The sequence below is a fragment of the Cryptomeria japonica genome, chromosome 8 (assembly GCF_030272615.1).
Source record: "Cryptomeria japonica chromosome 8, Sugi_1.0, whole genome shotgun sequence".
Lineage (NCBI taxonomy): Eukaryota > Viridiplantae > Streptophyta > Pinopsida > Cupressales > Cupressaceae > Cryptomeria > Cryptomeria japonica.
In genome coordinates, this window is record NC_081412.1 from 596,334,508 (window position 1) to 596,406,596 (window position 72,089).

The 72,089-nt window shown below is 36.1% G+C and overlaps 1 protein-coding gene and 1 long non-coding RNA gene across 2 annotated transcripts; both read left to right on the top strand.

The window, feature by feature from the left end:
- Positions 1-17,952: 17,952 nt before the first annotated feature.
- On the top strand, positions 17,953-18,378 carry LOC131857959 (uncharacterized). Its single transcript, XR_009358787.1, has 3 exons — positions 17,953-18,032; positions 18,139-18,216; positions 18,308-18,378. It is a non-coding gene; the product is annotated as an uncharacterized LOC131857959 (long non-coding RNA).
- Positions 18,379-41,610: 23,232 nt separating this feature from the next.
- LOC131857821 (receptor-like protein EIX2) lies at positions 41,611-44,543 on the top strand. The gene is made up of 2 exons (XM_059210556.1): positions 41,611-41,787; positions 41,886-44,543. The coding sequence occupies exons 1-2, from the start codon at positions 41,611-41,613 to the stop codon at positions 44,541-44,543; spliced, it is 2,835 nt and encodes a 944-aa protein (XP_059066539.1).
- The last annotated feature ends 27,546 nt before the right edge of the window (positions 44,544-72,089 follow it).

Sequence of the window (72,089 nt, forward strand, 5' to 3'; positions counted from 1 at the left end):
TGGAGAAACCTAGCTAGCAGATGCTCTTGTGAAATCCCGCAGAAACAAATGGTGGAGATGTTCACACAAAATGTTAATAAGGCTATTGGCTATGATCTCAGAAAAGCTTGTTTGTCTACATTCAAGGATGTCATTGAAAAGGGCCTAGCAACAGAAAAGGTCTTAATTGAACAAGGAGTTATCAAACTATTCAAAGAAAACAAAGAGGACTTCAAAGGAAAGGACAAACCAAAATTTTGGAACAAGAACAAGAATACAGTTAATGATGGCGTTGTTGATGCCAATACAGTGAGACCAAAGTTTGTCTTTTCTGGATCAAGTTCTACCAACAATCAGGTGAACAACCAAACAACTTCTAAACCTCGAAGGAAGTACACTCCATTGGGAGAACCACTTGAATCAGTCTTCAAAAAGCTTGTAGCAAACAAAGTAATTACAGTTCCAGATTTTCCTCCTTATGAACCAAAGGTAAAACCAAATTGGTGGAATGATGATGAGTATTGTGAGTTTCATAAGAGCAAGGGTCACAAGACAGGTAATTGCCATCGATTGAAAAACATTGTGCAAGATCTCATTGATAGAGGAGATATAGAGATTGAGGGACATTCATCTAATCAAGAGCATGAGGTGTTTAAGGAACCATTCCCAAAACATGACAAAGGAAAAGGCAAAGTCACAGATGATCAAGCCAATTACACTAGAGCACCTTACAATTATGATTCTACTATTAATCACATCTCAATGGACAATCATATTTCTACCATTACTATCAAAAACAAAAATCCTGAGAATCCTTCTCAGAGACCCAAGATTGTCCTAAAAGGTGTGGGATCTTCTTCTGAGCATACCTCTGAATGTCATGTTACAACTCGTCGAGGTAAAATTACATTGCCAGGTGCCTCCACTAAGAATACCAATCTTTCATCAACCAAGCCTGAGTACGACCTTGTAGAACAACTAGGGAAGACACCTGCACTCATCTCTATTCTTGAGCTCTTACGTATATCTCCTGCACATAAAGCTATCCTTGACAAAATCTTGAGAGATACTGCCATCCCTACTGATCTGAACGTGGACCAGTTTCAAGCCATGGTGGGATACCTATCCGTTCCACACTCCCTCACATTCACAGAAGCCGATGACGCCTCCATAAGTCAGCCACATAATGCACCTCTACATGTTGAAGCCTTCATACATAAACATTGAATAAAGCGAGTCCTGATAGATGGAGGAGCAGGTCTTAATATTTGTACATTGAGCACCATCAGACAATTGGGATATTCTGACAAAGCTGTGAATTCTACAAACCAAATCACCATTAAGGCTTATGATGATGAAGAGCGCTCGTCCAAGGGCACGGTCACCTTACCATTAAGAATAGGGCCAGTCACAAAGGATGTGGTTTGTCAAGTCCTAGATCTAGATCTCACGTATAACATATTGCTAGGACGTCCGTGGATTCATGAAATGAGGGCAGTCCCATCAACATACCATCAATGCATAAATTTCCCTCACAATGGAGTCGAGGTAACGGTCAATGGTGATCCAAATCCATTCATATATTGTAATAACTTGAGATCACATACTGAGACTATCATCCCCAGCAATTGTGAGGCTACTCCTTCTTCAGCATATATTTATCCTGAGTCATTAAAGCCCTCGACATCCAAACAAGGTGAACTTAGAGCCAAGTTTCAAGACAAAGGCATGGGAGAATACACTCTGAATCAGACAATGTTTTTACGACAAGTCATGAGCTCTCCCAAGGAATATGGGAGGCCACATCCTAACAAGCAAATCTCCATCATGATGCTCAAATGGGATCCTACCATCTTTCAAAAATGGGGTGAACTAGAAGAAGAAAATTTATATAAAATGCTCTATAAGGATGTTGAAGAGGACACACATGATCAGATTATTATACCCTGTGAGAACTATGGCAAAGGCTTCAAAATTCTGCAAAGATTCGGGTATGATGGAAAAAGCCCTCTCGGACTACGCAAAGAAGGTGTCATGGAGCCCTTACAACCTAAGCTAACTACAAGAAGGGAACGCTCCAAGGGGCTTGGTTTTCTGAATCCCAGACTACATAATAAAAGAACAAAAGAGGTATGGCGAATTAAAGTTGCCGAAGTTCAACAAGAGGATTACTATTCCACAGACTCTAATGAGTGGGAATGGGGTTCAGACAAATCCTCCAGTGACTATGAGCTCACTGAAACATTCAGAGAGCTAGATGAACCCACAGAGGAGGAGGAATTTTACAAAAAGTTCAGAGTTGGTCAAGAACCAACCCATAAGGATCCCGCACAAGCTTCGTTTCAAGGTCCTAGGTCAAAATCACATAGGATGAGGACACCTGTCCCAGAAGGCTCTACTAGTGATGACAATTTGGATTCGCTCACGATCGAAACTGATGAGGAGAGTGCCATCGATGACCTCGACGATTACCTTGACATACCTGAATATAACCACATCTTCACTATTAGTCCTGCAAACCCTGAAAGCACTAAAGACCTTCCCCTTGTTCATCCTCAACTCATTGACTGGGATCATGAAGGACCAGCACAATTTGATACATTTCAAAATGACAAAGCTATTATCGACGACCTTGGCATTCGAGATGATCTTCCCCCTGGAGACCACAAAGCAGGATACGCCATAGAGCTCAACAACATAGCATACTTTGGTGAGGGTGTCGGGCCTTCTAGTCGCAAAAATGTGAAAATAAAAACAAAACAAGGGTCTTATGGCGAAAACCACACTGTGGCACTATCTGACTCCAAAAAAGTAAAAAGAAAGGACGTATCTGAGGGTGAAAACCTCTCTGAGGCGCCTGAAGATGGAAGGCTCAACATTCTCCCAGCATCATACGAGGAAAAATCATCCATGTTGGTAGAGGAGACTATAAAGACAAACATTGGTACAGCAGAGGTTCCACACAACATATTTTTGGCTCAATCATTGACAGAGGCTGAGAGAGCAAAATTCATAAGCTTCTTTAAGGGACGACAAATCAACTTCGCATGGTCTTACGCGGATATGCCTAGGCTAGACCCGGATTTAGTAATGCATCATTTGACAGTCAAACCGGGGGCAAACCCAGTAAAGCAGAAATTAAGGAAAATGCATCCACAAGTGGCATTGCTAGTCAAGGCAGAGCTGGAGAAATTATTGGATGTCGGATTCATACGCCCAATTGATTATCCTGAATGGATTTCCAATTTAGTACCTGTCAGCAAACCAGATCGCAGTATCCGAATATGTACAGACTTCAGAGATATCAACAAGGCTTGCCCAAAGGACGATTTCCCATTACCAAACATTGACTTGATCGTTGATCTCACAGCAGGCCATGAAATGTTATCTTTAATGGATGGATTTTCTGGATATAATCAAATTAGGATTGCACCTGAAGATCAACATAAAACATCATTTACTTGTCCATGGGGAACCTACTGTTGGAATGTCATGCCCTTTGGGCTGAAAAATGCAGGCGCCACGTATCAACGAGTGATAACGACTATCTTTCATGATCTCATGCACATAACCGTGGAAGATTATGTTGACGATCTTTTGGGAAAATCAATAGACAGAGACACACACTTGGACATACTTTCAGTTGTCTTTGATCGGCTAGAAAAATACAAGGTAAGATTAAACCCAAAGAAATGTGTCTTTGGAGTAACCTCCGGGAAGCTCCTAGGATTCATTGTGTCTAAAAGAGGAATAGAAGCTGATCCAACAAAAGTCAAGGCTATCTTGGACATGCCGCCACCCAAGAATATCAGTCAACTTCAATCTTTACAAGGGAGACTCCAGTCCATACGAAGATTCATAGCACAACTTGCAGATAAGTGTAACCCTTTCCAGCACCTACTACACAAAAACATCAAGTTCAAATGGGATGAGAACTGTCAACAGGCTTTTCAGGCGCTCAAAGATTATCTTTTGAGCCCGCCAGTTTTGATGCCACCAATTCCAGATCAACCATTGCTACTTTACATATCAGCTACTCCGACAGCACTGGGGGTACTCCTAGCACAGCAAATACCTGACGGCAAGGAAAAAGCAGTCTACTATATCAGTCACACATTGGTGGGATATGAGCTAAACTACACACCAATCGAGCGTGCATGTCTCGCTGTGGTCTTTGCTTCACAAAAATTACGACATTATATGCTCACTCACAAGACTAAGTTGATTGCCAGAATTGATCCACTAAAATATCTTCTCAACAAAGCTACACTTACTGGGCGGCTGGCCAAGTGGGTAATGATTTTGAGTGAATTCGACATTGAATACATGGACAGAAAAGCTATAAAAGGACAAGCAATTGCAGATCAACTAGCAGATGCTCCCATGATAGATGATGCTCCTCTACAGTCAGAATTTCCAGATGAGTCCATTCTAACAATATCACCTGCAAAGCCATGGCAATTATATTTTGACGGCTCATACACACAGCACGGGGTAGGAGCGGGTATACTCTTTATAACTCCCCAAGGCGATTCTATACCAAAGTCATACCGCTTATCATTTCCTTGCACTAACAATATAGCGGAATAGGAGGCATTAACAACTGGGTTAAGAATTGCAGTTCAATGGAAGATCCAAGAACTTCGTGTTTTTGGGGATTCTCAACTTGTCATCCGTCAAGCAACTGATGATTATCAAACAAAAGATGAAAAGCTAATGCCTTACAAACAACTGGTAGATGATCTGAAACAACACTTTGCAAAGATAGAGTTTGAGCAGATACCAAGAGAACAGAATCGCGCTGCTGATGCCATGGCTACAATTGCTTCGTTCATTGATCTACCGCAAAATGAGACCTGCTATGAGTTCCTGGTAGACAACCTGCTGATTCCGTCATATGAGATCACTCCTACGGAAATGATATGTGTTGTTGGTCCTGAATCCCAGTTATATGGTCCCATATTCACATACCTTCGCGACAATATCTTACCTCCCAATCTATCGAACAATCAACGCCGCACTTTCATTCGCCAATCCTCTTGATACGTCATTTTAGCAGATATCCTATACCGATGAGGTCTAGATGGCACCCTTCTTAGATGTTTAGAGAGTGACGAAGCTCAGATTGCGTTACGAGAAGTGCATGAAGGGATATGTGGTCCGCATACTAGTGGTCCTACCTTGGCCAAGAAACTCATCAGGACTGGATACTACTGGCCTACTATGGAAAAAGATGCATATCAGTTTGTCAAGAAGTGTAAGCAGTGTCAAATTCATGGAGACCTCATACATGCACCAGCACAGGAACTACAACCACTTGCATCTCCTTGGCCCTTTTGTCAGTGGGGACTCGATCTCATAGGTAAGATTCATCCTCCTTCTTCCAATGGACATAAATTCATTATCACAGCCACGGAGTATTTTACAAAGTGGATTGAAGCCGTGCCTCTCACACAAGTTACTGGCAAACAAATCGCTACCTTCATCTTGAACTACATCATTTGCCGATACGGGATTCCTACTTCCATTATTACTGATAACGGGCGTCCCTTCAAAACTCAGGATGTTCGTGAACTCTGTGAGCGCTTCCATATCTCCCATCGTTTCTCCACACCATATTACCCCCAAGGTAATGGCCAAGCTGAGGCGTCTAATAAAACAATTCTCAAAATCCTTAAAAAGACAGTCGACGACGCTGGCCATAACTGGCATATCCAACTCAATCCTGCACTCTGGGTCTATCGCACAAGTGTTCGCACACCTACAGGAGCTACACCCTACTCACTTGTCTACGGCTCTGAAGCCATCTTACCTATTGAGGTCGAGCTACCTTCTTTACGGGTCTCCTTGAGAAACATAATCAACGATGAAGACTACAGGGTCTCTCGCTTACAAGAACTAGAACTGCTGGAGGAACGAAGGCACACTGCTTTTAATCATCTCAAGGCTTACCAACAACGAATGAGTCGCAGTTACAATCACAAAGTTAAGCCTCGCACATTTGAGGTAGGTGACTTAGTCCTCAGAGAGAACCCCAAGAATCAGCAAGACAGAGATAAGAAGGGCAAGTTCGAACCAAACTGGCTTGGTCCTTACATCATTACAGTGGTATATGGATCTGGGGCATATCAGCTCTCAACTACAGAAGGTGAACCCTTAGAGGATCCTATCAATAGCATGCACCTTCGCAAGTTCTACACATAAGCTCTTCGGAACATCCTAATTCAAAAATACAAAAAAATCAAAAAACTCAAAAATACAAAAAAATTATAAAACAAAAAAATCGTTACATGGTGAAAACCTGGCAAACAGGCGCCTTGTGACAACAAAAACATTGAAAAATCAAAAAAAGTAAAGAGAAATAATTTCGTCCAATGGTGAAAACCACTTCGGTGGTGCCCTGGGCAAGTACCATGGTGAAAACTGGATCACCAGCGCCATGCGTAGAGACTTTGCTCCTCCCTCTTTCAGGATTCTCTTTCATCTTTCACTTTGCACACGCTCACAACCTATTCGTTCATAATAAACTTACCCAGTCCCATCATGGCTTGTTATTGATCTACCCAAGATTGGTTAGCCATTCATAATAAACCTCCCTTTTCGCATCCCTTTCCATCCATAATAAATCAAATCCTATCTGTGGCCAAGGCAATTCCTATGTCTAGTGATGGGTGTAGAACTGAGAACATCACATATTTCGAGGAGTACAGTTTCTTCCAGCTTCCTTCAAGTTTATCCGCGCACAATCCGCAATAAAGCAGCATTTGCATCACAGATCCGCAATAAAGTTCCATCTTCTCCACAATAAAGTATCAGTTTTATGGATTCAGTCAGTTTCAAATGAGACACAGCAGCAACAATGAGCTTCAACAAAATCAAATCTTTCAACAGACTCAGACAACATATGGTTCAGTGCTATCTATCCTTTTTGTGAAAGTGAACATTGTGACCACAATCGAATAAGACTTAAACAAGTGACAAGAGACACTAAACTTGAGGATTACAGTGGATGTTGGTGTCGAGTCTTGGTTTTCTTTTGATTTTATCTTTTTGGTGACATGTATTTTAGCTTTTCCAGGATGTCTTTGACTAGAGATTCTATCTCCAGGATGTCTTTGACTAGAAAGGCGAGGATGGGGTATCGTCACCTATTTGCATTTGCTGTCTGTGGATTGTCTTTTAGTAATGCTATGACTTGTCCAAGGATATGAGGACACTGCGAGTCTAGTATGAACTGGGGCATTCCTTGTTTGTGACTGTCTTATCTCCATGCAAACAAGTACAATGACTTTCTGGGCCGAACAAATGCCTCGATTGTCATAACCTATTCTACCATAATAAGCTCAATGATGATAACGCACAAGAAGCTCTTTCACGTTCATATCTTCTGTCTTCCATCCCCCTTTCTTGATTGACTTCCATTGTCCTTCTCGAGTCCGCATAGCCTGCTATCACATGACTGAGTATGATGACACACCAAAAACATTTGCATTTCATATAGTTACACCTGCATCACCACATATAAGCATTTCATACATACATATAGATATCACAATTGCATCACATCCTGCATACAACACATGTTAGCACATCTCACATTTTCATTATGTAAATAATCATTTGCATTACATACATTCACATTTGCATCATGCATCACATATACAACATAAAAGAACAAAAATATATTGCATTGCATCATATAAGCATCCATATCATAAAACATGCATCACATAAGAACATCTCATCACATAAGGTACACATGCATATAGCTGCCGCAAAAATGGATCATCTCTCATATATAATCAAAAGTGTCATGATACAATGATGTCAAAAGAATCATATGGCTACAAAATCACCCGCAGGTGTCTACAATACAAAAATGGTACATTTACTGATACAAAGGGGAGCCCTCTACGGCTATGATGAACTCCCTCCCTCGGAGTCGCCTGGCCTCGACGGAGGCTGAGCTCTAGATGGCCCCGCTCCAGGATCCCCCTGCCTGTCTGGTGGTGGTGGAGGACCCATGACCCCACCGTTGGATGCCTGCCTCCTACGACTCCCTCCCGTAGCCGTCGCTGTGCGCGACGATCTATGGAAGCTCCTCGCCCACTGATCCGCTGGCACGACACCATAGTACAGATCCCTCCAGTAGGCGATCTCCTCCCCGGCTCGCAGCACATATGCGTAGCCTGCCCCTGCATCCTCTGTTGCCCGCCTCCCTACCCTTAGAGCTGTCTCGGCCTCAGTATATCGCTGGATGGCCTGGTCTCTCTCCCGCTCTGTGTCCCTGAGCCTGATCCTGAGGCGATCTCTCTCCCGCACCAAATCTAAAATCTCGTCTGCCTAGCCCTGGCAGATCTCTCTCAGCTCTAGCAGCTCATCCTCCTCAGGATCTCCACCCTCAGCCTCTGCCTGTGGCTCCTCCTCTGCAGGTGCTTGTACCTGTGCCTCTCCCTGTACCTGTCTAGGTGCCTGAATAGGTACCTGTCTCTGCACCTGCTCCTGTCCCTGCACCTGTCTAGGTCCCTGTGCTCTAGGACCCTGTGCTGCTGGTACCTGTAGGGGCAATCCACCCCGACCTCTCACCACCTGGGCTGCTCTCTCCTATCCTCCCTCCCTCCGAGGTGCCACCCGCCTCTCCCCCACTACTCCCCTCCACCTCCGCCAGCCCCTACCTCCATCTCCTCCACCATCATCATCATCATCCCCTCCCACCTCTCCCTCCAACAGCTCTCCCGGATCTGTCAACCTCGGAAATGGATGCTCTGCCCAATATGCAGAATACTCTGCGTCCATCCCTGCATCCTCTACCTCTGGCCACATGTCCCACGGTAATGGCATCATCTCGGCCATCTGTGTCACGGCCTGATCATATGATAGAAGTGGCCCGAACTGTACCTGATCTCTGACTATACGGGCATACATGCCCGAGCCTCGCGGCATCCTCTGGATCCGGCCGAACTGTCTGCATACCCTGTCAACAAGCTGCCTCTCCAGAATATAGGGTGTCCGCCCAATAAGATACCTACTCCTGAATGCATAGGGTAGCTCCACTGCGTCGTCATCCCACTCCTCGCACCCCAGGTACGGCCTCCAGATAACCATATCAATGTCATCTATGACGCGTCTCCAATGCTCCAATCGACCAATCCGAGGCTGTGATGTAATCATATCATATAAATGCACAAAACTCCGTCCATGCCCTCTGCCTCTGAAGTGGATAGGTCGTGTGATAGGAAGGTGCTCATATGCCCACACCTGTAGGAGAGTCACTCCGCAGCCCAGTCCCACTGATCCATGGTAAACAAACTGATGCAGCTCATAGTATAAATGTGCCAGGATACATGGCCCCCATGCATATCTGGTGTGCTCTGTCATCAGTGTCTCCAATGCTCCTCCCCAGCCAACTGCCAATCCCCGTGTAGCCTTGTCTGGACATAAGAAACCACTGATGGCTCCTCCAATAACAGCCGGCAATGCTAGCCCTGTCGCGGTCATGGTATCCCATGCCACGTGACCTACTCTCATCTCCAACCCGGGTTCTTGAAATACCCGTCTCAATGCCTCTCTGTCTCCGTCTCGATCGTATGGAATCAACTCTCCATCGATCGGAATATGCAAAATCTTGTAGACATCCTCCAGCGTCACTATCATCTCCCCCATAGGCAAATGGAACGTGCAAGTCTCGGAGTGCCATCTCTCCGCCAGTGCAGTCAGCAAACCCATGTTTGCTCGAAACTCGGGCACATATAGCACATGTGTGAGACCCATCTCCTCAATAGAAATCATGTCCTGAATCGACAACTCTGGTCGCAACCTCTGAGTCGATGGGAATCTCTCCCGTGACTCCAACATAGGCAAATACTCCTGCAGTCAAAACAATCAATCATGTCAGTTATCGTGGCATTCACTGTTTATCACAAAATGCTACTTACTACCTAAATGCATATGGCTATCTATCCTAGTGACACTCACTATTCATCACAAAGTGTTGCTATCTACCCTAGTAGTGCTCCCTGTTCATCACAAAGTACTACGTGTGTGACATTCCCTGTTCATCACAAAGTGTTACTCACATTCGCACTCCCTGTTCATCACAAAGTGCTGCCTATCTTGGTGCTCCCTGTTCATCACAAAGTGCCTTGATCTATCCTAGTCATCTTAGAGGACCTGTTTGAGTGTATCCTCTCAGCAGCTTATCCAATCGACAGCGTATGTTCATCACAGAACTGCCGATTTGACCTAGACGACTCAAACTATGCATTTTTGACACACAAACGCGCTTTAAACTCACAAATGCGCTTATAGACTGCACAAACGCGCTTCTGCAACACAGACGCGCTTCCTGAACACATACGTGCCTATATCATGCACAAACGCGGCCAGGGAACACAGACGTCCCTACATGACATAAACGCCCCTACAATTTTCAAACGCGTCCGCATTCAGCACAAATGCGGTCCCAGGCATAGACGCGCCTGGACCCGACACAGACGCGCCTGTTGGACACAGACGCGCCTGGCACTGACACAGACGCGGTTGCGCGTTTTTGCATTTTTTAACTATCCTATTCCTAGCGCATTTATTGCTACCTAGCATGCATTAATGACAAAACTTGAAATGCGTGAAAGTACGAGGAGGTTTTGCGGTACTTACCGGCTCTCCTGCATCTGCTGGTCGCTGGAATCGGCGAACGCGGTCGAATCTATGAATGAAAGCCATCGCTGCTGACTGCTGCTGCTCTTTTCTCGCTCTGCACTGTGATCTTGTAAGGGTGTGGATGACAATGAGGATGTCTTTTGCCCATGGTCTATCCTATAGCCTACCCTAGCCCTCGCCCTCATTTCCCGAGTCAATCTTCTTTATCCCGTGACTTTGTCACTTTATCTGATTAGTCCATTCTATCCCGTCTTTCTTATCAAGAGATTGTCTGCAATCTTTTCAGACATTTTCATCCAATCTCTCGAGGGGGCATATTATTCCCATACTGGGGCAACTCTGTATCAGTTCATCTTATCTTCTTTGAAACAACGCGACAAGCCGCATTGTCTCAAAGAGGGGAAAAATGTAGACACTCAAAATTGTCATGTCTAATTAAATAAATATTTTTATTTATTTAATTATCTAAGCCTACTTCTTCTATTAATTAAATAAATTTTTATTTATTTAATTAATTCATTTATCCTCTTCTAGCCTTATTTCTCATTTAAATAAATACATTTATTTATTTAAATTATCCCTTTCCTAAATTAAATAAATATTTTATTTATTTAATTGTCCTACTTCTTCTATTAATTAAATAAATCTTTATTTATTTAATTAATTCATTATCTTTTTCTATCCATGACACATGTCATTCATCTCTTAATTCATACACTACCTACCTCTTTCATTATTTTACTATTTCTTTTACCTACCCTCTAATCCTAGCCGACCTCTCTTTTTACACCTTTCAATCTTAACCCTCCATTTCTCATTGTGTCTTCTATTTAAGGAGATGCTTTCTTCATTGTCAAACCCTAAGGCCTAATGACACATGCTAATGACTAATCTTGAAGACTTGGCTACACTACGATCCTACTTGCAACCACATTCCGTTCTTTGTTGAGCTCTTGTGCATACAAAAATCTGAGAGCAAATATATCAAGCAAGATCAATGGAGATAGGAAGAATGGAGATCAAAACCCTATTGGACATGTGATGGTATAATCTTTGTGATTTTGAGTTATTTTGCATTGTCTTAGGTTATCTTCATATGTTATGGTGGATCTTTGTTCATTGTTAGGCTAGGGTTTAGTGGTTGGATTCATTTTAGCCTTGCAATATTGTTATTATTGTTATCCATTTTCACCATACACAACGTGTATCACTAAAAAGTCTCATCGCAGATGAAGAACAACGAGTATCTAGATTGCAAGAGTTAGAATTGATCCATGAACGGAGACAAAATGCCTTTGATCTTTTAAAAGTATATCAACAAAGAATATGTCAGAGTTATAATCATAAGGTTAAACCAAGAGTCTTTCAAGATGGAGAACTAGTACTAAAGGAAAATCCACGCAACCAGGTAGATCGAGAAAAGAAAGGAAAGTTTGAACCAAACTGGTTAGGTCCATTTGTGGTCACAATAGTATTTGGGTCATGAGCATATCAACTATCAACATAGGATGGTGATAAACTTGAGGAACCTATCAATAGCATGCACCTAAAAAAAATTTATGTCTGAAAAAGCAAAAAAATCAGTAACAGTGAAAAATTAGAAAAAACCAAAACAGTGAAAAAAGCAAAAAAAATCAAGAACAATGAAAAAAAAAACAAAAAAAATCAAATATGAGAAAAAAGTGCAATAAAAATAGACGGTGAAAACCTGGTAAATAGGCTTTATTTGTCCACTAGCTCTTCCATATTAGTTCATGCATCTTTCCGCTTGCATCCATTCATTTTCCATCAGCGCTGACCATAATGAAGCCTTTGTACATACATAGACATCCTAGGTGGCTTCTTGCCATGTTTTGGATCATTGGATATATCATAACAACTTTGTTTCTAGGCTTGGGGCAAAATCCTACACCTAGCTAGGGGCAAACTCTTGATCATTCTGAGCTTAATCAAATAGGTAGAACAATAGTTAGACAACTCTTATCAAGCGAAAACTTAGACACATCCAATGTTGAACACAAGATCAAACTATCAACTATCAAGCTATCACGAAGTCAATCTAAACACATCACACACTTTTCAGTGGATAATATCTTTTGGATAATGATTTTAACATGATTGTTTAACTTTTCTATATTGATTTTCGCTATCATGATTTCTGAGTGACTCCAGGATGTCTTTGACTAGAGGAACAAAGAAGGAACATGATATTTTTCTTGTCTGCTATCTGAAAATTAATCACTAATATGTACACATTTGTCTCAGGACATGATCATCAGAGTATCATTGAAGACATTTCCAATTTGCATAATAAAATGATTAATACTACCCATTCTATGCAAGCAACACTCAGGTCATCTCGGTTCAATTATACCTCGATGCTTGTGCTAACTTGCTATATCAAAATCCAGAAAAATAGTGCTCAAGTCATCATGGTTTAATTATACCATCAATGTTTGCACTCACTTCCCACATTTCAAAAGCTCAATGATGACAAAAATGCAAAATAATCCAGCGACTAGTCTGGTCGTAGGTTTACATTTCATTCTTGCATGGGATCCTGCGTGCTCCTTTTTATCCAAGGTTAAATCTATACGTAATTAGGCAAATAACTCATATCTCTTCAGATATTGCCCACCCAACGAAAATTTTGTGCTATCTCTCTCAACAGAATCAACATCAACATATCCAAATCTTTCTGCAACTTTCTATCAACAAACTGTCAGTTATTTATCTAATCAACCTTATTAAATCAAATCAACCAATCAAACCTAATCAATTCTATCACATCTTATACATGATGTATCCTTCCTGAAACCAGACAATCTAATTCTGATCATGTCTTATACAAGATGTATTCTTCCTGAAACCAGATGTTCTGATCTATGTCTTATATAGGATGAATCCTTCCTGAAACCAGACTGACTCTTAATCTTATCTATCTAATCAATCAAGATTTTTCAATCTTATCAATCTAATCAATCAAGCTAATCGAATAACTCACATTTTCATCAAACAACATTTGGGTAAACGTACAAAGTTGGGTCCCAATCCTGTGGAAGTCCATGGGTTGGGAAATGAGCCCGCTAGAAACAAGTGCCTGATTTTTACAAATCAGGCACCCGTTTAGCTTTGGGTGCCCGAGCCATCAAAAAATGGGTGTCTATTTAGCAACGGGTGCCCAAAGCTAAACGGATGCCCATTTATTTCAAATCGGGTGCCCGATTTGAAAAAAATGGGCGCCCGTTTTTGAAATGTATTTATTTTTTATTTTTAACCATTTTCCATCATTTTTACTGTTTGGAAAACAGGCAGGCGTTTCTGAGGAGCATGGGTACCCATTTTTTCCACCTCAGCTGACCCCCTAGACCATTTTTACCTCCTTCCAGGTATTTAGTTTTATTTTTTATATTCTATTTTATTTATTTTTATTGTTTTTCATTAAAAAATGTTAATGTATTGTTATTTTTTAATTTTTATGTTTTAAAGTTTGAAAATCGTCTTTTATTTCATGTTTAAAATAGTTTTCAGTTTTCAAATATTGCAAAAAACATGAATAGCAAAAACCATAGGAAAAAAACAAAAAACAAAAACGTAAATGAACAATAAACATTAGACGCAAAAAATAGACAATAAACCCTGAACAGAAAAACGAACACTAAACCCTAAATAGAAAAAAAAATGAACAAGTCCGAGGAGAAATTTGACTAGCTTGGTTGATTAACCCTAAATCCTAAACCCTAAACCCTAAACCCTAAATTATAATCTTTAATTATAATCTTTAATTAGAACCATAAACATTGGATTAAGATTCAATAACTTGGCGATATACCATGATTCCTAGCTCAAGAAAACATTTAGAGTAACATGTATGTTATCAACCACCTTAAGCATTCGTAATGGCGGCTATATTTAGTGTCTGAAATTTTAACGTTTTCATGTCCTAAGCAATTGAGTTGGACACCATGGATTAATGTTCCTTAACTATTATTGAGGTTTGATAAGGATTCTATTAAGGAGAATTATAAGTTTTAAATAAATGGTTTTAATTTCATTAGATTAGTGTTTATTTTGTAGAATACTAATTTAATGGACTAGTAATAAAGGTGGTGCTATAACATTTGAAAGAGTGTTATTGGTGCTTATGGTATTAAATGGTGCTTAGTGATCAGTGTTTTTCCTAGAAGTGTTGTATCAAATGGAACATATATTTAGTTTTTGATTGGAGCTTTTAGAGTTAAATTTAGTTTTTTTGGGTTATAGGAGAGTGTATTTTTCCATTGGATTGGATGATAAGTATAATAAACATAGAGAAAGGAAAGGATCAAATACCCTGTAATAATTTATTTTACAAAAGGTTTAACCAAATCTTTATTTACAAATCAAAATAAACTCTAGGATTCATGAAAGTTGCACTAGAAGAGACAAGTATGAAGGTAGGTAACATCACAAATTTTTTTATCTAAGAGGGGTTTTTCTTCAACCTAATTATGTTCATTATTAATGTAGGCTTATGAAAATGGATCTTAAGACTCCTTTTAATTATGGACATGAAAATTGTTAAGGGAGAATCAAGGTAGGGTTGTCTAAGAAATGTTTGTTGATTTCTCGAAAGGATTGGACTTAGTGGCCTACTTGCCTCAAATGGAAAGCAAGAAAGTATAAATAGAAGGTGTACATCAAGAGTTTGAGGTATTGCAATCTTATTGTAGCAATATTAGTAAAGTGTTGGTTGGTTTGCAAAATGCACATGAAAATAGTAGAGTGTGTGTTGGAAGTGAATGTATTATATATTATGTGAAAGCATTAATTTAAATAGTAAAATAAGAACCATCAAGAAGGGAGAGTTGAGGGTGGTGTCTATATAGGGTAGACGAGTTATGTATTCTAATATATGACAAATTTTCTTGGATAGGTTTCATTATAAACCCTACTAAATTACTTAAAAATTTACATGTCTATATAAATTTATTTTTCCAAGTATATATTAAATTAAAAAACTGATTATATATTTATATGTGTATGTATCATTTTACATTTAGAATGAATTGATTCTAAATTTTTTATGATAATTGCTTGTATTTAATTACCAAATGTTTATTCTAATTGATATAATTGATGTACATAATTAAAATATATTTTGAAAATTATTTAATATGATATAATGAATTTCCTCTTAAGTATCACCATCGAAGGGTATGTGATCTTCATCTGCAAAGGGAATGAAGCAATCTACAATAGGATCCTCTAGGAATGGAGATATATGAGGGTCTCCATGGATCTCCTAAAGTCTATTCCAAAGTGTGAGGGGGAAATCAATATCCAATGCAATACACATAAAATCATGATCTTGATACTAGATCAAATCACTCCTACATGGTCAATGATGTTACACCAAGATTATATATTTTCTATTGTTTCTAGTTTAGGTATGACTCCATACATAAAAGGAAAATGATTACACCACCTAAAACTTATGAAGATACCATTTTACAAAAGAATCATAGTTATCCCTTTCTAATTTTACCACAAAAGGATGAATAGAGAAACCTATGATACCTCCTCAAATAAAACCTTTAAAAATCAGTAAAATCAATACATATAAAACATATCAAACAAATTCATCTCATGTAAGATGATCATTTTCAAGTGCCAAGATGTCCAAGTAAATGACTAGAATGTGAAATCACAAAAAATGGTCATTTATTCAAGCTTCAACTTAGCGTAGTACTACTAGTTGTGATCACTAAATCATCCAATGATTCTAGAAAAGAACACAACAAAGTAGTACATGTATTGACAAGTTCTTAGATATAACTTATGACTTTAACTTATGATTATTTTTATGATTTTGATGGAACTTATACTAATTCATCTTTAGATGTTAAAAAGTATTGTTTGAGTTGCATGCATATTATGATGTTTTATTTTGTAGAATTTTTCTTATACTTTGATTTAAGTGGATAATATTTCTTAAATGATGCTTATTATTACCCACCTATTAATAATATTATAGATCTATGTGAGTTTCCTTTTTTTATATTTAAGTTGCTAAATTGTATTTAATTATAATTTTTTTTGGAAGGTGAAATGTAAATTAAATAGTTTGTAATTGTAAATTTTCATGTTTGTAATTGTAATTGTAAATTTTCAAGTTTGTAAATTTTCATGTTTGTAATTGTAATTGTAAATTTTCATGTTTGTATATATATGCAGATTATTTTCACATGATGGATGAGTTTGAGATAGATGAGCTATTAGGTATAGTACCACCTCCACCTCCACCCCCTCCACCTCCATCTCCACCTCCACCTCCACCACCACCTCCACCTCCACCTCCACCTCCACCTCCACTAGATCAGTTGCGACAGACAATTAGGACAAATATTGATGCTTTGATTAGAGATATTCACACTATTAGGCATGAGCCTCATCCACCCCCTTAGTTGTTACGCCTTGCAGATAGTATGCAAGGCATTGTACAATCTGTGTAGGCATTGGATAGCAAGCTAGATAGCTATCGTAGCTGGTGTGAGGGATTGCGTGCATTTTATGCAGATGGCCTCACATACAAACAAGTTAATGACTTTAAAATAACAAAAATAGCTTTGAAAAAATATTTTGTGAACCCTAAGATGGGTGAAGAGATAGATCCGAAGAAGCCACGGATCTCTATTCGATGGTGTAGGCACCTGGGCATTGCTAGCTACGGATCTCTATTCGATGGTGTAGGTCTCGATGTATTTTTTGAAGAAATTATGGGTGGAATTTGAATTGGGCAAAAAGCCCAATTACTTTGATATTAGATCATTTCAGGGGGTTGGGAGAGGCATGCCCCAGGATAGGCTAGGAGAAAAAGTAAGCGACAAGGTTAGAAACCGTGTGCGCAATGATCCATTGGTTCATCTTCCATCACCAGTTGTTCCAACACCTGCCCATCATCGAGCAGTGGATTCTGCTCTAGGTTCATTGAGTACCCTATTGGGCAATTTGGTACAATAGTTGTGGGAGGTGAGGGTTGCCCCCTGCTTAGCACATGTTTGCACGAGTTGTGGGGATGTATGTAGGGGTCCACAGAGTGAGGTTGCCCCTGGAGGAGATGGTGATTTTGATGATGTTGATGCTGCCCATGGTGGTTATGATGATGTCGAGGAGGCTGCACATGCTGATGCCATCTCTTCATATGTTGATCTCCTGTGGGCAGATGATGATCAGCCTACAGAGGTACAAATTTATTTGTATAATTTACAGTGCAATATTAAATTCCTTATATATACACATATGAACCATAACATGAGTCAATTTTTTTTGAATAGAGGATGGATCATACCACATCATTGAGGAACCGACAACATGTTACCTCAATACCTAGAGATGTTGGTGCCCCATTTACGGTATGCACTTTCATCTAGATACATTGTATTGATATGTACATTTAAAATAAACAATAAATTTTTTAATGTAATGATTTACATAAGATATGTTTTTTCAATTTTGTAGGGTGCTTCATGTAGCACTGAGGTGGGTAGTTCTTCACGTGACCCATGGACCACTGAGGGTCAGCCTCATATACCACTAGTATGTTTTTGATCCATTTATTTGAAGTGTTTACATGCTTAATAATTTAAGTACAACTTTGATTCATGTTCATTATTTTTTGCAATTGTAGGCTTCTAGAATGTTTGATGGTGCATCACATGTACGCCTTCGACCATCAGTTACTTTGCCTGCATCACATGTATGCTTTTCTGTGATAATCTTGTAGTCTATATATATATATATATATATATATATATATATATATATATATATATATATATATATATATATATATATATATATACTTTATAATTTATGTATATATACAAGTTTGATTCATACTTTATATATGTTGTCTAGGTCAACACCACTACCAATATTGGTACGGCTATGGGGTTGAGCTGGATGCAACCATCGACATTATCATTTGAGGCACGATGATTACAAAAATAATTTCTAATTTGTTTATACTATGTACTTGGATTTTATAGGGATTATCAAAATTGATGTACAATGTTTTTTTTTGCAGGACTTGGCTACGACCACTTTTCTTGTTCATGATAATGGACCTCCACGTACCAGTGAGGGCATTGTAGAGCACGGTCGTATGGTAATTTATTATAAATTTTTTAGTATTTAATTACTTTATAAGTGAATTATGCAAGCAACTTCTTCTCATGTAAAATCTTTTAATAATGTACAGGAGGGTGCAGACACTGATACTGCACAGGAGGGTGGAGTCACTGATACTACACAGGAGGGTGGAGACACTGATATTGCACAGACACAGGATGGTGCATCTCAGGACCACGTGCAGTAGGATGATTCATCTCAGCTACCTTCACGTGGAGTGAAGAAGACTGCAGATGAGATGCATGCGAGCTCTTAGATTGTATATTTTAGATCATGTCATGTTATTGTATTGTGGACATTTTATGATGACACTTGTTATGTTATCCTAGGACTTGTTATTATGTGATTATGTATAGGACTTGTTGTTATGTGTTATGTGATTATATATAGGACTTTTTATTATGTCATTTCCTTTCTATTATGATATCAGGTCGTGCTATGTGATTTGACGCACTCTAGTGATTATATATGTGATACATTGTTTTGTTATTATGTTATTTGGACTTGTTTTAATGTCATTTCCTTATTAAATTATTATTTCAAGACTTGTTATTATGTCATCAGGAATTGTTATGTGATTGTATATAGGACTTTTTATTTATGACTTGTTATGTGATCTATTTATGACTTTATATATTAACATTGTGATTGATCATCTTATAGTGCAACAGTTTATAATTCAATGTGCACAAAATAATATTAAGAATAAGATAACTAATATAATATTGTTTATGAAACCAAAATTGTATCAAATGTAGACAAATACAATGTTAAAGGGACAAAGAAAAACAATTATCATGATTAAATATTTAAAAGAGTTCACACAAGTATTGACTTATTAATTAAAAATGAATCTCATAGAGGAATCATGATTGTCATGATTATATAAAAGGATTATTAATTATAAATGAATCTCATAGAGGAATCCAATAGATTGATGGAACTAAGGCTAACCAAATTATTAGGAAGCTACAAACATAGTATTGACTTTCCTCTTAAGTTGACCACACTACTTTACTAGTGTATTGATGGTTTATTAGTGCGGATAGTAGTGGTATGAAAAGCATGTACTTCATGGTACTAAAATAAAAAAGTACACTATAAATATAGATTTGTCATACAATGATAAATAAAGAGTCAGGTCATATTTAAGACATAATTCTATCTTTGAACTTACAATTAATCTATGAAGAGATTACAATAAAATAAATATATCATAAAAAATTAGAATTCAATTGTAACACAATTACAATGTGCACAAAATAACATTAAGAAGAAGATAACTAATACAATGTTGTTTATGAAACCAAAATTGTATCAAGTGTAGACAAATATAATGTTAAAGGGACAAAGAAAAATTATTATGATTAAATATAAAAGAGTTCACACAAGTAACACAAACTTACATGCATATAATTTTGATTCAACCTAATGTACCATCTGCATCCTCTCTCTTCTGCAATGCGTCTATGATTGCCTCATGCTCTTCTACTGAAAGTGTCCACAATACCTTATTAGCAGGTCTACCTTTGTATATTTTTAATTTGATGTTTGTTGCCACCACCAAATGAGAATAGTGTATAATCTTCTTTTCTGATTGGTAGTCTTCATAAGCTGGTAAGTCATTGCTTCTTGTTAAGTATTTGCATAGCCATGTACCAACCACCACAACAGACCCAACTGGATACTAAAAACCATCATCATCTACTTGATCACATATCAGCTTTTTCTTAGGTTCTACACATCTAGCTAGCCAATACTCAACCTGCTCATCATTATCCTCAGGTGCAACAACAACATACACATGTCCTATAAAAAAAATTTAAGTACAATGTGTAGAAATAAAACTTGTTAGAATTTATAATTCAAATATGTAATCATAAATTATATGACAATACATAAAAATATATAATTTAAAGTTATAAACAATAAATTAAATTAAATTACTAGGTTGTATGAGGTCTGAAACACGATCATAATCTTCTGATGCAAATGCATGATCGGGGTCTTCATTTCTTCTAACATCTTCATATTGTGTCTTAGTAGGTGTTAAGGATTTGTGTTGCCATTCTTCGACCCATTCTGTATTCTCGCATTCTTCCCATTCACCTACAACACAAAATTGACAAAAACATGCAAGCTCTCTAGTCCATATAGTCCAAGTGTTAGAATTAGAACTCTTAAATGAATGCCATCTAGCTAACCCATTTATTGTATCACAATCATATCTTGGAAGGATATTCTCCTCTTTAACTAGCCAAAAGAAATGTCTAATTGTAGAGTTCTGACTTGATCCTGTGGATAAATTTGCACTACACCAATCCACAATTGCACTTGCATTTTTAAATTTAGCCTTTTCCTCGAATTTGAGTTGCTCTCTGCAAAGGGCTCTCTTAACACATGCATCGGCACTGTCATGTTCTCCTTTCCCATTTCGAGCCTCAAAAAAACTCCAAATGTGTTCGATATTAGTTTTCTTATGAATCCTACTCAACCAATAAAACATTCTAGTATTCTTGAATTGCCCTGTACAATTATCAAACCATATTAGATGTGTGTCATCTGAATTTCTCTCTCCCTCAAATTCTGAAAAAAGGTTTTGAAGCAAAATTGGATAAACTCAAATGAGTGTAATTTATTATCACTCATATAGAAATGCTACTCTCTCAAAATTTTGCGATCCTCTTGTGTACTATCTGGTGCATGCCTATAGACAATATGGACAAAAATTGATACCTGCACTGAATTGTAGTATTGTGATTGTACCTCATCTTGTGGTGCAAGCGTTTAGTTCTCTACAAGGCCAACAACTGAAAGTATACTACCAACAAGAAATGTATCCTTACATATTTGAAACTGACCATCGAGCCATCTAGCATTTTGAGTGTGTTTAACATATTTAGTTATGATGTTACTCTTGAATTCATTCATAAATGCATGAACACTAACTTTTTTAGTGATTAGATCACATCGTTTTCCAACCTTTCCATCCTTTAGTGGATACTCAATAGTTTTAAATCTTTTAACATCAATTAATTGTTGTCCAAAATCATTTGAAAGATTTTCATGCAAACATTCATCCAACAATGCAAGATTGCCACATATATCACATACACCAGAAACACATGCATTGAAAAGGAAATTTTGTTCATTTAGTGGGTTGCAAAACAAACTTGAAATAAACCCCTTTATAGTTTCAGGTGGTATATTTATACCACATTCTTGGAACATTCCATTACTATGCATGGTAACACGTATATATCGAAATACATCATAATGGTAGCGAAATTGAACATGAGTTTTGCAACATGTGACTCTTTCCTTGTTAATTCGAACATACCAAGGTTTACACTTTTCAAAAGACCTTTGACAAATGCTAATAGTCAACACCTTATCATCCAAAATTTTTTTATACAATTCAGTTTGAGTCATGTCCAATAGGTGTTTTGGATGTGGATCACAAATTTTTTACCCAACCCTTAATTTAAGAACATCTCTAATATTAGGTGATACTCTCGTATTATCGTGCTAGAATTTTTTGATTAAATTTTTGACTTCACCAGTAAACTTCATATCAGACCTTGGTAGTCTACCACTAAAAGTCCACAATTTGTTTGCTGGATCACTTTCAAAATTAACTCTTCTTTTTACAGCTCTTGACAAAGTTTTGCGATGAATATTAAGATATCCACTTACGTTACTCATCATTCTTTTATTAGAAGTTGTTTGGCTTACTAAAGTTGTTGTTATTGCCCGTCATGCTACATTTTTATCTTTAGAACAAGTTTTCTTTCCAATTGTATCAAATGCACTAGCAACAGTCGATACAACTTGTTTTAAAGACTCCTCCTTCTTCTTGGGTTTGACATAAAAGCCTAACTTCTTCATCACTTTTCTCATTTTAGTCATTTTAATTAGTTGTACCATTAATTGACATTGAAATCCAAATTTCTTATTATTAAAAAAATGTCTAAACAATCTATTTGCATGTGTCCTAATCTGTCTCCATGCCAGGAAGGTTGTCTAGTACATCACTTTTAATTTCAAAATTTTCATTCATTTGATTATCATTCAAACATGTTTCATTTTCAATTGGTGTTTCCATGTCTACATGCACATTATTGGTTTTAGTTGCAGGGGGATTTTCAATTTCATTTGGAGTTTCAAATTTGGTTTCAATTTCAGTTTCAAGTTGAGATCTAGTTTCAGTTGGGGTTTCAATTTGGATTTCAATTTCACTTTCAACTTGACTTCTAATTTCATTTGGGGTTTGATTTTCAATTAGAATTTCATTTAATAAGTAACCTGCTTCTACTAAATCACCAATTTCTTATACATATATCCAATAATGGATTAGAAGATGCACCTGAATTAAATGGTTCTATTGTGTTTCCTTCGTCAGCATTTATGGTCTCATTGATGTTCTCCTCTTCTAAAATGATTGTGGAACTTGAAGCTCCTTGTCTCATTCTTGATCTTCTCTCTCGTTGACACATTGCCTCCTTCTCCCTATTTGCTACAATCTCCTCAGTTTTCAGAACCTTCCTTTGCCTCTTCCTACGTTGATTTGATCCCATGGTTACACCAAAATTTGAATTCGAATCAATCTCCTTACCAAATCGACAATAAGACAAACAAAGAGAATGATTAATCAAAACATTCTCTTTGCAGATCGTACCTGTCAGCGAATGATTGAAAAATCATTCAATCATTGGGATTTGTGCTTGTGGGCGAGATTTTGGCCCAACAAATCTTTTCAGAAATGGGTGTCCATTTTTAAAAACAAGCACCTGTTTCGCTTTCAACAGTACAAAGCGAAACGGGCGCTCGTTTTTTAAAATTAGGGGCGGGAAACATTCCTTAGCTTTTTTGTTACTTTGGGATAGGCTTGGTCTCACCAAGCCTATGCTTGGACCTCTAAAAAAATGACTAAGGTAAAATGACATCAGATTTCTACCTTGGCCTAATTTTTTGAGGGCCTTTTTGATTGAATTTTTTGATGAAACGAAAACCCATTAGAGTTTTCAGCGTCCTGATTTCATAAATATAAATTTTATAGTGATAAGATTACTTTTACTATTTTTGTATTATTTATTAATCAAAAGTGGAACCTAAACCTAAAATACCAAGGTTCACTAAAACTTTAATAACTTTTTGGTTTTTAGGATTTTAGAAAAATAAATTATATGGCATCAATCTACATACAATTCTTTTGAATATTAAAAATAAAAAATTGAAAAATATGAAATTTTCATCAAAAAATGGTGGTTGTACACCCGATGTTTTGAAAATATACTTTATTATCAGTTAAAAATTAATTAAAAAAATATATTCAATAAAAAATAAGCAAAAATATTCTCATCAATATTTGGTGTCTTAGGTATCATTTCCCAGAAGGATTTGCAAAAATTCATTTATTTGCATCAAAAAAGGGTGGTCGTACACATGCGTGGTATGGTCCTGAAACAGGCATTTTTAAAAATTGGTTTTTAAACATGCCTACTAAAAAGGGATTTCTACAATGTGGGTATTAAAATAAATTACATTTTTGAAAAGTAGACTCTGAGCACTACATTTTCTATTACTGAAGTTTTTTGAGATTCAATCTCTAAGTGCATCAAATTTTGACATCAATCGACATAAAATTTGAAAAACAGAGAAAACACTTCCACTTTTTGCCCAAAAGTGGGACTCAACTTCTTGCAGCCACCCAGTTGCAGAAATCAAATCAAATCTATCAGGATATCAATTTCACAAAACTCCAAAGCTCAATTATCTCAATTGATCTCTCGAAGGGGCATAATCATACCAAAATTTAGCAATCAAGAGCTGGGGCATCCTATCAAACCAATATCATCATCAAAATGAGATTATTCTTTGAATCAACGCGTCATCACACCTCGCTTCAAAGAGGGGCAAAATTTATACACCTAAAAATGGTTTGAAGATAATTAATTGAATAAGAAATTATTTAATTAATCTCCCTCCCCAATTTAATTGAATTCATCAACAATTTGATTAAAATCCCCCCTTTTCATCTACTTATTAATAAATCTAAGGATTTACTTAATAGGTTCATTTCAATAATCCTCTTTGATTAATTAATTCAAATTAATTAACTCTTCTCCATCAAAATCATTTCTTCCAATTCTCTAATTAATTAAAACAAATCAAATTTATGAGTTGTTGAAATTAATTAGCCTTTTCCTATTAATTGAATTTCTAAATTCAATTCTCCTAACTTTTAACCACCTAACCCAACCATTCCTAAGCCTAACTCATTCTACCTACCCACATGTTCCCTTTCATTCGACCTCTTCTAGAAGCCTCTTGACACTTGTCACCATAGAGATGACAGATGTTTCCTTTAATCCAACCTCTTTGCCAACCTCCTCCAATTTAACCATTGATATCTTCAGACTTAATGATTGCTGAATGATCATTGATAAAATTTTGTTGAGAGGATTGCTGAATGATCATTGATAATGATTCCCAAAGTCTTTTTTTCTCAAGAGTCTGAGTAGGACCATAAACATTTAGGATTATGAAGGAAAGATCAAAATACTACATTCATCATTTGCCATTTATTACTTTCACTGATAGACTCTACAAGTACATTCTTTGGATCCCATAAGACTAATAAGCCACCTAATGCCCATGCGGTTGCAACCTGGGATGCTTTCCAATTACACCATTTGGAAACTATTGATTGAAAAGTTTTTGATGATAATTTTGTTTTCTATAAGAATATAATATCTTCTCCTAATGAATCAAGTTGTTGCTTTGCTTGATTTTACTTGTCATGCCTCTGACATTCCAAGGGATTATCTTCATGGATGTCGAGGAGAGCGACATGCTCTCCACAACCTCTTTGTGACTGAAAATTGACCATCTAATGTAGTTTGAATTCCAACAACAACCTCTTCTTTTGTTTTGGTTGCGTTTGATTTCATGCCCCTAGTCTTTGGAGGGCTCTTTATACAATCCTGAGTACCTGGAGATTGAGAAATAGATAAAGAATAGGAAAAATGAAATTTTGAATCAAGATGTTTCAAAGAATCAAGGTTTACCGCGTTGATCATTGGGTCCTCCACCTACTCCTTGTCAAAAACCGGTCCTGTCATGATGATCTTTGAAGGCTCCACCTGCTCCTTGTCAAAAACCAGTCCAATTTTTGTCACTGTACTGATTTCTCCCCTAGTTCAAGGGTTCAATGTTTTTTCCTGCCCAGCTCCCCTTCATCCTGCTCTTGTCAATTGAATGTATGAAATTTTTGTTATTAAATTATAATTATTATTTTAGAGTTACCTTGAAAAAATTCAATTTTTTAACATTTTTATTTTTATTGATCCAAAAGAAATTAATGAAGTTTAAAAATTACAAATAAAAATATTTGGATATTTAAAATATGTATTTAAACACTATAATTTTGAAGTAATTTCAAAAAAATAAAGTATTTATGAGATCTTTCATTAAAATTGTACATCAAAGTTTTCTAATAAATGTAAAAAATTATAATAAGGGATTAGTACATTATTATGAATCTTTTAAAAAGATACTTTGAAAAAAATGAATCACATTTTAATTTTCAATAAAATTTAACTTTATTTTAATGAAAATTGCAATTTACCTAATCTAATACTTTTTATAAGGACATTATTAGATGGGTATTTACTAGTTTATTTTTTCATTGAAGTCAGAGCTTTGTCTTAATTTTGGTTCATGGAGACTCATTTGAAATGAAAATGTCCTCAAGAAATTGTGTAGACGACGAGTTTTTATGTTGGCATATCCATAGAGAGGTCTCAAAAAAAAATCACATAGGTGGCTAATCTAATATGACACTTGTTAAACCGTAAGATGACCATATCTATTCATGGGGCAATTCAACCATTATGTTATAGTTTGGTTTCAAGATCAAATCAAACAAGTAGCTAACCTAATATGACACTTGCCATGAGATGACCCTATCTATCCTTGGGGCAATTCTGTCATTATGTTAAAGGATATATTTTAAAATATTATTATAGAATAAAAGAGGAGAAAAATATAAAATAAATAAGTATATTTTTAATTAATGAATTAATTGTTATATTTATATTAAAATAATTTAATTTATTATCATTTTTTAAATAAAAAATAAATAAAAATATTTATTAAATAATAGTGTGAGTCGTGGTAATGCTCATTAAATTGAAAGTTAGCATTAATGTTAGAATTTAAGGAACAATTCACTTAGCGTTCAAATTTACTTTGCTAAATGAATGATTTTGTATACTATTTACCATAGCGATGGCAAAAGTTACAAATGTAGGTTAAGCATCTTTATGGTAAAAGTTGCAAATGTATATGTATATGTATATGTGCATGTGCATGTGTATTTGTATGTATATGAATTTGATTGTTTTCTGATAATAAGATGTGAAAATATTGAAATAAAATATTCTTGATATAAAATAAGTTATGAAAATAACGATAAATTAAATCAAATTAATTTAATATGAAAACAAGAATTTTAATTAATTTATATGTATCTTTTGTGTATATTGAAAAGTGCTCTCTCTATCATATTAATTTATATAATCTAACTACACCTCTTTCTAATGCAAATTCTAGTTTTCCCCTTGTAACTGGATGATACATTAATTTGTATGCATGTGGAATAAGATAAAGAGACTTTTCTAATCATGAAATGTGAATATAGAAGTTGTCGTGTTCTTACGGAATAGTCGTTTTCTTGCCTTAGAAAAGAGTGAAATTATGAAACCTTTTCCATGCTCCCTCACACATCCATAATGAATACAAAATGTCTCTGTCTTGTTTGAATTATTTTCACTACGTATGGGTAGGAAGTGTATTGACTCATTTTAGATGTCAAGCCTTAATATAATGGCAAGAGTCCATTCGTCCTATTAATTTTGAACCAACACTATAGGGAGATTGATTTTGGTTTGCCTCAATTTTGTAACCAAATTTCAATTCGTAGTATTTTTCTTGCAAATTTTGCCATTGGTTTTTCTTGGTTTTTTTTTATACGTGTGCAGAGCTCCGTATGTGCCATCAGATGCCACTGCCAAATTAAGTAGCTACACTATTATTAGGAAGCTCCCCAAAATTGAGTTGATAGCTGATATAGTGGGGAGAATATAAATGGAAGAGAAAGGTTAAAGGTATATTTATAAATTAATATGGTGAGGTTTTGCCATACTGAGTATTTTAAATTATATATAGCTAGTGCTAAACGTTTGGTTTGACCCCATCAATGATATTTTTTTTAATTGCCACTTTTAAAAGTGTTTAACAAATTTAGGTGATACTTTTTAACGTCTAAGTCATAAATTAAATTTATTAGATTTTGAGTCTATATTATTGATTGTAATATATTGTTGGGTTCAATTGTGCAAGAATTTTTTTTTATTGTAATATATTGTAATACATCAACAATTCACCACGCTCGTAGAACAACTATTTGAAACAAACCATTAGAATACCCTAAGAGATACTAGTAAAGAATTATATATTATACTTAAATTTTATATTTTAACAAAAAGATTTAAAGTACCAACTTACATATCCTTGTTTTTGATAAAGATAGAAACTTAAATATCCTTGTTATCATTTAATAGACAATATTAAAAAAAATATTATGACTTTCCATTTTTCTAGATTTAAAATAATTCTGAACAAATAGATTCTTTCAAAAGAAACTATGCAAACCACATAAATTTACAGTCTATATCTTCTTAACTTATATAATCTATCAATGTAATCCTTGTAAAAAAAATAAAAATGTCAAAATTCTAGGTCCCTTTCTCCTTCAGTGTGGCAAAGATAAAGATCTCCCCCAATTTCTAAAAATGAATCAAGTCTTGATCCTTCTATTGTTTTGATTAATGAGACACAAAGGTCAAGATCCCCCCAACTTTTGCAAAAGAATCAAGTTTTGTATCTTTCTATTTTTCTTGCTAACCACTTTGAAGATTTGCCACAAGAGGGGAACCCTTCAAACTCCTCTTAATCATGAAATATAAAATTCTCTCATGGAATATTATCCATAAGTGGAAATTTTATGTGATTTTACTTCAAGAAGTCAAGCTCAACTCCAGAAACTGGGCATGTGTGGAAGAGTTTGACAAGTGGTTGAATTTTTGTAATTCTATTGGGGTAGATGATCCAATTCATTACAAGTATACTAGTCATGCCCAAAACTGGTTCACATGGTCAAATTGTAGAATTAAAAATGAGAGTAAGTTTAGTAGGTTGGATAGGTTCTATGTATCACCCAACTTCCAGCCTATTCAAGAGCCTTTGGGCATTTTGGTTAGAGTTGACTATTCTACTGCTCTTTCAGATCATTTTCCCATCCTATGCTCTATTTTTGGGTCTATTTTTTGGCAGTAAGGAAGCCCATTTACCTGACAAGCTTAACATTTCCCATTTAAAAAATTATTCATGTCTTGCTACGCTTGATGGCATTTGGAACTCCTTACCTAAGCCCCAAGAAGGATAATTTTATAGAGATTGGTTGCATCATTCTATTTCTCAATGTCTTGAGTTCCTTCAAGCATTTGGAAGAAGGCTATCTTGGCAAAGAAAATATAAGAAGAAATCCCTTCATGGAAAATTGAAACACTCTAGAAAACCACTTCTTTCCAATCCAAATAATACTAGCTGTTAGATCTCTTTATCTTCTATTGAAGTTCAACTCCACAAAATTGACATGTATAACAATCAAGGAGCTAGAATAAGATACAAATTACACAAAATTAAAGAAAGTGTTGGGGTAAATTATGTCTCATAATTAAACTTTACTTAAGTTGACCTAGGATAATGCATCTCATTGTAGTTTGGATACGAGACACTTAGGGAAGTGTGCACATAGGGAAGTTACATGTAGGAGAAATTCCACCTTTCGTGGTCTTATTTTGTTGTTACATTCCACCTTTAGTGGGTGATCCACCACTTGTGGAATATTTTATTGTTTCTCCTATGTACCCTCACCTACCCTTGTTTCTCATTGGGTCACATGTCATGTTCGTGTGCTCACATATCCATATGGCCTTGCCTTATAAGCAGGCTCATCTTCTTTGCATTGGTTAATCCAATTGATCATATTTTGCATCTTGATGAGAATACAATTTATTCTTATCAATTTATTGTGTCTCTTTTGTGCTATTCATTGTAGTCTAGATCTTGGCTATATTTGACAAATTCTTATAGAAGGTAATCAAGGTTCCAAGTATTTCTTCCAATTTTTAAACTACAAACATCAAAAGGAGTACTTTGGAGCAATACATAATGAGTCTAGTCACATTTATACAAAACTAGATGAGATGAAGACTTTGTTAAAGAATTTCTATCAGAATTATTTTTTGTGAAGACCCAAATTAGCCTGATTATTAGCTTATCATGTAAGAATATATTCAAGATATCATCCCCAAAAAGGTGGATTCTAAGTACAGTTGATTTATTGATCATGATTTATTTATTGAAGATTTTGAATATGTTGTCTTCTCAATACCCCTTTACAAAAGTCCTGGTTTTGATGGGCTCTTTGTTGAATTCTATCAAATGATGTGGCTATACATTAAGGGGACTTTTATTTTTTATACATGGAGGCTTTGGAGCAAGGTTATTTAGGGCTTATTATTAATAAAGGTTTAATTAAGTTTCTCCTAGAAGGGAGAAATGAAGACTCTATCTCTGGTTGGTGTCTAATTAATTTGCTTAACACCTCTTATAAAATCATTGCTAAAGCATTAATGTTACACATAAAATCATTGGAGAAAGGTATAATTAGATCCAAACAAACAGGTTTCCTTCATGGTAGGTTCATCCTCAATAATATAATGTTGGCATGGAATACCACCTTGGAAAAGCATCTTAACATGTTTGAACAGCCTGGGACCAAAGCCCAACCATTGCAACATCTTTAAGATAAATCACATTTTGTCCTAAGATTTGTCAAATCTCAAAAGAAAACTTTGATGCATTTATGAACAAGCTCAAAACCAAACAAACTAGATGGTATTTTTCAAATTTTTATTCATGATTTTGAGTAAAATCAATTTAGAGGGAAATTTTAAGTTTTATTCATTCTTATCACTTTAATTTTACCTTTAGTTTATGATTTTCAAAAATTAAAATTAAATATATATTTTAAAATTTAAAATAATTTAATTATCTAATATTTATTTATGATGGTGAATATCCCCAAAATCTCTTTATTGTTGAAGTGCTTTTTCTATAGCACCAGGGGTGAGTTGCAAAAGAAGTAGAGAAAATGTCATCCCCCCAATAGGACTATTAGGAAAATAAGAAACTAGATGTGACATAAAGTTTATGTGGAAATAGCTCCAGTTTTTGTGTATTCTGGTAGTTGCACTTGCCAAGGACCCTTGTTTGTCTCAATAACAAGTAAATCCCTCGATGATTTAGTGTATAAATACCAGTCAATGTGTGACCTACCTAGGGATGTATAATTGATACTTTTACTATCATGTAGTTGACAATGCTTTTAATTGGTCTCGTCATTACTAGAATATAATCCAATACCACTAACGAGGTGCATGTCACCATTCTTCTAGAGTGGGGATAGATGTCATCCTTATATAAAAATACTTACTATAGTTGATGGAATCAAAAGGGCAGATGAATAAGGCTCCCCTCTTCCATTTCCTTAAAAAATGAGCTACCTTCATTAGATCTCATGTTTCATAGAACACCATCATCCAATAATAACTTTATAGTTGGATGATTATTAAGGGAAGAATAAGATAGACCACTGACCATTTTAGTTGAATGAGTGAAGTTATATATCCATTTGGTCTCCTCATTTTCTTTTATAAGAGTAAAATGAGGTCAAAATACTAGTGAAACATAATATATAAACATAAATTAAATCAACATAAGGATGAATGGAGGAGTGTAGAGAGTAGGAACCACATTGAAATGGAACATTAATGTGCTTAACAAGTGAAAAAATTGGAGAGTGAAGAGGAAAGATTGAAGGAATCTGATTTGGATTTTGACCAAAAAATCTCACAAACTTCCCCAAGAAACTCAAATGAATCACATGGAGGTTATAACATCAAAAGTAACTACAAATATTAGTCAAAAGCACATTTGCATATCATCTCTGTACACCATTAATTAAGTGCAACTTAGGGAGAAGGTACAAAAAAGAAAACACTACAAGATGGGTCCTAGCTACTAGACCATGTTAGGCACCTTGTACAAATATAATGCACTCTCTCATAGGTATAGAAAATGAGAAAACTTAGTGGGAAAAAACTCCTCCTTGAATGAGATAAAAATGTAAAATAATCTCAAAGAAGAATGATAAGAAAAAAACCACATGTAAGGAAAATTTATCTCCATAAGAGAGAAGAACTTGACCATGTAAGATCCCCTCAAAGTAGAAAATATGTCAATAACAAATTATCAAAACTAGATATAGAAGATGGTCCACAATCGTTGAATGTAATTCTTCCTCTTAGGAAAAAATAAAATAAAAGGTATATGAATGATGTCTTCCCATTCTCGAAAGGAAATGTAGGAAGAAATCTCAAAATGTATGGAGTCTAAAAGTTCTTTAGTTGCGCCCAGGTTGATGCTGAAAATTGCTTGCTCCAAATCATGCATTATAAGCCATATTGCTAAAAAATATGATCTAAAATTTCATGAAGATGAATGAAGAACAAGACCCAAATACAATTATCTCTTTTCAATACAAAGATGCTTTCTCCAAATTATTCCAAAGTATTCACGCTCATGTCCAATTGTAAAGAATTATTATATAGAGAATGAACAAGAGGGTTAGAGTGTTCCCTCCCAAAAAACTAAAGAAGAATCAAATCTATCAAAGATAATATATATGTCAATGTTGTCTCCCAAATCCGTTAGACAAAAGTCTACAAAAAAAATTGCAATGTTTATCAAGTAGTCATCTTGAGTCACTTTATTTAGAAGACAATATATGTCTTGTTGCATTTGATCACAAGAATACATAGATGTAGGAACAAAAGCATTATCAAATACAAGAATATATGGACGAAGTTGAATGCAAGGCTCAATAACAAGATCACAAGTGAGAATACCCAAGTTTTTAGGGCAATGTAGTTGGCAGTAGTTCATGCCAAGTGGGTCCATAATGTGGGAAGGCGGTTATGCGTAGTAAAAATAAGTTTTGACCACCCATTTTAAAATTTATAATATTTAAAATATGTTTTAAACATATGCCTAAATTAATATATTTAGGTATATATTAATTTATAAAAAGGTGAATATTATAATAGTTATTAGATATTTTACAACTTGAGTTGGCCTACTAGTGGAGATCTTGTGCTCTTGAAATAGAGGTTACAAGTTCAAATCCCACAAAGGGATAGAGTATGTACACCTTATCGGCTTTGGCCCATTACCTATCAAAAAAATAAAAAATAGTTATTAGATATTTTATAAATATGTATCGATCTTGGTTTGTTCGGTTATTGATGGAATAGAGGTTAAGTATCAGGTGACACTTTGAAATGACCACTTTTTGACCTTTTTACACATAACAACTCGTACAAATCAGATCATTACTACCCAGAAGCCAGATCAATAGCAATAAGAAGTTAAGTCACATACGAAGACAACTAAAGAAGTCATCAAAATATGAGATACCATTTAAGATCTATGAGTGTGCCATGTAAGCTATGACGACTACTGTTGTTCTTCCCCTAGAACATTACTAGCTTTATTTATAGTATCTAGGGTTATCTAGAGGGTGACGTGAGAATATAACTAAAAAAGTGTGTGTCTCAAGTTGTTGGGGGCAAGAAAAATCCTCAATGGTCTTTTTGGGGCGAGCATATTCCACCTTTTTTCTCTTGAGGGGAGACAATTGCATTAAAGTTTCCACCAAGGATAACATTTTGATTTACAAGTTGTTGAATGATTGTAGATAATGTATCCTAAAGTCTCTTTTTCTCATGTGTAGGTGTGGCCCCATAAACATTAACTATTCTAAATGAGAGATCAAAACACTAAATACTAAACATTTGCCAATTGCTACCTTCACTTACTAGTTATGCTATCACCTTCTTTGGATTCCATAATGTTATTATCCCTTTAGAGGCACCTTGAGCTGGGACATGCATAGATTTCCAATTTGGCCATTTTTGAATTGTTGTTTGGAAAGTGTCTTGAAATGTTTTTCTCATCTTCTACACTATTTTTTTTCTATTTTATTCTATTTTATGATGACTTATCTAATAGACATTATGACAAAGATCTTATCAAAGTGTGCATTCAAAACACTAATATATGTAGATTCATTGTCTTCGTACCTAACTCGTTCAATGAAACCTTAAGATAATAAAGAAAATATGGATGACATAAAGAAACAATCAATTCCTACTCACAACCACCAATGAATCATGATTCACATTTGAGATCAAGTGAAAATTATTGAGAAATAGGTAAAAATATGGTTTATAGTAAGGATGAACATCATTTAAACATGAAAATTACTTTCAGTAGTGATGTTGCTAGATCTAATATGAGGTGGCGTAAGAGATCTTGTAAAGTTTGCAGAAAAAAGAGGGAACATGATTGTACTAAAATGTGTCACGTGCTAACAGGCACAAGAGAAAACAATACCAGTCTTGATTGGGAACCTTACAGCTGTGTGTGAGTGACAGGTGACTAGGGGAAGAGCACCAGTAGTTGAGCATGTACCAATTGTTGTGAGGGTTATTGATACCTTTTGTTCCAAAAATTGAACAAATAAAACCTATTGTTTGAAACATGAAATATCAATTTTTATTAGGAAATATACCAATGGTCCTTAGGAAATGTACCAATAGTTGTTAGGAAATGTACTAATATTGTAAAAAGTAACCAATCAGGTGAAGCCACATCAGCTGCACAACTATTGGGGCCTCTATTGCATGCCTATTGTTCTCACTTTTTGGGGGGGCTGTTTTGGACACCTTGGCAAAAATCATGTTGATGTGGCACCATACTTGATGATGTGGCACTGAAAGCTTAGTTATAAGAAGGGGTCTTGCCAAGTAAGCTATTGTAAAAAATTGGGAGTGATTTTAAATTTCCACGTAGGATTTTGAGAAGCGTGAAGTTAGGGTGCTCAACTATTGGTGCTCTTCCCCTAGTGACAGACAGAGTTAGTCAATAATGGGTGGAAGAGATGAGGTGTGGAAACAACATGGAAGGCTTCTGTACAAAATCGCATGAGTACTGTAGACAAGACCAATGACTTTTCATTTCAAAGTTCACATAATTCTTTCTTTACACAGTGTTTTCTCCATGGAAACTTACAAGAGAGCTCTAAATATACGACAAACTCTAATCCATCAAAAATCTGCATACCATCAGAAATGTGAGTGAGAAGATTCCCTTCAAACATTTCCCACTTCCCTCCTTATTCCTCTTTCTTTCATATTTACAAGATAAAAAGAAAAGACAAAGTTATCACTACACTTGTAAAAGATGAAAAGATCGGGTGTGACATAGTGTCTACCATAGTTCAAAGCCTAGGATGTAGAGTTACAAATACTACAAGATTTAGGAAATGCATCTTATGGAAAAGATCATGATGTATAGGTAAATCATGAACTTGGAATCAATGTTACTCGCATGATTATGATGTATGCAAGCAGGAATCAATTTTAAATGATGCTATGAATGGAAATGTATCTTGCATTTTATATTATCATTTGTATCTTGTCATTTCAAGATAAGATAGAAATCAAAGATTCTTATGTTTGATGATTTAGGACATGTCCCCATGCTACTACTTAGCTTATTCTGGCTAGCAGCAGTTGCACTTTCCCCATGGAAAGTAAAGTTGCTACTTATTTTTATGCAATCCTCTTAAATTATTTTTGTAAATGAAATTATTAGTAATATTCTTGCAAATAAAATTTGTAGGCAAAAAAAAAGGAGAGGAAAAAAATATGGCAAAGCCAGATGTCAATTTTTTAAATAAGCAGTCACTGCTTATTTCTAGCTCCCCGTTTTTTTCAAAGCTTATTTTTAATTTTTAAGCAGTTGCCGCTCTACCGGGGAAGATTCCAATTTATCCTTTTTTGCTAATTAAAATTTTGCATGGGAACACTCTAGTTGCTTAAATTTAAGCAAAAAATGTTCATAAGCAGTTGCATGGGGACATGGGGTTAGTCATGATTCAATCAATCTCATAACACTTTGTATTAAGTATTGTGAAGAATAACATGGTCTATTGAGGGTAATATATGAAGTTCTTAAAAGGAACTATGTGTGTATGCTAGTAAAGAGAGATGATGGTTTACTTTCTTGACATCTAAAATTATAAATGTAATATATTTTATCTTCAAATTTCCTAAATGTGACATTATTTATTTTCTTCCTCTCATGAGCTCATAGTTTTACTATTGATGGTTCATGGATGATTTCAGCTTTGTTCTTTTATGTAATTATTGGTGTTTATGTGATGGCATTTGTCTTTGCGTTTCAATTAGTTGTTTGAGACATTTGAGTATCGAGGTCTCTTCGGCTAGTTGATTTGTGGTCTCATGTTTTGTTTTTGTCATATATCTTTTGTGCTTGGTTTTGTTTTTGTTTGTCTTGTTCCTTTTGTCTTGTGTACTCTTGCATATGTTTGAGTGAGTTAAGATCCTAAGATTGGGGTCTTTGTTCCTCAAGATCAGTCATGTTTTATACTCCTTGTGGTATTGCTCTGCATTTCTCATCTTCATCTTTCTTTTTCCTCTACTTTATCGATAGTATTGGTGTAAGTCATATTCTTGCTAAAGTGGGGGTAAATGTGGCATCGTAAAATTGCAACCCTTGCAATTTTGATCATATTTTAGGTCCTCACCTTAGCGATTGCATTTCCCTACTCAATTGAGACCCCTCTCTACATCATCATTCCAAATCTCCTTTTGTTTTATCCCTTGTATCACCTTGTGACCCTATCCAATACCCAAAATAGGGCAAGATAGGGATGTGGCACCCCTGTCCTCCCTCTTTGGGTGGCCATAATATGGGTCCATCTGACCCTTGACCCTAATTTGCTCTCCAAGATTTAAATTTCCCTTATGTCGGCCTTCAATGAGACTAAAATTAATTCTCCTAGGCATGTATAAAATGGGACTTAATTCCCTCATTTGGCAAGATAATATATACAAGAATAAGCGAAGATAAGAAAAAATTGGGTAAACTAATCGAAGGTCTCCATTATCATCATCAAGTGTTCAAGTGTCCAAGTCTTCAAGCATCCATCAAATCTTCTTCTTCATGTGTCTTCTTCATTCATCCATTGGAGTAACATTACAACATTCATTTCCAAGCATGTGTGTGTGTTACAGTTTTGTCATGTTACATGCCATTTCATGCAACTCTTGTGCTTACATTCAAGAAACAAAGCCACCATCATCAACAAATTGCATATCTGCAAGGTATACATTTCCATTATTTACATTTAAGCATTTGCAATTACTTTCTTTCAAGGTTGATTCCTCAACCGGGGTTTGACTAAGGCAAACTCCTATCTGCAACCCTTCGTCCCTTCTTTTTTGTGTGTAGGTTGCAGGTGCACAGTTGTAATTATAGATTTAAGCTTCATTTTTTAGAGACAGAAAAACCTTTTTCGACGCACAATTTTTTTGGAGGATCAGGTGCAAATTCAACCCAATCCTGTTGAATTTTTTCCAAATTTGTAGGGTAGATCTGTATCAGTCTAAATATCTCAGATCTGAAGTTACAACGTGATCCAGAAATGATAACTCCTTATTTCATCCATTTTATCTTCATTTTCTGCATAGTCGACAAGTCAACTCTTCTACTTACAAAAGAGGACAAATTACATTCCAAACCTTGCAATTCACTTAGTATTTAGATCCTTATTCACTCTAGGGTTTGGATCTAGTGAATTCAACCCCTCTTTTGAATGTAAAGTATCTCCCAAGTGAAAACCATCCTAGTGATTTCCTTTCTCTCTCCTAGGTCGGGAATCACTAGGGTTCAATTTTCCACTTTACACATACCAAAGTTGCTTCAAGAAGAAGCCACAAATATTAGAGTGCAAACAAATTGCATGTCTAATGATGTAACCCTTTTCATGCAAACTCCCCAAAAAATTGATCGAGTAGAGGTGATCCATTACTTCACTAATGCAACCAATTAGGAGTAGCAAGATGGTGTTGATTGTGAACAAGAAATTCGCATAAGTTAACAAAAAGATGACTTTGTGCCATGCACCAAAGAGGATGGGCAGCAAGTGCTAAGCAAAATCAATAGATTCTTGAGACTTGCAGTGCAGAGAATGAATCAATCTTTGTGGGAAGGTAGGAGAGGGGTGCTATGTCTTAGTAGGCAGTCACAGAACTTGACATCTGATAACTACATTAAAATTCTAAATGAGAAAGAGATTGAAAGGAAAGGAAATGAGGAATCACAAGAATGAATGAAAGAACAAATGAAGTAGAGGAAGGCAGAACGTGAAGTAGATGCGGTAGAAAGGGAGGCTATGACGGTGGGAAAAGCAACAAAAAGATTGCAGGAATCCTAAGAAAGGTTGATTCAAAAATAAGAGAAGTCAAAGAAAGATGAGAAAGAAAAGATTGAGAGGGAGAGGAAGGCAACTAAAAAGAAAGATATACAACCAAAGAAAAGAAAATATATGATCACAACTGTGGATCCTGTACCCCACCAACACCCAATTTTGATCGATATATGTTGAACCTCTTGTCTCCAACTTTTGCAACTATTAGTAATATCCAAGTTGAGATTGCACCTAGATTCTCAGACATCATGCAACTTAATTCAGGTGCAAACCAGGCATTTCTTGCTCATATAGCAAGTTGCTTACAAGCCCCTCCAAACCAAGAAAACACCTATGCTGGTCTAGAGTCTTCTAGGCATGAATATGTGACACCTCCTCCATTTAATACCCATATGGATAATTGATGAAGTCTGTGATCAATTATATTTTTTTAGCACTCTGAATGTTGCAGTTTTATTCTAATGTATTTTTCTGGATTCGATTGTGTGTATTTTTTCCCATCAATGTTTCAAATCACACTTCGTGATTCATCATCAAGATGAAAAGAATTCCAAAGACAGGATGATCTTTCATGTCTTTGGAATTCTTTTCATCCTGATGATGAATCACGGAGTGTGATTTGAAATGTTGATGGGAAAAAATACACACAATCGAATCCAGAAAAATACATTAGAATACAAAATGGACTGTGGAAATCTCATAGCTTTAATTGCGGTTTTAGTTTAGCTATAACCGTGATATGATTATAAAGTGACATAGTGCCATATTTTGTAATGTTTTCAAAACTCCATTGTTATTTTTCTACTATCTATTGATCCATATCCAATTGAGATATAAATCTCATATGATTGTGTTTCTAATGTCAGCTAATTGTGTTGCTTGCAGCCATATATATATATATATATATATATATATATATATATATATATATATATATATATATATATATATATATATATATATATATATATATATATATATATATATATATATATATATGACTATAAACCCTCAAATGGAGACAATAATAGTACACCTATTAAATTCAATGATACAAACAATGAAAATGAAACCCTCAACATTGTAGACCGCAATAATACTCTATTTTTCTGGCTTTCTGTATAATTATTGTGGCATTATAAACAACTCGAGAGATGATTGAAATGAAATCGTCAACACTGTTTAAAGAAATGATGGAATTACAAACAATGGAGAGAATAACAGTACACAAATAATCAATTTTTTTGCCATTCTCTATGAGGATTTCGGCAATATTATACTGTCAGAGAGCATTTTAATGAAACCCTAAACCACATACAAAGAAATCATCAATAGACAAAGCATAATGCAGGTACGAAGGAGCATAAACCGTCATTGGAAATCCAATATGCAAGGAGGAAGAGCACGTGGGTTACCTTGCAGAGGGAGAGCAGAAGGACTGGTGTTGTAGACGGTCAAGTGGAAAGAGAAATGGTGGAGAATAAGGTTTGCAGAGCAAACAATGAAAACGCCCCCAAAAATCTTCATTTTCCAAAGTTTTTAGGGCAACATAGTTGACGGTATTTCATGCCAAGTAGGCCCATAACAGGTACGCAGGAAGGCGGTTATGGGTGGTCAACAAATTTTTTGACCACCCATTTTAAACTTTATAATATATAAAATATGCTTTAAACATATGCCTAAATTAATATATTTAGGTACATATTAATTTGTAAAAGGGTGAATATTATAATTGTTATAAGATATTTTATAAATATTTATTGGTCTTGTTGTGTGCGGTTATTGGCGCAATACAGATCAAGTATCAGGCAACACTTTGAAATGACCACTTTTTGACCATTTTATGCATAACAACTTGTACAAATCGGATCGTTATCAGACGGGTAAAAAGAGGGAACACAATTGTATCAAAACATGTCACGTGATGATAGGCACAAGAGAAAACAAGGCCAGTCTTGACTGCGAACTTTACAGCTGTATGCAAACAAGAATCAAATTTAAATGATGCTATGAATGGAAATCTATCTTGCATGTTATATAATCATTTGTATCTTGTCCTTTGAAGATAAAATAGAAATCAAAGATTCTTATGTTTGATGATTTAAGGCATGTCCCCATGCTGCTGCTTAGCTTATTTCGGCTAGCAGCAACTGCACTTGCCCCATGGAAAGCAAAATTGCTAGTTATTTTTATGCAATTCTCTTAAATTATTTTTGTAAATAAAATTATTAGTAATATTCTTGCAAATAAAATTTCTAGGCAAAAAAAGGAGAGGGAATAAATATGGCAAAGCCAGATGTCAGTTTTTTTAATTTTTTAAATAAGCAGCTATTGGTTATTTCTAGCCCCCCTTTTTTTCAATTTTTAAGTAGCTGTTGCTCTACCAAAATAGGGGAAGATTCCAATTTATCTTTTTTTGCTAATTAAAATTTTGCACGGGAACACTCTAGTTGCTTAAATTTAAGCAGAAAATGTTCATAAGTAGTCGCATGGGGACATGGGGCTAGTCATGATTCAATCAATCTCATAACACTTTGTATTAAGTATTGTGAAGAATAACATGGTCTATTGAGGGTAATATGTGAAGTTCTTAAAAGGAACTATGTGTGTATGCTAGTAAAGAGAGATGATGGTTTACTTTCTTGACATCTAAAATTAAAAATGTAATTTAATTTATCTTCAGATTTCCTAAATGTGACACTATAATCAAAATTTTAAAACTTTAAACTCATAAAGATTCCAAAAAATAATTGTAAAATTCTGATAATCAATTTATTTGATTTAATAGTATCTAAATCACCTATATTTATGTTTAAATAAGATGTATCTAAATGTTTTCCATCAATCTTTACATATTTGATAAAAGATATCAGTATGTGTGATTCTAATTCTACATCCCCTAACCCATAAAAAATATAAACTATGTGTCACTCCAAATCGACCCTTTAAATTCTTATAGTTATACTTGCAACTACCACCTAGAGTAAACAAATTAATTCATTAAAATATAGAAAAACCTTTCTCTTTGAAAATAAGCGAAAAATTCGTCAAAGTGACGTGTGAAGTGACGATATGGTTTTTCTATTATGGTTTTGTAGTGTTTGCAAGTCAAAGTCAGTTTAAAAGTTGCCGCGTTTTTATCAAGTCATGTGTTGCGAAAACACAAAATTTATCAAACCCAACATCTTTAAAGATTCATTGAATTATTCACTTATTTATATCTCACTAGGGGAAGAATTGTAAATTGCGCAATGTATCCACTTTCGTTCAAGATGACTGCGGGCTGTGGTTTTTTGTTGATATGGGTAATAATGCTCCATTCTCAATTCCCATTTTCAACAGGGTGTTTACAAGATGAAAGAAGTTACTTGCTGGATTTCAAGGTCGGTTATCCTCTTGGCGGGGATTCAACTGTTGCGAGTGGGAGGGTGTTGCCTGTGTTTACCACACATCCCATGTCATTCGCCTTGATTTAAGGAATCCGGTTGATTATTATTTAAGTGATTTTAGTGATTACCTCAAACAGCAGTTGACTGGTGAAGTTCGTACATCTCTGTCTAATCTGCAGCATCTACAGTACTTAGATCTCAGCTGGAATGACTTCAATGGTACTTCTATCCCTCCCCAGCTTTTAAAATTGCATAGACTTGAGTTTCTTAGCTTGAAACGTGCTGGATTTGGCGGTGAAGTCCCTCTGGAGTTGGGAAATATGTCAAGCTTGCGTCATTTGGATATTTCAGATAACTTCTGGGACAATGAGGCATGCTTGAAGAGTAGCAGTTTTGATGCATGGGTAAGAAATCTAAGAAGCTTGGAGTTCTTGGATATGAGTAATGTGAACCTGAGCATGGCATCTGAGCACTGGGGTGATGCCCTTAGCGGTCTTCCCAATCTTACCCAGATTCACTTGTCTGACTGTGGGCTCTCAGGTAATATTCCAGATCTCTCAAACCTTACCCGTTTATCACATCTGGATATAGGTGAGAATTCATTCCCGGTTCAACTACCCTCTTGGTTTGAGAATGTGTCCTCATTGGTTTCAGTTGATCTGTCCTCCTGTGGTATAAATGGTTTCATCCCTTCCAATTTCATGCCCCGCTCAAGAATGAGCAATCTTGTGCTTGATTCTAACTACGGCTTGAAAGGAAACCTTTCTTTCATGCTAAGCCATTCTTCCTCACTAGTCGTGCTATCCCTTAGTCAATGTAATTTAACGGGAGTGTTCCCCACTTCTATTGCAAATTTCTCAAAACTTATGACCATGGATCTGGGGTACAACAATTTGGAGGGCAGTATACCATCCTCTTTTGGCAGCTTAACCTCCCTTAGATATCTGCACCTTAATGACAACCACTTAAGTGGTCAGATTCCTCCGTCTCTGTGTCAGCTTCCAACATTGAGTGAGCTCTATCTAGGCCACAACCAGCTGTCAGGAGCAATTCCAGATTGCATTTCAAAGTTGGCCAGTTTAAAGGTATTGTCACTTCGTTCCAGCGGATTAAGAGGGAACATTTCACTTCAACTATTTGAAAATCTAACCCGCCTTGAAGAATTGGACCTTTCAGAAAATCAGTTTGTCATTGACATCTCTACAAGCTGGGTTCCTAAGTTTGCCCACCTGTATATTCTTGAATTGCAGTCTTGCAATATAGAAGGCAACTTCCCTGCATTTTTGTCCCAGCAGTATCAATTGTCCTGGCTAGATCTTTCAGATAACAACATTGTGGGAAATCTTCCTTCGTGGCTGTGGGATCTTCCTAATCTTGATCTGCTCAATCTTTCAAATAACCAACTGGAAGGTTCTCTACCTCGCAAGATATCTCATAGTTTTTATACAGTGGACTTGCATGGGAATAGATTATATGGCTCTCTTCCTGCTCTTGATTTTGCTGCAAATGCATTAGATCTGTCAAATAATGGGTTTAATGGCTCTATTCCTACAACAATTGGGATATTTGACACTCTATCATTGTCAGGGAATAATTTGACTGGAGAAATTCCAAGTTCTATATGTAACAATTCAGATTATCATAGAGTTTTGGACCTGTCAAAGAACAAGTTGACAGGTATGATTCCTTCAAATATTGGGCAGTGTTCTAGAATGGAAATTTTAAAATTGGCTCAAAATGTTTTGCAAGGGGAGATTCCGAAGGAGTTAGGAAATCTGCAGAGTCTTCGCACATTAAATCTCAATGGTAACAGGTTGCAAGGTATTATTCCACCATCTATTGCGAATTGCACAGATCTACAAATATTTGATCTAGGAAATAACAATTTTGAAGGTAGCATTCCTGTTTGGATTGAAAAGTTGACAGATTTGAGAATTCTTAGCTTGGCTTCTAATAAATTTGATGGTAGAATTCCACCCCAGCTGTTCAGGTTGCAATATCTTCAAATTCTAGATTTACCTGATAATCAATTATCAGGAAATATACCTTCAGATGTGAGCAAGTTATGTGCTTTGGTCAATAATTCACAAAGTTTTCATTTACAATATTCTTCATATTATCCAGAGCTTTCAACTGTGGACAGAGAGTATGGAATGAATTTTGCTGATGAAGTAACAGTTTGGATAAAAGGAAGGAGAACTCCATACTCTAAAATAATTGGACAAGACAAGTTCATGGATTTGTCACATAATAACTTGTCAGGAAATATTCCTTCAGAATTGAGGCTCTTGAGAGGATTAATTTCTCTCAACATATCAAAAAATAATCTAAGTGGGGTAATTCCAGAATCCTTGGGAGCCTTGACTTACTTGGAATCTTTGGATCTTTCAGAAAATAATTTGTTAGGAAAGATTCCTATTCAACTTTTAAATCTCACATTCCTTGCTGTGTTGAATCTTTCTGACAACAAGTTGTCAGGGTTAATACCACAAGGGAAGCAGTTTTCAACCTTTGAGATTTCTTCCTTTCTAGGAAATCCTAATCTTCATGGACCTCCCCTTGAAAACAGGACACAGAGTCTTGGTTTTGGTAGACAACATAATTACAAAGAATTGAATAATACAACCACTGAAAGTGTAGATGCAGTTGTAATGGATCGATGGTGGGCAGTGGGAGTGGGGTTAAGTTACGGAGTGGGATTTGCTACTGTGATTGCAGTGTTGTGCTTCCACATGAAATGGAGATACATGTGCTTTTCTTTCATGGATAATTTTATCTATGACCTTTGTGAATAGTGAATCCCTGAAGCTATTTCACAAAAGATGCTCTGAGCTTTTGCTTGGATTATTCCACATTTGGGTTGTCACTCATTTTTATGTTTGTTTACTTGCATTGTCATGTGTGCTATTTTTTCTTTTTCAAATGAGTAGTACTACAAAATGTACTCTTTTCTAAATGTATGGATTTTGTTCTTATTTTAACCTTCCACAATTAATGATTAGAATTATAAAACAGGTTACAAAATTTTGAAAGTTGTTTCCTTTTATTTAAAAATTAAATGTAGTAATTGTGAAGAAAAATTGATCTATTAAAATGTCTATATAATATTATTTTACAAGATAAATGCTTTGTTTCTAGATGTTTCACTCATACAACACCTAATTTTCTCTCTCACATATAATAGTCAATGCTAAATACATATAAAATTTATTACATTGTTCTTTTTAACAATTTTCTTTTCTCTAATAAAATAAAAAATATACACATAACCATATTCTATATTTTTAAAGGTTGAGATTGAAAACTACAAAATTGCTTAGCTACTTCAACTGAGGCAATGTCTATGCAACCAACATAATGACAATAATAAAGAATAAATTGCACTTCTAATAAAAAGAGCAAATGAATTATTTTATTAGTTGGATAGCCATTTTGCTTCAAATGATATGGCAAGTTTGATTTTTTGATGTCATTTTATCGATATCAGTATATACAAATGGTAGAAAAGTAGTTTTTTTGGGATAGCACCTAATTTTCTTCAAGTGCTTAGTCATTTTCAAACTTCAAATTGAGTGGTTATAGAAGCATTGTTCTAACAAAATCGTACATGCTTTCCCACTTCCTTATTCTGTGAAAATTATAGGAAAAAGAGGAAATAAAGTTGTCACTCCACTTGTAAAAGTAGTTTGGTCAGCAATGAATAGTAAAAGATGTTTTAGTGTAGAGATGGTAAGATAGGGTGTGGCCCCACTCAAACATGAGTGACAACATGTAGCGCTATCGTGAAAGTTCATCTTCATTTACTTCTAAAACTATGCTAGCCACTTCAAACAAACTCATGTGAATGTACACATAAAAAGACCATTAGTGCATAAAAATATATATGAATTCAACATTAGATTATTATAAACGTGAAGACAAATAGTGTAATTTGGTTTAGTGTCTACCATAGAGTATAGTCTAGCATGTAGAGTTAAAAATATTATGTGATCTAGAAAATGTATTCATGGTGTGATTTATGGAAGAGATTTTGAAAATTATGGATTTGGAACTCATGTTTATCACATGATGTATGCAACCATGTACTGATTTTAAATGATAATATGGATGGAATTGTCATTCAAAAGGATAACATGTATGGATTAACATGTAGACTAATATGGTTAAATGGAGACTTTCTATTGGCTTCCATGATAAATCAATGCATAAAATTCATTTTCTATATACCAAAATGATACATGTAGGAACATATAATTGTGTCGTTTCTATTATGCAAGCACAATGGGTAGGAATTGTATTGACTCATTTTATATGTCAAGCCAGAATACAATGGAAAATATCCATTCGTCCTATTAATTTTGAAACAGAGCTATAGGGAGATTGATTTTGGTTTGCCTCAATTTTGTAAAGAAATTTCAATTCATAGTTTTTTCTTGCAAATGCTGCCATTGTTTTTTCTTGGTTTTTTTACATGTGTGTAGAGTTCCGTTTGTGCCTTTAGATATTGCCGCCAAATTAATTAGCCAGCCTATTATTAGCAAGTTCTATAGAATTGGGTGGATAGCTGATATGGTTGGTAGACTATAAATGGTTAGCGGTAGTGTTATTTCTTTTCCCTTTGACGATGAGTGGGGGAATGGAAGAGATTAAATGTTAGAGGTATATTTGTAAAGTAGTATGGTGAAGTTTTGCCATATTGAGTTTATTAAATTATATTGTATTAAAGGACTGGTCAGCTTTTACCATTCCAAGTTTATTAAATTATATATAGCCTATCAATGATAAAAAAAAATTCTTTTTTTTTTCTTTTAAAAGCTCTTGACAAATTTAGGTGATCCTTTTTAATGTCTAAATCATAAATTAAATTTATTAGATTTTCATAGTTCATGTTGTTGATTGTAATATATTATTGAGTTCAACTGTGTAAGAATTTTTCGCATCAATGTTTGGGGTCACGTTCCCTAAACCATCATCAAGATGAAACAAAATAATTGAAAGAAAATTGAAAGAGAACATAATTTTTAAAGTACTTTGTGGTCTCAAAGAGGGAATTTTATTTTCCACAATATATTTGTAATTATAAATTTGTTGCAAAATTAAATTGTTATTAAAAATCTGAAAAAGAAAGAAACATTTCAAAAAATTTGTTATTGTATTTTAACAAGTAAAAATAGGGATCTGGGCTAGACCGGAGGTTTTCTTCCCTCCATTCTTTCCTATCGGTGCCCACACCAAATGGAGGTGTATATGTAATTCTATCTATTTTTTAAATTAATAAAATTCTTTGGCCTCGGCCTTTTATTGATAAAAAAAAAAAATGTATATTGAAGTATTGAATATATATGTTTCCAAATTTATGATTTTTTATAAAAATTATGTTTTGAAATGATTACTATTATAATTATTAAAAATGACTATATAAAATTTTATTTGTTAAAATATAATTATTATTTTAAAGTTACCTTACATTTTTTTTTCTTTTTTAACATGAGTTTTTTAAATTGATCTGAAATAAATTTATGAAGTTAAAAAATTATAAATAAATAAAAATTGATATATAAAAAATGTATTTAAATAGTACAATTTTGAAGTAATTTCAAAAAAATGAAACATAAAATTTTATTCTTTGTCAACATCTTATCATTATTTTTTTTTAAATGAATCACATTTTACATTTTGATAAAATTTAATTTAATTTTAATGAATATTGCAATTTACTAAATCTATTTTTTTTTTTATAAGTACATTATTGGCTGAGATATTTGTTGAATTTTTCGGAATTTTTCGCTAAAGTTGGTACTTTGTCTTATTTTGGTTCATGGGACTCATTTGAATAAAAAATGCCCTCAAAGAATTGTGTAGATGATGAGTTTTCATGTTGGCGTACCCATAAAAGGATCTCAAGATCAAATCACATAGGTGGCTAGCCTAATATGATACTTACCATAGGATTACCCTATTTATCCATGGGGCAATTTTGTCATTATGTTACAATTTTTTTAGCATACAAGTATATTATGTTAAAGGATATTATTTTAAATATTGTTATAGAATAAAACAGAAAAAATGCAAAATAAATAAGTATATTATTAATTAATTATTATATTTATATTAAAATTAAAATAATTTAATGTAATATAATTTTTTTAAATTAAAAATAAAAAACATTTATTAAATAATTATGTGTGTTGTAGTAATTCTCATTAAATTGAAACTTAGAACTTATGTTAAAATTTAAGGAACAATTCACTGATTATTCTAATTTACTTTGCTAAATGAATGATTTTGTATACTATTTACCATAATTCACTGATTGTTCTAATTTACTTTGCTAAATGAATGATTTTGTATACTATTTACCATAGTGATGATAAAAGTTACTACTATAGATTAAGCATCTTCCATATCTAGAAATTAAATTTTGAACCTCATAATGACCATTGCTTTGGAATATTTATATGGATTTGATTGGTTTGTGTTAATAAACAGAGCTGAAATGATTGAAATAGAATATTTTGGTATAAAATAAGTTATGAAAACAGTGATAAATTAAATCAAATTAATTTAATATGAAAATATGATTTTTAATTAATTTAAATGAATCTTTTGTGCATATGGAAAACTGCTCTCTCTATCATATTACTTTATATAATCAACCTATACCTCTTTATGGTGCAATTGCTAGTTAATAGTGTCTTCGACCAACAAAAACCAACAAATTAACCATAGATGAAGCAATTAACCTTTGGAAAGGAGCAAGCATTAAATTTGAGGAAACTTATGATTGGGATTTCAACTAACAAAATCACAAATTTGACTCTACATGAACTCTCTATGTTCAACATCAACAATTTGACATGCCCATAGTACAACCATTTGAAACAAACCATTACAATCCCTTAAGAAAATATGCTAATAAAGACTTATATATTACACTTAAATTTTATATTTTAAGAAAAATGTTTAAAGTGCGAACTTACCATTTAAAGAAGCAATCTTTTATTATCTGTGGAATGTTGTTTTCTAATTATGCTGAAGGTGTCTCCTTCTATGAAATGGACGACCTCAAAAATTTAATCAGCAGTGTACATTTCACTAGAGGTGTGCAAGACGATTGGAAATGTTTCAACCATTGATAACTCTTCACCCTATTTCGCCATCTGCATATGATGCCGCGCGAATGAATGAAGGACAACGTCCAGTGTGTACTCCTTGCAGTTCTTGAACCTTTTTAAAATCCGTATTGCAGAGTTGTGGGAGCACTGTTTTAGATTTGCTTGAGATTGAGAAATCGTAATTATTACCACGATCTGTATGATAAATACACAGCAAAGCTCAAAGAAATACGTACCTTTTTTATATTTACTTATGATGAATGGTTATCTTTTTATGAGTAAAATGTCTGAAAAGGAAAGCTGTTATATTGTCGTAAGTGATCTATATATGTTTGTTTTGAATTTTTTAATATATCATTTTATTTTATTCATTAGGGTAATATTTTTTTTTTCATTTTTTAATTTAGAATCTACTTTACAACATTATTCGTAATTAAAAAAAATTAATTAAATGAGATCAAGATAAATATCAATCCAGTTAGATTTCATTTTCACTACTACAATTATAGGTCATTGTAGATATGCTTTCTAACCATTTCTATATTTCGTCTTTCACTCATTTAAATGTCTAAACATCACTTTGACCTTTTCTATTTATAGATATTTATTTAAATAATTAGTGATGATTAAATTAGAGTATTAGATTTAAAATACAAATTAATAATAAATATTATTTACATTCTATCTAATATTATATTATAATTTATAGATTATTAACATTTTTTTTATAATTGTAAAAAAAAAATTAAGTTCTTAAATTTAATATTATATAACAAATAATAAATTAATTTAATATTATTTTGTAATTATTTATTTATAAATTTAATTATATGTTATAAATATAATAGTCATAGTTATTTCAATTAATAATTTAATTTGTATACTATAGAGATATAATAAAATAATTTAGATTAAATTAAATTTAATATGATTATTGAATAGATTATAGAAATAAATTTGTTATTAAATTTAATACTATAAAATAAATAGTAATTTAATTTAATATTAATTTATATTTATTTATAAATTTATTATGATACTATAAATATAAAAATAAGAGTTTCTTAGTTAATAATTAAATTTGTATAATATAGAGGAGTAATAAAATAAATTAGATTAAATTAAATTTAATATGATTATTGAATAGAAAATCAAAGCTAATGTTAATTTATTTTAAAATGTTATTATCAACACATAAAATTCATTAGAAGAGTATGAGGTTGTATGGGCCTTAAGAGGAATTGAACTCATAATGTATATCTCTACTTTCTTGTCTCCTCCTCTATCTCTAAACATGTCTCCATCTCCCTATCTATTCATCTCTCTTCCTAGACCTCTATATCTACATCCATTTACCTCTCTATTTCAACATATTGCTTCCTCCATCTCTCCCTCTATCTCTACCTCATTATCTCTCCATATGTTTCTACCTCTATATATCTCACCTTCTCTACCTCTATATATATTTCTATCCCTCACTCTCACATTCTCTCCCTATCTCTCCCTCTCTATATATTTATCTCTTCCAGTTGTTTCTATCCATTTCTCTTGATCTCTCCCTCTCTATATATTTATCTCTTCCAGTTGTTTCTATCCATCTCTCTTGATCTCTCCCTCTCCTCTCCATATCCCTCTTCCTCTCCTTCTCCCTCTCCATCTCTATTTATATCTTCCTCTATATCTGTCTCCTTACTTGTCTCTCTCTCTCCCCCTCATCCTCTCTCTCCCCCTATTGCAAACATAACATCAGGTTATTAGTAATGTACCCTAATTGTCTCCTTCATTTAGAGATTTTGTTTTAGTCTTGTTTAAATCCTTATATATAGTTGTATATTTGATTTAACTCTATTAATTATCCATTGAGATCTTTTATATCTCTCTATATATCACCCCCTCTTTTCTTCTTTATTCATGGAGGTCCCTCTCTCTATATCCATATATATTTATCTATCTCTCTTTGTCCACCCTCCTCTTCTTCTTCTCCTCTCTTTCTACCTGTCTCTCCCCCTCTCTCACCCCTATTCTCTCTCCTTCCTCTACTTATTTCTCTCCCCCTCGCTAAGCCTCTTCTATCTCCCCTCTCATCTCTCCCTCCCTCCATCCCTACCCCTTCTCTCCCTCCCATATTTATGCATCTCTACCTCTTTCTCTCTCCCTCTCTATACTTTGTCTCTCCATCTCTATTTATATATCTCTACTTTCTATTTCTATGTCTCTCTATCTATCTCTCTGTCTCTATTTCCCTCTCCCCCCCTCTCTCTATATCTTATTGTATTTCCTCATATCTTTTACTCTCTATCACTCTATCTCATCATCTAGATATCTATATCTATATCCTTCTCTCCCTCTTCCTCTCCCTCTATATCTCTTTATCTCTCTATCTCTCCCTATCTATCTCCTTACATCAATCTACCATACATCTCCCTCTATCTCTCTCTCCACCCCTCTATTTCTAGATATGTCTCCCTCTCTCCCTCTTCCTAGACCTCTATACCTACATGTTTTTGCCTCTCTATCTCTATCTCTCCATATCACTCTACCCATATATTATTCCTCTCTCTATTCCTCTCCTTATATAACTTCCTATCATGATTCATCTCTTTCCATCTCTCCCTCTCTCTCCCTCTCATCATACTTATCTCTTCTAGATCTATGTCTCTTTGTCTTATCTCTTTCTTTATCTCTCCTTCTCATTTTCTCTATATCCCTCTTTACACCTCTATCTCTCCCTCATTCCTCTCTCCTTGTTGCAAGCATAACATGACCTTGTTGGTAATTGAACCTGATTATGTTCCTAATTCAAACATTATTTCAATCATGTTTAGATCCTTGTAAGTGGATGCATAATTGATTTGTAGCTAACACTTCTCCATTCATACCTATGCTGGACAAACAACATTACTTGCTAAATGGTCAACCAAATGACCTTATCTACTACACAAATGTAGGCCAAAAAAAATCAAAATTTACTCCAATTGTCCTTTTATGCTTATTCGGCATACCCATTGCACACCAAGGTACAATTGCTAGTTATGCCTTCGGCGTACCCTTTATGAAGTATTCCAATTCACTTTACAAATCAATGGTTCTAATTGTCGGAGAGACCTTGCAAGACGATTAAAACACTAGTGATCGTTAGATATCCCGTGAAGTTTTCACTGATATTATGTTTCCCGTCGTCACTTTTTACATGCACAAGCTCTTTTTAACGGTTCTTTTCCCTTTTTGGGGTCCTCGCCATTAATATTCTCGTTCTGCGGCTCGTCGTTGTACTATCTTTGTAGCACCGAATAAAACATTGCCATTACTATTGGGAGCTATATTTCATTACTTCGGAATACACACCAGTACTATTGGGAGCTATATTTGATTAATGAATCTGTACCCTTCGATAGCTCAAATTTGATTGGATAGGATATAAAGGTATGAAGGCTAGTAGTATGAACGTCCACCTAGACCTAGCCACCTAAGCCAACTTTTATAGATTCATGTGTATTTTAATTCAATAGTAATACTAGATAATAAATATGGAGTTTAGTAAAAAAAACTAAAAAAATTAATAGGTAGAATTTGATCAGATCTTGTATTCATAAAATTAATAGGTAGAATTTGATTAGATCTTGTATTCTTGAATCACAAGGTATAAGAGAAGTATTTATCTGGCTAGCATGTCTTTTTAAAATGATGGAAAATAGATTTTTTTTACTAATTATATTTTAATAAAGTTGTCTATATCTTTTTCAGTTGTTATTGTAGTTTGACTAGTTTGCAATTTTTTTGGAAATAATAGTGGCAATGACAATTATTATAATTTTTAAGCTTTATAATATGTGTAGTCACATAAATCTGTCCAGCTTAATTAAATGAATATTTTGTATTTATTTGATTAAAAATCCACTAGCCATCAGTTAATTAAATTAATATTTAATTAATTCATCCCCAAACATTCTTCTATTAATTAAATAAATTATTCAATTTATTTTAATTAATTCATTAAATCAAATTCCATTCAATTAAATAAATAAAATCTATTTATTTAATAAAATCCCTTTTTCCTCTTTTAAATAAATTAAATAAAATATTTATTTAAATCATTATCCCCATCCCACTTGCATTTTCCTACAAAATCCACTTGTATGCCTAAACCCCTTCTAGAATTTTCTAATCACTTCTAAATAACCTAACCCCTTCTCTAAACTTTGTCACATTCCTAAGCAAAAGGGAAGTCACTTCTCAAACCCTCAAAGTCTTTGATAACCATTAAAGGCTTTCAACCTTCAACCACTAAATGGCTCAAAGTCTTTGATAACCATTGAAGGCTTTCAACCTTCAACCACTTAATCCCCAAAGTCTCCAAAAACCATTAATGGTTAACCCAAACCCTTCCACATAGTTAAAACATTTGTTTTGACTCAACCTCTACCCAACCCAAGGTTCTCATCAAGCCTTTAATGCTTTGACCATGATTATGTCTTAATCATTTGCACAAAGGTTTATTCTTGGATTAATTCCTAGTCCAGTGGGTAATCCTAATTTAGACTTGACTCTTAGCCTTTAGATAACCATGAGGTCTTCTCAGGCCTTTAAAGCCTCCAACCTCTTCTTTCAACCCAACCCCATGTGGACATTTGTCATCATTTCATTGGTGCCAATGTGCACATGGATCCCCAGCTTTCAAGCTTGACCCTTGATTAAACCCTTCAATCCTGGCCATCCATTGCTCCATTTTTCCTATAAATAGAGCCCATTCCTTCATAATCCAGATCCTGAAAACTTGTATGCATCTAAGCTATAGACATTTTAGAGAGCATTTTAGCATAAGCAATCTAACATCTTATCATTTTGGTTAAAATACATCATTTTAGCATAGTATTAGCTTTTTATTTCATATTTAGAGCTATACTACAATCTCAATCCTCCATAAGCATCCATAGGGCAAAAAGCTGCTGAGAGCTACACTATTTTGGAACTTGGAGAGGAGAGGAACAAGGGAGAAGAAGCTAAGGCCATGCTAAGAGGCAGTTGGAGATGTCTCATGATCTTTGTTTTACTTAATAGATATATTAGCATGTCTCTTTGTGTCTCTTTTGGTATGCCTTCATAGATTTAGTTTTAGATTGATTAACACTAATGTTTTGTGTGTTTTGTGTTCTTTGATCATAGACTAACTTTGTGCCATTTAGGAGGGAATCATTTGGTGAACTCGACGTGAATCGAACATGCAACCTTCTGATATTTTTTGTTAATTAACATATTTTACTTGTTGAAAGTGCCACACAGGTCACGCTTCGGTGCTATTGAACACGTTCTAGCGCTACCGATACTTTTTCTTTCAGCACTATTGTCCCTACAATAGCGCTATTGTAAAAGTTGCAGCGCTTTTGAAATTGTTTAAGCGCTTTTGGGATTATTTCAGCGCTATCGTGAAAATTATAGCGCTTCTGTCTTTGCTGTCTCTCCAGTTCTTTTAGCGCTACTGTGTAAAGTAGCGCTTATGTAAACACAGACTAGTGCTATTGTATTAATTAGCGCTTCTGTAAAAAAAAAAAACGCAGACTAGCGCTATTGCGACAGAGTGTTGTCCGAGTCTCTTTGTAACCGAAAAATTGAACATCTTAGGCTTGTGAAAGCCCCCCTTGAACATCGATTTTTACTAACTTGTTTTTGTTCATGCAGGTTAACAACTCACAATAAAAATCACACATTTGTCATTTAGTGCTTAAAAAGAACTTGAAAAACACAAAACAAAAAAAAAAAATTTCATTGTTTTCTAGTTAGGACTCATTTTCTTTTGGTGCTTAAAATCAACAACACAAATTTAATTTCCTTGCATCAATTTGGACCTAAAATTTACAATCCACACTTCAAAATTTTGGTGCAAATAAAATACACAATCCACTTGTTTTGATTTTCTTTACAAACAAATTTTACTTCAAGCAAAAACATGTTTTTCATTAAGTTGACCAGGATTTCCAAATTTTTAGATTACAACACATTTTGCCATTGAAGTTAAAACGAACACCATGGCTGTTGGAGCAACATCTCCAAATAGTTAGATCACATTTGCAAATGCTGGATTAAAAAGAACAAGTGTTTTATGTATTTGGCACGCTTGTGCAAAAAGTCAGTTGAGTGGTCCTACCCCTAACACACACTATCCTCTCCCTTGGCTCTCGTGGTCCTAGGTGCAAGAGAAAAGTGTTAGTAACACTCAAATTTTATCTTTTTAAGAGAGGCCTGCCAAGGGATCGATACTCTTGGGAGCGACCTCGAGCGGTAAATCCTTCGAGCCGCTATAGAAATCAGGTGAGAGCGAAAGCTGTAGCCTTGGGTATAGCTGTTCCTACAGTGTAACTGGCCGAAAGGACAAATGGGCCCCACCACCAGTTACAAGGCTCTTAAGTGAGTCAGTGCAGAATGAACTTATGTCCAAAAACATCGAACATGACTAAACACCTTTAAGTAGTAGCCCACCCATTCTATTGATTGAGGATATTTGAGATACAATTTAGTGCAAGAGCATAGAAGGTTTTGCTCCCAAGATACTCACCATACATATTTCCTTGAGTAGAAACATAGCCTTTTGAAAAGTCACTTGTGGCTTGATAAAAGTGGTGACTCCCCCATCATAGGGATCATCTATTTGTTATGCTTGTGCAAGACTTAGTATATCACATCCTTACCTGCCACGACGGGATTCATAAGGTATGTAGTACCAAAGTCGAAGAAATATCAAGATGTGGGCTAAATTTATCACAACTGGCCATTTGACCTTAGGGATAAAAAGTGTTTGAAGTGTGTTCGTTTTACAGACCTAGTGCAAATTGAGCCGACTTCAGGCTTTGGAAATACACCTTAAAATACATCTAAAGGAAGGGTCAAAAACAAGTCCAAGGATTGGGTTGATCTAGACCCATACTCATTTGTGCCTTTGAGGCTACATTCTTGTGTTTGTGTGCTTGCTTTGTTTTCTTGTCAAAGAAAAATCAGAAGATCAATCCCAAAAACAAAGTACTCATCCAACATTTCTCAAAAACAACCAAAAATACCAAAAACAAAGTGCAAAACAAACAAAGAGTCAAAATTTATGACCATTCTTCACATCTTGCGAAAGAAGAAGTGTCATCAGAATATCAACTTGAAAAGGAGACCATTAAGCTCAAAGGCTTTGATCAAAAGGAGGAAATTCTTCTATCTCAATCGACAAATCTTTGTCTCCCATAGAGTCTTTCTACATCGCATGCGTCTCTACCTTCAAGGCAAAACAAACGAGTTTGATTCCGAATCATTGAACTGCAGAGCTTTTATGCAATATAGAGCTCTAAGTTATCACAAAAATCAAGGAGGAAAGATTAATCCCAACTTCTTCCCAAACGTCTGTATCACCTACAACACAGCTCGAGAAGTGCCACCAACGCCTGAAAGGGAAGAAGTAGAGTTTGTCCCATTTATAACACAAAGTTTTTATTGAAGTTGAAAACAAAACATCCATCATCTCATTCATACATCATCATTCCATCATCAATCCATCCCAAAACTCTCAAAACATTAAGAGGTTCTTGTCCCAAGATTCCTTTTTAGATATTGCTTGAATCAAACACATCACATCACTTTTTAGATTGTTTCTACATCTAGGATAAGCTCATCCTAAGAGACACATCTACGCAGGTTAAAACTAGTTCATGAGTGAATCCTCTCATTGCTAGGTAGTCAAAATCTGTAACACATCTCAGATTTCTCTACACCTTATCACATCCAAACTTATCAAACAAGCAAGCAATTCAAAGAAGGAATTTCGGTTACATCTACTTTAGAGTGCTAGAGATCTACATACCACACAATCCATTAATCATCAATCTTTCATCAAAAACTCATCATCATCTTCAATCAACTTCAAAACAAACTTGCAAACAAAATGGCTCAAACCCGATCACGATCAAGGCAACGAGAAATAGAAATTGAGGAAGAAGAAGACGAAAATCTCAATGAATTTCAAGAAGCACTTGGAGGAAATGCGAATGATGACAACCCAAGTACTCCCACTCCTTCAACAATCGAAAGGGTTCAGCATAACCCTCATTTTAACAAATTATTTGATGAAATACTAAGGAGCAATGCGGATGCTCACTTCTTAAAACTCACTCAAGAAGGAGCCAAACTCCCCTCTGACTTTGATCTTGCCTAATTACGACAAGCATCAGAAAGACAAAGTCACCATAAGGAGGAAAGAGGTAGAAATCACACCAGATATAACATTCCCGGAGGTAACCCACCACCTCCTCCTCCAAATGAAATGGAGATGTTGCAGCAACAAGTCGAGAATCTCGCCCAACAACTTCATAGTGGTGTTAAGACCAATCAATTCTCACTTAACGACATTTGTCCCTATCCGTTTGATAGGAATCTTTATATGCCACCCTTTCCATGAGGATTCGAAACACCCAAATTTGAAAAATATAGAGGAAAGGGGGATCCCCGTGATCATGTCCGAGAATTTCATTCTGCTTGCCTTGAAGTGGCTTATGAGGACACATACCTAATGCGCCTTTTTCTCCAAAGCTTGGGAGGAACAACCACATCATGGTTTTCCGGACTACCAGGTGGCATTAGAACATTTGAGGAACTCATCCAGAAGTTCCTATCTCATTACTCTTATAACATTGAACGCGACATCACCATGGCTGATCTATGCAACACCAAACAAAAACCAAGTGAATTATTCTCAGTATTCCTGCAACGATGGCGCCAAATGTCTAGTAGACGTTCTCTTCAGTTACCTGAACGAGAACTAGTGGAAATTTTCATTTCCAACTTAAACGAAGAAATGGAATTTCACCTGGATGTCAAAGACACAGACTCTTTTAACGATATGATCACCAAGGGTTTAAAATGTGAAAGGGCACTCATCAAGAAAGGACTCATCAAAATCTTTAACAAACCAAAAGATGGTCCTCGCTCGCGCTTCAATAGTGATAAACCAAACTTCTGGAACAAGAATAAGAATATCGTCAATGATGGGGTTGTGGATGCTCGAACTATCCAAAATGCACAACCTGTGGTTTGGTTTGCAGGACAAAATCCTCCACCTCAGAATAACACAAATGTTCCTCCTAATCAAGGTCACATCACATCTCATGATGAACCAAGACCTCATCCACTAAAACAAAAACGCACATACACTCCCTTAGGGGAACCCATTGAAACAGTGTTGCGACAACTCCTTTCTCAGAATTTGGTCACTCTACCAAAACTATCCAACTATGAGCCTCAGGTCAAACCAGCATGGTGGAGAGATACTGAACACTATGAGTTCCATCAAGGATGAGGACACAAGACAAGTAATTGTCACTGATTGAAAGATCTCATTTAGGATCTTATTGATCGCGGAGAAATTGAGATTGAAGGACATGACCCAAAAACAACAAATAATGATCATCTGATGTTCAAAAATCCACTTCCATCACAAGATCAAAGGGGTCCTTCCACTTCCTGGTGAGGCACTGATACCACTGATTATACGCAGGCTGCGTATAACTACACTGTAAATCACCTGTATGATGCCAATGAACAAGTTGCAACTGTAACCTTCAAAAATCCCACCTCAAATTGCAATGTTGTTACACATCGTGGCAAGGTCACCATTAAGGCAGCTCCATAAGGCACCACCTCCATCCCAAAGCAATATAATCTTGTGGAACACTTAGATAAAACACCTGCGCTCATATCCATTTTAGAGCTATTACGCCTATCGCCATCTCATAAAACAATCTTGGATCAAGCACTCCAAGAGGCATCAGTCCTTGCAAATTTGAATACGGACCAATTTCAAGCCATGGTTGGAAATCTAAAGTCATCACCTTGTCTCACTTTTTCCGAAAGTGACAACTCTTCTTTCCAACAACCTCATAATGCTTCACTACACATTGAAGGCTTTATCAACCAACATAGGATCAAGCAAGTCTTGATAGATAATGGAGCAGGCCTGAACATTTGTACACTACAGTTGGTCACAGCATTGGGATATGCAATAGAATCAGTGGATCCTCGCAAGAAGATCACCATCAAGGCCTATGATGATGCAGAGCGTTCATCCAAAGGAGCTATGGTACTACCAATCCGAGTGGGCCCTGTGGTAAAGCACATCATTTGTCAGGTTCTGGACCTTCCTCTGCCATATAATCTATTATTAGGGAGACCTTGGATACATGCCATGCAAGTTGTTCCATCTACCTACCATCAATGTATCAAGTTCCCACATAACGGTACAGAGATCACAATCCTGGGCGATGCAAATCCCTTTGCTTTTTGCCATAATATCAGCCATCAACCAGAGATTACTGTTCCTAATAATAGGGAAGCCATTTCCTCCACATCATATGTAAATCCCGCCTCTCTTGCCAGTTCGAACACCCCTATACCCAAGCAAGAAAAGCTTAAAATGAAAGTCACAGAGGAAGGTCCCGGGGAATACAACTTGAGTCAACTCTTTTGTGTGGGACAGATGCCCACTTCCCCTAGAACATATGGTAAACCACAGCAGTTACTCTAGCAACCACTGATCATGCCAGCATGTGCTTTGACGCCTTTCATCCTTGGAAAGAGTCAAGAGGAAGAAACACAAGATGAGGACCTAGCCGAATGGATCTATAAAGATCCCATCACCATTGATAAACCGCAAGCTACACTTCCTATGGAATAGTATGGCAAAGGCCTCCTCATTATGCAAAGAATGGGGTATGATGGTCAGAGTGCTTTGGGATACTGCAAACAAGGATGACATGAACCTCTACTACCAGAATTCAAGCCCAAAGGTAATACAGGACTAGGCTTTGAGAAAGAAATATTTCCTAAGCTCAAATTCAAAGGACAACCCAGCAAATCATTATGTCAGCCTACGGCAAAGAGGACACCTTTCATAATCATAGCACCATCAAGCACTATCCCCACTGCCCCATCGAGGCTCCCAACCCCACCGCAACCATCATCAATATCATTCATCCCACCAAACGAACCAGTAATCCCATCAGCAACACCATTTGTAGCAGCAACTATATCAGAACCCACAGCAACATCTATGGCACCAACTGTTCCAACAGAAGCCACTAAGTCAACACTGCCAATAATTCCAGTAACAAATCCTTTAATCCCCATCAAAATTCCTGCAGCACCAATCACTATAAAGGTCCATAAACCAATCATACCTGCAGTGTTTAACTCAAAAGATATCCCAGTATGGTATAGCAATCGGTTACTGGAAAGTGATTCAGAGACCGACTCACATGAGTGGGAATTTGATTCTATACAGCTTAACACTTCAGATGAGGAAGACACATCACCACCTCCGCCACGCAAAGACATCCCTGTTTACGGAGAAGCACAGATAAAGACCACTTGGGTTCCTGAGCTGGAAACATCTTCCACAGACCCTACGTCTCATCCTACGCCTGATTCTGACAGGGAGAGTACCATCAACGACCTTCACCACACTGTCTTAACCCTCACTGATACCTCTACCGAACTTAACCTAATCGATGAAGTAATGCCCATTATCCACCCTAAACTCATCGAATGGACCCAATCAAATCCCCCATGTCTTGACCTCTTCCAAAACGATGAGGCTATCAATCAAGCGAACCAGGGATAATCTACCAAGCAGGGATCACAAAGCTGGATTCGCCATTGACCTTAATAGCGCAGCATACTTCGGGGCAGATGCCAATTGATTATGCAGAATGGATCTCCAACATTGTGCCTGTCGGCAAACCAAAAGGGGGCATCCGCATTTGTACTGACTTCAGAGATCTAAATAAGGCTTGTCCTAAGGATGATTTCCCCCTACCAAATATCGACATCATAGTGGATTTAACAGCAGGACATGCGATGCTTTCACTCATGGATGGCTTTTCAGGATACAATCAAATAAAGATCGCACCAGAGGATCAACATAAGACAGCCTTCACATGTCCATGGGGCACCTACTGCTGGAATGTAATGCCTTTTGGTCTAAAGAATGCAGGAGCGACCTATCAAAGAGCAATGACTACCATCTTCCATGACATGATGCATACTATGATGGAAGATTATGTGGATGACTTACTAGCAAAATCACTCACTAGAGATGGGCATCTCCACATCTTAGATAAAATCTTTGATAGACTGGAACAATACCATGTTCGACTCAACCCAAAGAAATGTGTCTTTGGAGTGACCTCCGGTAAGCTTCTAGGATACATTGTCTCAAGCAAAGGCATTGAGGTTGACCCAGCAAAGGTAAAAGCTATCATGGACATGCCACCTCCAAAGAATATCAGTCAACTAAGAACACTACAAGGACGGCTTCAATCCATCCGCAGATTCATTGCACAATTGGCTGATAAGTGTCACCCATTCACACACCTGCTACACAAGAACATCCGCTTTCAGTGGGATGCCAAATGCCAACAAGCATTTCAGGTACTTAAAGACTATCTCATGAATCCACCATTGTTGATGCCACCAGATCCAAGTAGACCGTTGCTACTTTATATCTCAACAACAAGTACAGCATTAGGTGTATTATTGGCACAACATAATGCAGAAGGAAAAGAGTGTGCTATTTACTACAAATCTCGCACACTGGTGGGCTATGAACTCAATTACACACCTATTGAGCGAGCTTGCCTAGCAGTAATCTTGGCAGCCACTAAACTGAGGCACTATCTGTTAACACACAAGGTTCAACTCATTGCAAAGATTGATCCACTCAAGTATTTACTTAGCAAAGCAGCATTGACAGGTCGCTTAGCCAAATGGGTGATGATTCTAAGTGAATTTGATATTGAGTATGTGGACCGTAAAGCTATCAAAGGTCAGGTTATTGCAAATCAGTTGGCCGATGCACCTCTCATAGGTGATCATCCTCTCATTTCCAATTTTCCAGATGAAGAGATATTCATGATTATAGAAACACAGTCATGGAAATTATACTTTGATGGTTCATACACTAGGCACGGCTCGGGGGCAGGCATTCTGTTTATCACACCTCAAGGTGATAGCATCCCAAAGTCTTACAGGCTCACATTTCCATGCACAAACAACATAGCAGAGTATGAGGCCTTGATCATAGGACTCAGGCTAGCCATACAATGGAAATTACAAGAACTGCAAGTATATGGCGACTCGCAACTGGTCATTCGACAAGCAATAGATGAGTATCAGACCAAAGATGATAAACTCATGCCATATAAGCAAATGGTGGACAATCTAAAGACATCATTTACTACTATCACCTTTGAGCAGATACCAAGAGATCAGAATCGAGCTGTTGACGCTATGGCTACCATGGCATCTCTACTAGATCTTCCACAGAATTCAACACGCTCCGAGTTCTTGGTAGAACAGCTTTGGATCCCTGCTTATGATATCCCCGAATCTGAAATGATATGTCGCCTTGTCAGTTCTGAATCCCCATGGTACGGTGAGTTCTACACCTATCTGCGTGATCACACCCTTCCTCCCAACCAATCAAATAACCAACGTAAAACATTCATTCGCCGAACTGCTCGATATACCATTATTGCCGAAACCTTATACCGATGTAGTCTTGATGGTACTTTCCTTCGATGTCTGGAACAAGGTGAGATAACAAAGGCTTTGGAAGAAGTCCATGAAGGAATTTGCGAAACTCATGCAAGTGGTCCATCACTAGCCAAGAAGATTATGCGAGCTGGATACTATTGGCCATCTATGGAAAAGGACTCCTACTACTTTGTTAGAAAGTGCAAGAAATGCCAAGTTCATGGTGACCTGATACATGCACCAGCACAGGAACTACAACCAATCACAACACCATGGCCTTTTTGTCAATGGGGTCTTGACCTTGTGGGTAAAATTCATCCATCTTCATCCAACGGCCATAAATTCATTATTACCGCCACCGAATATTTCACAAAGTGGATCAAAGCTGTTCCACTTACCCAAGTCACCGGCAAGCAGATCGCCTCATTCATCCTCAACTACATCATCTACTGGTATGGTGTTCCCATGTCCATCATCATAGATAACAGTCTTCCTTTCAAAAATCAGGATGTCCGCGAACTTTGTGAGAAATTTCATATCCAACACCGCTTTTCCACTCCCTATTACCCACAAGGCAATGGTCAAGCCGAAGCATCCAATAAAAACATATTGAGGATCCTAAAGAAGACAGTCAATGATGCCGACCATGACTGGCATGTTCAACTAAATCCGGCACTATGGGCATATCGAACTAGCATTCGAACCCCTACAGGTGCAACTCCTTATTCTTTGGTCTATGGTGCAGAAGCTATCTTACCTATTGAGGTTGAGATACCATCATTACGGGTTTCCTTGCATAATCTGATAGATGATGAAGCATATAGAGTATCACGTCTGCAGGACTTGGAGTTACTTGATGAGAAGCGACAAGCTGCATACAATCACCTCAAAGCCTGTCAGCGGTGCATGAGTAGAAGCTACAATCACCAAGTTAGATCTCGTACATTTGAGGTAGGTGATCTTGTTCTTCGAGAGAATCCTTGCAACCAACCAAACAGAGAACATCAAGGCAAATTTGAATCAAACTGGCTGGGCCCATATGTTGTCACTGCTGTGTTTGGGTCCGGGGCATATCAGTTGGCTACATCAGAAGGAGAACCGCTTGCAGATCCAATCAACAGCATGCACCTCAAACGGTTTTATACTTAAGGTGTACAAAGCATCAGGCTCCCCTGCATATCAGAAAATAACAAAAACATTCAGAAAAATGTCCTGAAGAAAATACAAAAACATTCAAAAAAAAAAATTCAAGAAAAAAAATCATACATCCAAAACGGTGAACAACCACTCTGGTGGCACCTTGGGTAAGTGCGATGGCAAAAACCTAGCAAACAGGTGCCACTCGTAAAGGCAATGGCTCCAGTATCTTTCAGGCTCGTTGTGATCACATTCATACATACACACATCCATCCATCTACCCATGGCTTGTTATTTGATCTGTAATCCAAGAAAGTACTTCATGTGTCTAGCATCCCGCTTTTTCATAAATCATGTCCAACTTGGGGGCAATGCCCTTACAATCTAGATGCTGGAAGTGGATTCTACATTGTCTTGTGATTCATTAAAGTTCTTCATTCAAACAATCATCAAAAATCTAAAAACATTCAAAAATATCTCGCAAACATACCAAAAACATTCAAAACAATTCAAAATCCAAAAACATTGACAAAACCATTGAAAAATCACACAAAAACATGGCAACACCTTGTACATACCCATCCATGCAGATACCAAAATAAACATTGACAAACTACTCACACAATGACCATTTATCAATCAACCAAACAATCAACATCAACAATCAAACTGTCTTCAACAAGGATGCATCATTCCTTACCAAAACAAAGACAAAAGTGACATTTTCTTTGACAAGAAAATTATGTTAAGCTATCAAATACTTGGTTGATTTGTGAGTACAATCGTTTGTTTATCTGTATCAGGATCTTGCAGCATTGTTTTGTATCGTTTGCGCATTTTTTTCCGATGAAGTTCTGGGGCATGTACTAATGGTGTCTACGTGGGAAGTTCACTAAGCTACGTGATCTTATGCCAAATGCAGTCATAGATCATTACGGCTTGTTGACTACAGTGTATACCTCGACCATATGGACATGAACCATTACCAAGGATCCTTATTCTTTATTCTTTATGTATATATACTGTTTGGTTACAAGTACAATGCTCATTCTTTGGTTCCTCTTCCTCCAAAATTGGATAACGGTTTTATTTCTTAGTACTGTATGCACTTGTCTCAGGATCTGATCAGCCTAAGATCAAGGAGGACGATCCAAGTCATGCACGAAAGGAGATAATCCTTGTCTGTTCCGCAAGCAATACTCTGGTCGACTTGACCCTTATATCAAGTCGTTTGTATTAACTTGCTATATTAAAATCCATGAAAGAAATACTCAGGTCATCTTGAATCATTATGTCAAAGATGCTTGTATTCTCTTCCAACATTTTAAAGCTCAATGATGAAAATAGAGCACTATGGATCGTCATTTCATCTCATCTGTTTATACATTGCATTCCGTTGCATATCACCCATCCATTCATTCATTCATATGTAGGATTTACATACAAAAGTGACCAATAAAGCTGGTCTTGGATACAATCATGATCGAGTACTCTAATACATCATCACAGCATCACGCAAAGTCTTATGAACCTTGCATTCCTCATGATCATCTCATCCTCACATTTAAGTTGCATCTTGCTTTAAACGTTTAGTTGCATCTTGCATTAAACATTTAGTTATATCTTGATTTAAACATTCATGTCATTTTTTTTAACTTTGCATATAATTCATTTTGGACATTAATTTTCATCAATCCTTTGCATCATTGCATTAATCATAAATAATTAGATCCATTCATGGGATTAAATTATCTTTGATTGACTTAAGCCATTTACTATGTATTCCTTTAGTGTCATTTATTCATTTTATTAATCCATCATCATTTCATTATCATTTATTATTGCATCCTTTCATTAGTGAAAAAGTGCATTCATTTAGTATCTTATTAGGCACATTTTAGGATCCATTACATTTCATTATCAGTTTTTTTAAATTGCATTAAGGTGCAGTTATTAAAAACATAAGTTATAGTATCATCATATCCTCATTTTACTTAAACATCTTTCAAACATTTAGAATCATAAAATCCATTTGTTTCCAAAAAACATTGGTTCATATTATATATCCATTATATAAATACATTCATTTAGGCCTTATCATATAAATATGTGTACTTCACATTTTGTTTATCCATATTACATTCATCTAAACACATCTAGATGCATACTCATACATAACATCATTCATTCAACCATTGCATTAACATTATCTCATCATTACATCGCAATGGGAAACACCAAAAAAATCATGTTCATGCATCAAGCATAAGCATATATCATCATGGCATTACATACATAAAACATTACATCACAAATCAAATACATCATATACACCTGCATTCATATGTCAGTATCCAACATCATAAATCATCATAAAAACATGCATATAGGAAACATCTCATCAAATGCATACATGTACACATATCCATCTAAGCAATAAAACATAATCGTGCATAAACATCCATACATAATCAAATGCATATCATCACAATATGGGATCTCCTCATATATATCATCTCATATATCAGAGTACAATGAAGTCTACAAAATCGGCTACCAAGAGCCATCCAAGATACAGACCATAAATAAAAAATGATGCAATACATATATGCAAAAATACTCTCTCAAATGTCGCTCTGGCCAGATGCTGTCCCACCACCTCTACCTACTCCACCACTGGTACCTGCACCACCTGATCCATCTCTCTGTGGAGGCCTCATCGAACCCCCACTCTCTCCTGCATCTCCTGATCTCTCCCGTCTCAAAGGACCCATCACACCCCCACTACTCTGCATCCTCTGTGATCGCTCTAATCTCGTCTGCCGCATCTGGGTATAACTGAGAGCTCGCTGACTAAGTGGCACCACCTGCTCATATAAACCTCGCCAGTACTCCATCTCAGCCTGTGCTTGCCCAAACTGCCTCATAACCTCCCCTGTAGGCCCCTGTGCTCCTACTCCAGCTCGGACTCTCTCCTGTAGCTCCGCCAATCTCTCCACCGCAGTATCTCTCTCCCACAACACCACCGTCAGCTCTGACTCACGTGCAAATAGCTGCACATCCCTAGCTGCTACCTCCTCCTCTAATCTCTCTATCTGGGTCTACAAATAACCTATCATATGATCCCGCAGATCCCCCGTAGCTCCCTCTCCCGTGTCCATGGCTGCCGCACTGTATCACCCCCTCCAGTAGGTCCCTCCCCTGCACCACCCTCCCCTGCACCTGTATCCATCGGGATCTCTCTCTCCATCCCCCTCCCACTCAGCTGCACTCTCCTCTGTACCAAAGGTTCCTGTGATATCTGAAGCGGTAGTCCACCTCTCCCTCTCCGCTGCCTCGGCATCCCCAAACCACCACCTCCTCCCCCACCTCCTCCTCCGCCACCTCCATCTCCTCCATCTCCTTCGCCACCTCCATCTCCTTCGCCACCTCCATCTCCTTACCCACCTCCATCTCCTTCGCCACCTCCATCTCCTCCTCCTCCTCCTCCTCCTCCACCTCGACCTCTTGCTCTCCGTCCTCGTCCCCGTCCCCTCTCACCCTCAAAAGCTGGGATCGGCTCTGCCGGGTCTGATATCCGTCGGATCGGGTGTGCCGCTCGGTACTGTGTATACTTCGCTATCACCCCTGCATCAACGACCCTCGATCGTAGGTCCCATGGCCTCGCCTACAGTGTCCGAAACTCTACTAGTGCCTAATCATACGGTAGCACTGGACCCCATGCATACCGCTCCCGAATCACCCGTGCATACTCCCCTGACCCGCTAGGTAGTCCCTGCTGCTGTCCGAACTACCTCATCACTCATCCCGGCACCTGTCTCTCCACATTATATGAGGTCCTCCCAATGAGGAATCGGGTCATAAACACATACGGTAGTGCCTCCGCATCATCATCCCATGGCTCACACTCCAAGTATGGCCGCCATATCACTGCATCTAAATCATCCAATGCTCGCCGCCACCACTCTAACTTCCCCAAGTGGGGCTGACTCATCATGCCACTGTACATAAACATGTATGGCTAGTCCACGGCTCAGAATCTGAGACTCATCGATCGAGTCACTGGTAGGTGCTCCCATGCCCACACATGTAGCAGCGTCATGCCGACTGCAAGAGAACCCCTCCCTCGATACACTACCTTGTGGAGCTCCTGATACATGTGCGCTAGCACGCACGGCCCCCATGCAAATCGGGTCCCCTCTGTCATCATCATCTCTATCACCTGTCCCCATCCCACCGCCAATCCATGTGACCGCCTGTCTGGACACAGAAGTCCTCCCACAATCCCTGACAAAACTGCTGGAAGGGGCTCATATAGTGCCGCTATATCCTCCCATGCGATCGAGCCATCGTCAATATATACATCATCGTCAAAAATCCTCTGACATGACACGGTCCCCCAAGATCTATCGTATGTAACCAGCTCCCCCCAAATCGGAATCCGAAGGATACACCACACGTCCTCCAAAGTCACAGTCATCTCTCCCTGGGCTAAATGAAACGTGCACGTCTCACTGTGCCATCGCTCTGCCAATGCTGTAATCAGGCCGTGATTCATCTGAATCACGAGCATGTGCATCACCTCGTACAGGCCAGTAGCTGCAATACAATCAATCTCTGCCTGCGTCAACCAGTCCCGCAACCCCTGTGTCGCAGGATGATGCTCGCGTAACTGCAACACGCGTAAATCCTCCTGCACATAGACATTCATCAATCAACATCAGTTGTTTTTTTTTCAAACTTTCTTAAGTTTAAACCTAGACTATCATCAGATACTTTGATCAAGTATCTTCGGGTCTCAACAGGTAAGCAATCATGGCCACCTAGACTTCAACAGGCATTTCTCCTAACAAATGACCTAAGTCTCATCGGGCTGCTATGGTTCAAAACAACTCCCACTTCACCTCGCCATCCATCAATCATTGGCATCCGGAGATTTGTTTTGTCCAACACTGGGGCATCTCTTTATCCTAAGCAAAAGCATTATTTTATCTACAAAAGCGCTAGTTTTCCACAATAGCACTACAACCCTAGCAAAAGCGCTCAAAAAGCTACACAAAAGCGCTACAACAACAAAGGCGCTAAAACAACTATACAATAGCGCTCATTCATGTCAATAGCGCTCAATTAACCCTGCAATAGCGCTACTTGGTCAAACGCACTCAAACTTTCATACAATAGCGCTAATGCATGGCAAAAGCGCTCAAACAAGAGCACAATAGCGCTATTGCGGCACAATAGCGCTAGTTTATGGAGCAAAAGTGCCAAAACTAGAATTCCAGCGCTCTTGCTCCGACTTGACTTGGACTTAGCTAAAAACCTATCAAAAATGCCTGAAAAGTAAGTTTTTGAATTTGCGTACCGCTGGTCCATAGTCATCTAGTCACTGGAATCGTCGAACTCGCTCGAATCTGTTCTCGGTGATCGGAATAGGCATAGTAGCTCCTCCTTGCTCCTCCAAATGTCACTGTTAGAGCTCTCGTTTTCAACTGGTCGCGGTCACAAATGATCCTATTTTTACCCCTTTCACCCCATTTATACCCCTCGCCGTCACCGTAACTTCGCCCCGCTCATCGCCGTGGTCCCTGTGAACTTCCCGAGCCTCCCATTTCTCCATGTTTCCCCCGATTTCTTCTATTTTTCACCAGTATACCTAACTTCTTCTCTTCTACCACCCTGCCAATTTTCATTCTTTTTGGAGAGATCACCCGATTTTTCGAAATTTTTCGGCCCATCTCTCGAGGGGGCATACCACCAATTAAATTTACATTTTATGGGGCATTTCTTCACACCCATTTTTCTTTCTTTGAAACGATGCGATAAACTGCACCGTCTTAAAGAGGGGCAAATGTAGTCACATAAATCTGTCCAGCTTAATTAAATGAATATTTTGTATTTATTTGATTAAAAATCCACTAGCCATCAGTTAATTAAATTAATATTTAATTAATTCATCCCCAAACATTCTTCTATTAATTAAATAAATTATTCAGTTTATTTTAATTAATTCATTAAATCAAATTTCATTCAATTAAATAAATAAAATCTATTTATTTAATAAAATCCTTTTTTCCTCTTTTAAATAAATTAAATAAAATATTTATTTAAATCATTATCCCCATCCCACTTGCATTTTCCTACAAAATCCACTTGTATGCCTAAACCCCTTCTAGAATTTTCTAATCACTTCTAAATAACCTAACCCCTTCTCTAAACTTTGTCACATTCCTAAGCAAAAGGGAAGTCACTTCTCAAACCCTCAAAGTCTTTGATAACCATTAAAGGCTTTCAACCTTCAACCACTAAATGGCTCAAAGTCTTTGATAACCATTGAAGGCTTTCAACCTTCAACCACTTAATCCCAAAAGTCTCCAATAACCATTAATGGTTAACCCAAACCCTTCCACATGGTTAAAACATTTGTTTTGACTCAACCTCTACCCAACCCAAGGGTCTCATCAAGCCTTTAATGCTTTGACCATGATTATCTCTTAATCATTTGCACAAAGGTTTATTCTTGGATTAATTCCTAATCCAGTGGGTAATCCTAATTTAGACTTGACTCTTAGCCTTTAGATAACCATGAGGTCTTCTCAGGCCTTTAAAGCCTCCAACCTCTTCTTTCAACCCAACCTTATGTGGACATTTGTCATCATTTCATTGGTGCCAATTGTGCACATGGATCCCCAACTTTCAAGCTTGACCCTTGATTAAACCCTTCAATCCTGGCCATCCATTGCTCCATTTTTCCTATAAATAGAGCCCATTTCTTCATAATCCAGATCCTGAAAACTTGTATGCATCTAAGCTATAGACATTTTAGAGAGCATTTTAGCATAAGCAATCTAACATCTTATCATTTTGGTTAAAATACATCATTTTAGCATAGTATTAGCTTTTTATTTCATATTTAGAGCTATACTACAATCTCAATCCTCCATAAGCATCCATAGTGCAAAAAGCTGCTAAGAGCTACACTATTTTGGAACTTGGAGAGGAGAGGAACAAGGGAGAAGAAGCTAAGGCCATGCTAAGAGGCAGTTGGAGATGTCTCATGATCTTTGTTTTACTTGTTAGATATATTAGCATGTCTCTTTGTGTCTCTTTTGGTATGCCTTCATAGATTTAGTTTTAGATTGATTAACACTAATGTTTTGTGTGTTTTGTGTTCTTTGATCATAGACTAACTTTGTGCCATTTAGGAGGGCATGAATATGTTTAATTTGTGACTTTCAAATTTGTATAAATTTATCATATAAACTAAAGAAGAAGATTAATTTCAATTTATAAAATTAAAGATGATGGCAAATGAATATAGGATTTGGATCGAAGTATTTTTATATATGTTATGATTAAGTCCATACTGTGACCAAGGCATAATATAAAAAATGTGATATATATGTATATTAGAAATGTATGAAATCTCTATCTCTTTATATCTCCCTCTATCTATAGCATTCCCCTTCTCCTCTCTATAAATCAGTCTCTTCTCTTATTCACTCCATCTCTCCTATATTTCTCTCCCTATCTCCCTCTCACTCCTCTCTTTATCTGTTCCTATCCATATATTTCTCTATCTCTATTACACTCTCTCCCTCCCTACACACCTCCCTCCCTCCATACACATCTATCTCTTTATATCTCCCTCTATCTGTATCATTCCTCTCTCTCTCTCTCCATATCTCCCTTTCTCTATCCATCCTTCTATCTTCCTCTCTCCCCCTCCTTCCTATACCTCTATATCTAAATCTCTTTGCCTCTCTATCTCTATCTCTATATTTTCTTCTATCTCTACCTTTTATCTCTATCATATTATCTCTACATCTTTCTCTATCCCTATATCAATCTCTTTAGATCTACCTCTATGAATGTATAAGTTCCTATATCTATCTATATCTTTTTATAGATACCCTCTCTCATTATATCCCTCTCTCTCCCTCTTTATATATTTATCTATTATATCTCTATCTATCCCTATCTCCTCTATTCTTGTTTATTTATCCCTTTTTGCCTCCATCCCCTCCCCATCTCTCCTCTCACTCAAACCCCTTTCTAAATAGACCAAAAATATCCTTAATTGACCTTCCACACTTTTTCGGCGTACCCATTGCACATCAAAATGCGATTGCTAGTAGATAATATTTCAAACATATTATGACTGACTTCATTTTTCTAGATTTTAAAAAATTCATAATGAGTAGATTTTTCTAGTCTTATAGAGTGGATATAAAAGTTGTTGTTTTGTTACGGAACAATCATTTTCATGAGTTAGAAAAGGCTGAAATTATCAAACCTTTTCCATGCTCCCTCACACATTTACACAGTTCAAAATGAAATAGAAAATGTCTTCTCTTCTTTGAATTATTTTCTATGCATATGCAATAAGCTAGCAGTGTTGTTGCGAATTCATTGAATTGGTTTTGAAATCCTTCTCACTATCACACAACAGAAATTAATTGGACATAAAGATTTCTCTACCCACTTTTTCCATGCTCCTGCGATACCCTCATGTCCCTATCTTCTTTAAAGATT

Excerpts from the sequence above, each read along its gene's own strand:
- LOC131857821 (XM_059210556.1), top strand. The coding sequence starts at position 41,611 with ATGTATCCACTTTCGTTCAAGATGACTGCGGGCTGTGGTTTTTTGTTG. Across the intron at positions 41,788-41,885 it reads CAACTGTTGCGAGTGGGAGG|CAGTTGACTGGTGAAGTTCG; the intron begins GTGTTGCCTGTG and ends TACCTCAAACAG.